The 72,089-nt window shown below is 41.8% G+C and overlaps 3 long non-coding RNA genes and 1 gene segment (V, D, J or C); 1 reads left to right on the top strand and 3 right to left on the bottom strand.

Annotated features, from left to right (window-relative positions):
- Positions 1 to 264: 264 nt before the first annotated feature.
- LOC309490925 lies at positions 265 to 1,701 on the bottom strand. The gene is made up of 2 exons (XR_014202881.1): positions 1,503 to 1,701; positions 265 to 1,387 (listed from the first exon to the last, which is right to left on the bottom strand). It is a non-coding gene; the product is annotated as an uncharacterized lncRNA (long non-coding RNA).
- Positions 1,702 to 44,814: 43,113 nt separating this feature from the next.
- On the top strand, positions 44,815 to 46,477 carry LOC309490002 (immunoglobulin lambda constant 7-like). The segment is given in 2 exons: positions 44,815 to 44,908; positions 46,161 to 46,477.
- Positions 46,478 to 49,649: 3,172 nt separating this feature from the next.
- LOC309490170 lies at positions 49,650 to 56,339 on the bottom strand. Of its 2 annotated transcripts, XR_014202619.1 has the most exons (5): positions 53,714 to 56,339; positions 53,587 to 53,641; positions 53,410 to 53,505; positions 50,042 to 50,205; positions 49,650 to 49,921 (listed from the first exon to the last, which is right to left on the bottom strand). It is a non-coding gene; the product is annotated as an uncharacterized lncRNA (long non-coding RNA). The 2 variants fall into 2 exon arrangements; XR_014202618.1 differs by having other exon boundaries at positions 53,587 to 56,339.
- An 11,115-nt stretch (positions 56,340 to 67,454) lies between these two features.
- On the bottom strand, positions 67,455 to 69,936 carry LOC309490608. The gene is made up of 3 exons (XR_014202759.1): positions 68,407 to 69,936; positions 68,142 to 68,254; positions 67,455 to 67,848 (listed from the first exon to the last, which is right to left on the bottom strand). It is a non-coding gene; the product is annotated as an uncharacterized lncRNA (long non-coding RNA).
- Between the last annotated feature and the right edge of the window lie 2,153 nt (positions 69,937 to 72,089).

The following is a 72,089-nucleotide window of genomic DNA, read 5'->3' as shown; positions in this document are numbered from 1 at the left end:
AAGTTCATCATTTGTGTAATGCTCCTGTTGTTAGTGTTTTTAGTTCAGTGTGTTATTAATGACGTATGTTTTCTGAATGTGAATTGTTGCCAGTGTTATGGAGGAATGAGCTTATTTTGAGATATATATGAAGTGTTTTGTTGGTCTGAGTGAGATGAACTCTTTGGCCAAGATTCATGTTGGTAATGCAGACTGTATGAAGAGTTTTGAAAATGTGGCTTCAGTATTAAACAATGCTTGTTAGCAATTAAAAAAAAAACTGTAATCAAATAAACACTACCATGTTTTTATTAGGGTTACATGTCCTTGCTGAAGTTGTCTTTAAATGTTTGAAGGTGCTGTTTTATTTTTATGTTCTTCATCTTTCTTAGTTTCCATAAGATCATCTCTCAATGCAAATCAAACCAGCTATTAGGCTAGCTGAAATAAAGTCATGCCAATCTCTAGGTATGGTGAAGGCTATGTGATGATGTGGGGCTATTTTAATCCCAAAGGCCAAGGGAACTTTATCAGGATGAATAGTATCCTGGATCCATGAAATAACTGGCCTTTAAAAATAAAAATCTTCCTGCCTCTATGGGAATTTAACATAGGGGTGTCCAGACTTATGCACCCTGTATTTTAAGGAAGAACATTTATTTATTTACGATACATTATTCATTCACAAAGAAAATTGGTGTCCTTAAAGGTTGGAGTTTTCCTCATTTTTTTAATTAAGGCATTAATATCAATTTCCAAAAGATTATTTTTGAGTCCTCTTTTTAGTCACCTTTAGCTTGGGTGTGTTCACTTATGCTTAGCACTGTATATAAATGAACTACATTAATAACGTTTTTACAACAAAAGTTAACCACCACTGAACTTACTTCAGCTGGACTAGGACGATATTTTCTTCTAGATCTGCTGTACAGCAGAAACAAACTTTGTTGCATTACTTTCCTGTTATCACTGTAAAGCTGCTTTGAAACAATCTTTATTGTAAAAAGCGCTATATAAATAAAGGTGACTTGACTTTGTGATCCTCCATCAGCAGCTGCAGTTTCTCTCAGCTGTATCAGTGCAGTCACTGTGACGTCTGACTGACTGTTGATCCAGTGATAACTCTGACAGTAATAATCTCCTGTATCTTCAGTCTGGACTCCACTGATGGTCAGAGTAAAATCACTGCCAGATCCACTGCCACTGAATCTAGATGGAGTTCCAGTATAACGGGTTGTTGCGTAATATATGAGGAGTTTAGGAGCTTCTCCAGGTTTCTGTGAGTACCAGGCTAAGAAATTATTATTCCCCACATTACTGCTGGTTTTACAGTTTATTCTGACTTCTTCTCCTGGTTGAACTGCTGTTATTGATGGACTCTGAGTTACAGTGATCTGTCCTCTACACTCTGAAAGAAAACACAAACAAAAATTAAAATGATATATATGATGATATACAGTAAATATATACATTCCACATTTTAAGAGAACTAATAATTGTTGTAAAAACTGTATTACACAAACCTTGAATAAACAGTGCAATGGTCCAGATGAAGATGTTGATTGTGTTCATTGCTGTAGTTTAGTCTTGTGTGATGATGAAGATTGTGTTCTGTTCTGCTCTCAGTCATGAAGTGTTAAACTCACAGCACTATAAACACTCTCAGAGCACTGAAGCATGTGCTGACAATGCAAAGAAGTGGGCAGGATTTACAACAGCTTGTGCTGATAACAAACTCATAAACTCTACATAGAAGATTTTACTTTCAGAATAATGTTATTGAACCATTTAGTGATTAATTGTGAAATATTTATTAATAGTGAAATATTTGTGTTTATGTTTGTCAGGCTGATAAGACACTAGTTTTTGTCTGGAGAATCATGAATGTAGATCATTTTAAACATATGTCATACGCAGCAGTTTCTCTGAGTACAGTTCTGTGCTACACCTTTACAAGCATGTTAACAATGACAAATCAAGAACTAAATAAATCAGTTTTACTATATTTAGAGTCATAATAAAAAAAGTCCATTATGGTCTTTGGAATCAATGTTGACATGTTGCTCTCTGGGAAATATTTTCATGATGTCTATTTTTCCCACATTTTCCACATGCATGAAGTTCATCAGGACTCATAATCAGGTCATTATATATTAAACAATGTGCATCTGAAATGTTCAGAATTATTGATTCATTTATTTGAAGCTGCAGGTTTTTCTGTGAATCATGATGATTGATCTGCATATGAAGAACAGAAGCATCATTATGAGAAACTCCACAACATCATCCATGATCAAAGAGGTCAAAGGTCACCTCAGAGGTCACAGCTCATCAAATATATTTCTTTAAACAGTGTTATATCAGAAAGCATTTAGTCAAATCTGAATGAGTGAGTGTTGAGAAGAGCTGAGGATCTTCTAATATCAGTGTGTTGAAGTGTTGTTTCTCTCTCTCTGCTGGAGTGTGTGTTCACTCGAGTGGAATAGAGGTTTTTGTACGAGCGTTTCATTAGATTGTATCACTGTGGTACACATTCGGTGGAGGAACTAAACTGGTGATCGGTAAGTCTGTCTATTTAATCACCTAATAAAAAAAATACAATTTATGTTTTACAGTGGAAACAAGAACAACATTTATTAATAATAATGATTATTAGATATTGTGGTAAAACTTGAAGCCTTTGTATAATCCATTATAAAGCTATCAATAACATATGTTATAATGTCATATATGTTTTCATAAATAACTGTAAAGTTAAAATGTTTTATAATATTTTGCTAATGGTTGTTTGTCATGAGTTTTGGTGTATTATAATCTTTTGAAGGTGTAACAATGAATAGATAATATTATAATGTGTTATAACTGCAGTTATAATTAGTGTTCAGTAAGTCTGTCTATTTAATTCTTATAATATTCCTAAACATACAATTTAAAACCAGTTGAAACAAGAACAACATTTATTAATGATTATTATTAGATATTGTGTTGAAAGTTAGCCTTTAATGCATTATAAAGTGTTTCATAATGTGTTACAATGCCTTATATCTTATCATAAATAACTGTAACCAAATCTAAAATGCATTATAATATTTGCTATTTCATTGTTTCATCTCAATGGTTGTTCTTCATAAAAGTGGATGAATATGGTATCAATGAATAGATAATATTATAGTGTGTTATAACTGTTGTTACACTTATTGATTAGATCAAACATGCATTTTAATGTATATAGCAGTGCATAATTAATGTATTAAAAATACTTTTATAATGCAATATGTATGAAAGCTTTAAATAAAGTGTTACTGGTATTGTTTTATAATTATTTAATCTAAAACTAGAGCAGCATTATTCCTATGCTGTAAATGTGCAGTGCAGTGTGTTGTGTGTGTGTGTGTGTGTGAATGTGTTGTGTTTGTCTCCTGCAGCTGGTCCCACAGTGAAGCCCTCAGTGTCTCTGCTGCCGCCCTCTTCTCTGCAGATCTCTGGAGACTCAGCCGCACTGCTCTGCCTGCTCAGCTCTTACTCTCCACAGGGGGCGCTGGTGAGCTGGACACTGGACGGGTCAGAGGTCACCGAGGGGGTTCTGACCAAGCGGCAACATTCTAATCTGAAAAATGAAGCCTACCCGGAAGTGCGAAAAACTGCAATACATCGAAAATCCGCTAGAGGGAGGTCCCAAAAGGGAGCAAATGTCCATAGCCCCCATGTTAAAATGTCCGTTTTCACAGCATAAATTCATGTTTTTACAGGTTGGTCCCATGGACTTTTATTGTATTTTTCGATAGCTTCCGAGTGCCTGACAACTGTGAGGGGGGTGAATTTTTTTCTAACTCGTTAGTTTAGATCGTATTTAGATATAAAATGTATGACAAATAAGGGCGTGGTTAACTTTGATTGACAGCTTGATTGACAGCTTAGGCTGCGCCAAGGAGAATGACAACATAAGAAGCGCCATTTTTTAACACAGTTGAAATATAATACTACTGTTTCTGTATCATGAAATGTAGTTTTAAGAGTTTTTCAGGCAAGAATGTAGTTGTTTAAAGCTCAAATCTGTGGTTTATTTAAAGATTTATGAAAATTTTATCCAGGTTGTGAGATCCTGCCTGGAACAGCCTTTCCTCGGCTAGTCGTTCTGACGTTTGCCACTGACTCTGGCGTCTCTGTAGTGGTTAAACATGAGATATAATTCGTCTTGTGTATATCTAACCGGCGATCTTTGGTCTCGTGAATCTATAATTTGTTCCCTGGCCAATCATTTTGGCTGAGGGGAAGTTTCATAACTTTATAAGCTATTTAACTTTACCGATGTATGGTTAGACTAGAGCGCTGACTTTGTATGTTTGACTGAATTGTTTGCTTTATTTGTATAGCTTCTTGTACCTTTTACTTATACTTTTCTAATGGCTAATATTGATAAAAGTGAAATGTAACAAAAAGAGACTGGGTTGAGTTTTGTCATTTTAAATTTTAATACAACGAATATGATCTGTAAAGTTGTTTCCTGCAAAATCTGTTGTTTAGTACAAATGCACATATTGCCTGGACCATATTAAAATGTTTAATATTTTTATATTATATTTAAAACGAAAAGAGGCAGGTTTGTGTTTTATATTTCGTTTTGTTATAAATAGACAAACGTTATGTGCAGTGAATATAATCAATATGCGTTGCCTGAACCACATTTGTGTGGCTATAATGTTTAAGATTTCTTTAAATGAAAACGAAAAGAGTTAGTATGGTGTTTTATAACATATTTCGTTGCCTAAAATATACACAGAGATAACCGGAGTAGCAGAGGGAGCTGAGTGACGCGCTGCGTCAGAAGGTGGGCGGGGTTAGGATTTCCCAAGATTTTCCAAGATGGCGCCGCCCATACCCCCCATAAACGGCTTCAAACCCGTTCTTCAGAAAGTCTATGGGTGACGTCACAGACGCTTTGTCCATATTTTTTACAGTCTATGCTCTAAACGTACTGCCAACAACTTTGATAAGAGTTTAAAGTCAACATTAAGAAGACTGATCGGGCGGTAAGAAGTGCAATGCAAGGGATCTTTATTCTTCTTTAATATCAAAGAGATAGAAGCCTGATTAAGTGTTTGAGGGAATCAAATGATTCAAAATACATGTCAATCATCATGGGGGCCAATTTGTCTACATTTTTTTTTTATAAAACTCTACTGGATACCCATCCGGCCCTGGACATTTACCATTTTGCATAGAGGTAACAGCTCGAGTGAGTTCTTCTATAGTGATAGGTTCTTCCAAATGGGCAGCAGAATTGACAGTGGGTGTGTTCAGTTTGCTAAAAAAAGACATCAAAAGCAAGGGGGTTATCAGTTTGTTCAGATGTATATAGGGAAATAAAATATTCTTTAAAATGATCATTAATTAGCTGGGGGTTTGTTGTTACCCCTGATGAGGTTTGAATCTGAGGAATGAGATGCGAGGATGAATCCTGTCTTAATTGATGGGCCAGCAGCGTATGCCTTATCACCCTCTTCCTACTTGTATCTAGATCTAAGCATTAAATTCTCTGCATAGCATGATGAAAGAATGTCAAATTCTGCCTGTAGAGCAAGACGCTCCGTGTATGTATCTGGGGATGCAGAAACTGCATAGATATTATCTATATGGGCGATTTTCGGAAAACAATCTCTGATAGTTTACGTTTCCAAATTTTTTCCCTATATGCAGTGTATGAGATGATTTCCCCTCTTAAGTACGCCTTCATAGTTTCCCAAAGGAGGGATGCTGAAACATCTGAACACTTGTTTGTTAATATAAATAAATCTATCTGATTAGACACAAAGTCCACAAAATGCTCATCTGACATCAAACGGGTATTTAAACGCCACGGTGGCCGTGTGCCCTCAAGTTCCTTAACACAAATCTTCATACTAACCGGGGCATGGTCTGAAATAACAATAGCGTTGTATGAGCATAACTCCACTGAAGAAATTAAACTGTTATCTATCAAAAAAAAGTTAATCCGAGTAAAATTATGATGAACCTGAGAAAAGAAAGAGTATTCTTTCCCAGACGGGTTAAAAAAACGCCAAGGATCCGAGACCTTAAACTCCTCCATAAAAGACTGAATCACCTTTGCAGACTTTGATGGTGTATTATGTCTAACAGAGGAGCGGTCGAGTTTGGGATTAATCCAGCAATTAAAATCACCTCCCAAAATATGATGTTGAGAAAAGGTATCAGGCAGTACAGAAAATAAATGTCTAAAAAAATATCGTTATCCCAGTTAGGCGCATAGACATTGGCGAGAATAACTGGAAAATTACTGATTTTACCTGTGACAATGACAAATCTCCCATTGGGATCTGCTATGACATCAGAGCACACAAAAGGAACTGACCTGTGTATAAGAATTGCAGCGCCCCTGGCTTTACCCTGAAATTTGGAGTGAAATACCTGCCCAACCCATCTTCTCCTTAACAATAGGTGGTCGTGAATTTTAAGATGTGTTTCTTGAAGATAGACAATGTGGGCTCCTAAATGTTGAAGGTGATGTAATATCATGCTACGCTTAACGGGATTGTTCACTCCATTACAGTTCCAACTAACAAATGTGAAACTCCTCCCACTTAGATGTTGCGTTATTTTAGGTTGTGTCATACACGATATGGATCAAATTTTGAATGTGAAATAATTTTTTACTGTGAAACTGACAAAAATTGAGCGGAGACCAAGGAAAAAGGAAGAGAAGAGAGGAAAAGAAAAAAAGAAAGAAAAAAAAAACACACATGAGAACGTATCGGTTACCTAACGTAACCTCTGTTCTCTCTAGAAGAGGGAACGAGTATTGCGTAAGCAGCTTACGCTGCGGGAAAAGTCATCTTTCTCGAGATATGAAGCCCAAAAATTATCCTTAATTTTTATAACTTTGTCAACGCAGTGCAGCAGCACGCAGACCTAGAGCAGGCTAACTAGCGTGCTCATTGGCTGCCCTGCCGCAACTGCAGCAGCCTACCAGTGAGCCTGGCGTGACGTCACGCCCAATGGGAGCGCTCAGCGCCCCAGCGCGTCACGGCCCGTCAGAGGGGCGTGGCTTAGCTTATAAAAGGAGGCTCGGGGGCTGCTTTCTCTGGTTTTTGTCGCTTGAAGCGAATGAGCTCGTGGCGCAAGCATGGCAGGTTACGCAATACTCGTTCCCTCTTTTAGAGAGAACAGAGGTTACGTTAGGTAACCGATACGTTCTCTTACGAGAGGTTCTCTCGTATTGCGTAAGTAGCTTACGCTGCGGGAACTCCCTTGTCAACGCCGTGCGCGCCCGGCATCCACTAAATGAGTCTCAGGGAAGTCCGGGGAACACCAGAGTGTGAGCCAGGCGGCCAATATAATGGCTAGCGCGAGTACACAAGCACACAATAGGGCATACAGAGCGGCGCGGCCGGTCTGACTGACAAACCCTTGTATGGTACAGCTCAACCAGGAGAGCTAAATCAGCAGCAGTAGCCCGCGCACAGAAGTGGGCCGGCCTACGCGAGATTTAGACTGATAAAAGTTTCGCCTGCAGGGCGGGAACTTCCAGATTGTAAAATCTAACAAATGTAGAGGGGGAGGCCCAGCGTAAGTAGCTTAAGTACTGTGTACAAATGTTGTACAAATGTCATGAATGGAAATTCCGCTAGACCAAGCCCACGACGAGGCCATGCCTCTAGTAGAGTGGGCTCTGATGCCCAGTGGGCACTGCAGGTCCTTAGACGCATAAGCAGCTGCGCTAGCGTCCACTATCCATCTGGACAGACTGTGTTTCGAGGCGGCGAGACCCTTAGTGCGCCCACCAAACGAAACGAAAAGCTGCTCCGAGCGCCTGGTGGCGGCGGAGCGCGTAATGTAATATCTCAGTGCTCTGACAGGGCAAAGGAGGTTACTGTCAACCTCGCTGCCGGTTGCCGGCAAAGCTGAGAGAGAAATTACCTGTGCTCTGAAGGGTGTGTCCAAAACTTTGGGGACGTAACCATACCTTGGTCTGAGAATGACTTTAGAGTCATTAGGTCCGAACTCCAGGCATGAGGCGTTAACTGATAACGCATGAAGGTCACCCACACGTTTGACTGAAGACAGAGCTATCAGAAAAACGGTTTTGAGCGTGAGGTATTTCATATCCACCGTTTCCATGGGTTCAAAGGGATGCGCTTTCATGGCCTCTAAGACCAGGGAAAGATCCCAAATAGGAACCGAAGGGGGTCGCGGGGGGTTCATCCTCCTAGCTCCTCTCAGGAAGCGGATGATGTATTCGTTTCTCCCTAATGCGCGGCCCAGCGCTGAGTTGGCAAAAGCTGAGATGGCCGCAACATATACTTTGAGCGTGGATGGAGACCTGCCCAAGTCCAGCAGCTCTTGGAGGAAACAAAGCACACGCGACACCCCACATGCTTGTGAAACCAGCCCTTTGGCGGTGCACCATTTATTAAATTACTCCGTCATTTATGGTCATACAGAAAAAAGAAATATAAAAAAATAATCTGTGATATTTCTACTTTTGTATGTGTCCACTTACAATCAAATCAAAACATTGTGCTTTTGTAAAATAAAGAAAATAAACAGGGTGTGCGTTCTGCCTCTCCGTCGCGGTGAACTTTTTTTTCTTGAGCACCTCTATAAACTGAAACAAATCTCAGCGAATACTTCTCACACATTTATGAGCCATATACCTTTATACACATTTAAGTGTGTACTTTTAAATGATCGGATTCAAACTGAAAACAAATATTCTCTGTTTAAGTAATTTGTATAAAACCAACAGGATGTCCAGTATCTCAAACGCTTGCTAATTACTTTTTAATTCGACACGCCCACTCGCGCAAAAGTGATTCACATGCAAATCTCCACATGGGACGCGAACGCCCTCGTTACCTCAAACACAAAACACCAAAACACTTCACAAGTCTCTGCTTTTCGTCGAGTTTGGAAGACACGTCTGAGCTTACATTGGATTTAACTCAGAAGAAGAAGAACGCGATTTGAAGACAAGAAAGATGTAAGGTAAGAAATTCTTACTTATTAGTTTATGGTATTGTTGCATAAACTTCACATTGCAGTTGAACTGTTGCTAGATATATGGTGAATATTATACTATTTAGACCCGTGTTTACTGTTAAATACTGTTTGTGGATATCTGCTCAAACATAGATATGTATAACCATAATGTTTAATATTTTGGAGCGCGATGGCGTTTGAATGTATCATATTTTGGAGCGCGATCGCGTTTGAATGTATTATATTTTGGAGCGCGCTGTGCGTTTGAATGTATTATATTTTGGAGCGCGATTGCGTTTGAAAGGAAAAATGCACCAAACATTAGGCTTTATGTTTTTACTATCTCATTTCATATCATCATAACGAATGGAAACATTTGAAGTAACATATGATAATCAATATATTTTTCTCTAGCGTAGTTGTTCTTGAAATCTTTTGGAAGATTTAATTTATTGTTATTATTATTTTATGCAGCACTGCGTAGCCTATGCCTACAAGGCACAACAAACCTGGTGTTCATTATATATTGTTGGAAACGTGTGTGTGTGTGTATATTCTGTGAATTTTAAAAAGAAATTTTAACCAGAAAAATCTAAAATCTATTCCCAAAATCGTGCAGCCCTATAGTTTCTCTTGATATCAGTATGTTCACAGTTTTTTTCTTTTTTTTTCTTTTTCTTTCAGGGACCAGATGCAACTGAGTCCTGCTGACTTCAACATTCACATGAGTCTCTGTATATGAACATGGTAAAGTGAAAATCAAACACCAATTGGAAATGAAAGGTATGTACAATGTTTTTAGGAATGGCACAAAGGTCTCTGTCTTTGGATCATTGTTTTCAATGTGCTCTTTTGTCATTTATTGGGTATTTTTGGATTATGTTGTGTTGTAAATAAATCCAAACAATCTAAAAGCCATTCTTTTTTAAATCTCCTCATTCTTTGTGCAAGGTTGCTCTGAATGACAGGGCCTGATCGCTCCTAATAGGGCAGTTAGGGGAGTGTCTTTGTCTTTCTCAGGTGTGAAAAGCTTGCATATTAATGAGATGATCACGCCTTTTCACATAAGGCTTTTTCACACAAAACACGTCTTATCTGAATGAGCAGTCAGGGTGATTTTCACATAGTTTTGGAGCAAATATTCTAGGCTATGTCATACAATTTTCAAAAGTCTTGTGAAGAAATAATCAGTATGGGTTTCATGGCCTTATTTCAGTGAGAATTTTTTTTTGTATTTTCACAAACCACGCATAAATGTCATTATCTCAAAACTACAAACTTTTACATACATGCTGCTGATATATTATTGTAGCAGAGTTTGTGCTGAATACAGTGTAATAAGACTTTAGCCATGACAATGTCACAAGTAACAGAAATAAGCACAAATGTCAGAGCATGTCAGAACACCTCCAGGGCCAGAAAACAGCTCAGACCTCAGAGGGTTAAGTTTATGTTGCTGCTATGTGAAAAAAATCCAGCAAAACGCGTCGGCGCGTTTCTCGACCTCAGAGGGTTAAACACAGACCATTTAGACGCGTAGAGCCGCCTCGTAGAGGGAGCTCTAGACTGTGTGATCGTGTTCACAACCCCTGTTGGCAAGTCAACGGGTATCCGTTGAGGGTCCATGCATGCAGAGACCAGCGCTCTGGATGAGGATGCAAGATCGAGCCGCGGGCTTGAGAGAGAAGGTCTCTTCTCACCGGTATCGGCCAGGGAGCTGTGTCTGCCAGCCGTATTAACTCCGGGAACCATGTCTGATTCTCCCAATACGGGGCTATGAGGAGCACCGTGTGGCGCGCTTCCCTGATTCTCCTGATGACTTGTGGCAACAGAGAGACCGGGGGAAAAGCGTATAGCGGGCCGCTGGGCCAGGCTTGGGCCAGCGCGTCCTCGTTCTTTGAAAAGAACCTTGGGCAGTGCGCGTTGTCTATTGACGCAAAGAGGTTGACTTTCGCTCTGCCGAAACGGCGCCACAGTGACTGGACTGATTGGGGATGCAAAGACCACTCTCCCAGGGGAACGTTGTCCCTGGACAGTCTGTCTGGACCCTCGTTCAGGCGACCCGGCACGTGCGCGGCTCTCAGCGAGCGCAGTGAGTGCTGAGCCCACACGAGGAGGCGTTCCGCCAGGGTGCAGAGCCTTTTGGATCTGACACCGCCTTGACGGTTCACATAGGCCACCACTGACGTGTTGTCCGTACGGACTAGTACATGGTGACCCTGTAGGTATGGGAGGAAGTGCTTGAGCGCGTTCTCGACTGCCAGCATCTCTAGACAGTTTATATGAAGGCGACTCTCCTGGTCTGACCAATGGCCAAAGACCGGTCTGCCCTCGAAGAGCGCTCCCCAACCTCGGTTGGACGCGTCTGTCGAGACAACTTTCCGGTGCGAGACAACACCCATCGTCACTCCTGTGCGATACCATTCGGCTGCCAGCCAGGGCCGGAGGGCTGAAACACAGCCCTGATTCACCCTGACTCGTAGGCTGCCGGCAGTCCAAGCTCGGTGAGGCACTCGCGCTTTCAGCCAGCGTTGAAGCGGGCGCATGCGCAGTAAGCCCAGCTGGAGCACCGCTGCAGCTGAAGCCATATGCCCCAGGATTCGCTGGAATGTCCTCAGCGGCGCGTGACTGCCCGTCTGGAAAGACGCGGCGAGATGTCGAATGCGGCGCGCACGCTGCTCTGACAATCTGGCCGTCATAGCCACCGAGTCCAGTTCTATCCCGAGAAAGGAAATTGACTGACGGGGCAGTAATGAGCTCTTGGTCCAGTTGACTGAGAGACCCTCAGATCCAGATGGCTGAGAAGCGCTGTTCTGTGAGACAAAAGCTCTGTCTCTGACTGCGCCAGAATTAGCCAATCGTCCAGATAGTTCAGTATCCACATCCCCTGTCTTCTCAGGGGAGAGAGAGCCGCGTCCATGCACTTCGTAAATGTACGGGGTGCCAAAGATAGACCGAACGGCAGGACGGTGTACTGATAAGCCCGACTGTCGAAGGCGAATCTCAAGAATGGCCTGTGACGGGGTGTTATCTGGATCTGAAAATATGCGTCCTTCAGATCGAGAGAGATAAACCAGTCTCCCGGGCGAATTTGCGTGAGAATTTGTCTGGTTGTAATCATTTTGAACGGCTGTCTCATGAGAGCTTTGTTCAAATGTCTCAGATCTAAAATAGGTCTTAGCGCTCTGTCCTTCTTGGGTACGAGGAAATAACGGCTGTAAAAGCCCGACTCGCTCAGAGCCTGTATATAGCCCCCTTGTGCAGCAGCTTTGCTATTTCTGCCTGAAGCAGATGCGCCACTTCTCTGCTCACTCTCGTCTCGGTCCGTGCTAAAAAGCGCGGTGGACGGCGAGCGAATTGAAGCGAATAGCCGTGCATTATAGTATTCAGCACCCATTCTGACACGCCCTGGATAGCTTGCCATGCTTTCGCACGCATTGCTAGGGGTCGAATGGAGCACATTTTGTTGCTAGAAACCCGTGGCGCGAGAGCGGCATGGGGGTTAAACGTGTTTGTTGGTAAGCGCGCGCGCTTGTGAGTGGGCACAGAGCTTACATTCGCAACACGGCCAGTGCTTGGGAGCTCTAAAGGATCTGCGTCCCGGGATAACTGTGTGACAGAGCGGGCAGTGGGTAGGCGTGGGCACAGAATTGTGGGCACATTCTCTACACTTAGCACTCGAGCGGCGCGTGCCCGCTTTATGAGAGTGCGCTCTGTGAGCGTTACCGGGGAGATCGTGTATGTGTGTAGTGGTGAACACAGGGGTGTGGGCACATATTCTACACTTATGACACCTTCGGCGTGAGCCGGGAAACCCGAAACCATACTCTTATTGAGATTTCTCTGGGTCGCCGTGAAAACGGCGTTTGTGTGCAGGCGAGCGAGTTGTATTACTGGCTCGTTGGCTGCGATGTAAGCTGCTGCAGTAGCCTTTCCTAAGGGGACTGACAGAGCTGGGCGCTTTGATGGCGGTCCGGCCGCGGCGGGACTCAGCCATCTTTTCCTCCTTGCGGCTGCTAGGAGGACTTCGCGGGCTCAGGTTTCAGCGCTACCTTGGACCGGGTCCCCGGGGGGGAGGCGGTCTGTGACGGCTGGCTGAGCGCGATCTAGGGCGGCCGCCCTGGCGTCGCTGCGAAGACGGAGGCTGAGCAGAGCGCTGTGACGAGCTGCGTGCAGGAGGCTGCTGAGAGCGGCCTGCAGAGGAGCTCGAGCGGCGGGGCAGGAAGAGGTTCATAGCCTGCGACGCCTTCTGTACCTCCGAGAAACGCTCCACGATCCCGCTGACCGCTGGGCCAAAGAGACCGGAGGGAGAGAGCGGGGCGTTGAGAAAAACGGAGCGCTCGGATTCGCCTTCGGTGGGGACCAGTCGAGTCCCAGTTGGTCGACCGCTTTGGTGAGGAGGCGGAGAAGTTCCGTGTCGACACTGGAGCGGGACCGGCTAGACTCCTGTGCTGAGGAGCGGTGAGAACCCGACCACTCCTCGCTGTCCGAGGCAAGGATAGAGCAGCTGTCTGCGATAGCAGCGTGGACCGCTTCATCCTCTGAGGCGACGGCAGTGCGGGCAAAGGCCGGCCGCTGCGCGTCGGGAAGAAGGGGAGGAGAAGGAGATAGCGAGGCTCGCGGGAGGGGCTCCGGCGAGCGCTCAGCTACTGCTGCAGGTTCCGGTGGCCTCTGAGAGCGGCGTTTCTTCTTACGCGGCCCAGTGGAGGCAGACGGAGAGACAGCGGGGGCATCGAACAAGGCGAGTCGAGCCCGCAGGGTCGACATCGGTAGTTCTTCGCACAGTTCGCAGCCGCCCGAAGAGAGGGCGATGGCTGCGTGGTCCGGTCCCAGGCAGAGAGTGCAGATAACGTGGCGGTCTCTGTCGCTGAGCGGAGCTTTACAGGAAACGCAAGGCATTTTAACGTATAGCAATGAAAGGATATAATCGCCGGATAGCGAAGCAGGCAGGGATGCTGAAGGCGGCGAACACGGCCGGCTTCCTCAGGCGAATCCTCGGCTTGCAGGTCGCTAGATTCGACGGCGGCTTCCTCAGAGTCCAGCGATGCGGAGAGCTTCGCTGAAGAGACAAAAATCAGAGAAAGCAGCCCCCGAGCCTCCTTTTATAAGCTAAGCCATGCCCCTCTGACGGGCCGTGACGCGCTGGGACGCTGAGCGCTCCCATTGGGCGTGACGTCACGCCAGGCTCACTGGTAGGCTGCTGCAGTTGCGGCAGGGCAGCCAATGAGCACGCTAGTTAGCCTGCTCTAGGTCTGCGTGCTGCTGCACTGCGTTGACAAAGTTATAAAAATTAAGGATAATTTTTGGGCTTCATATCTCGAGAAAGATGACTTTTCCCGCAGCGTAAGCTACTTACGCAATACGAGAGAACCTCTCGTAAGAGAACAGCAACAAGACCCCTTTTCTCCCGCCCCCCACCCACCCCGGCAGAAGCATCTCCCCAAACGAGACACATGCACTTTACCTTTTTAACACTCGGACAGCTACAATTAACTCTATGCCGCCTGGGAGAAAGTGCAATGATAATTACAAAAATTAAACACAAAGAAATATAAACAGAGGATTAAACTTAGTCCATAACACCAATAACACATGTGTGGACTTATGTTAAACTAACATAATTATTTCGATAGAAACAACAATCGCAGGCAAGTTATCGAGCAGAATGACAATAGTCATATTCTGTCAGTGCACACTGACCAAATGTTTAAAGACAAACTGACTACATGATATTTACCTCGGGTATTTGCAGGTAAGACAGTTTTTTTTATAAAGTCCGATGCGGCGGCCGGGTCCTCAAACTTGTGTACAGCACCATTGGAGAGAGTGATCCGCAACACAGCAGGAAACAGAAGGCCAAACTTAACCCCAGGGCATGAGTGGAGGAGACGTTTTGAATCCTTGAAAGCAGCTCATTTCTTCACAACAGCCGTTGTGTAGTCCGCAAAGACAGATATCTTATTCCCATCATGCATCAGAGGAGATAGCTGCGCGGCGCGTCGTAGAATCTCATCACGGGCTTGAAAGTAGTGAACTCTAATGACAAGGGGACGGGGGGGCTCCCCCTTCCTTGGCCTCTCGCGCAGTGGGATGTGCCCTGTCTAGTAGAGGTTTCTCCTGGAGATGCAGCAAGCTCTGAAAAAGCTGAGAGACGAAGTCAGCTGGATGCGAACCCTCAACTCCCTCGGGTAATCCAACTAGGCGAATATTGTCTCTTGACTGTAATATTGACTGTATCTTCCCTCCAGATCTTCACATTTGGCATCCAGTTGTACCACCTGTTTTTGAAGCGTGGATATAACGGATTGCATATCAGTTATGTGATCACTGTGATCAGATGCTGAACGTTCCAGTTCTCTGACAGTGTCGGCGTTAGCGTCCACTTTCTGCTGCAAAGGGCCCAGCCAGTCTTTAAACATCTGTTATGTGAAAAAGCTTTTTCAGGGCAGTACTAAATAGAAATAATGTTTTTATGATCCTTCTTATTAATAAATAAATTAAAATAACATTTTAACATGCAGTACAATACTGCAAGGGTATTATAAACTTATTACTAAAGTGTGAATGTAACAAAAATCATAACATTATTAGACGGCAATATGTTGCTATGGTTATCACGTTCTCATGTTGCTATGGTTACTATGTCGCTCATCGCAATTTCATGACTCACAGGACTCAAATTTAGCGGATTAACTCCCACATTTAAATTCAATTATCACTCTTTATAATTTACAGTGTGAACGTAACCACTGGTCCTCTAGAAGTATGAAAAACAAAACTATGATTAAGATTGTCAATAGCGCTCCCTTTAAGCCATCACTTACTTACCGTGTTCTGCACTCTCACTAAAACTCTCGTCATAAACACTGAAGTTGTCCGCATCTGCACTGTGAATCTCTTATTTACATTGCGTCTAGACTTTGTTGTATATGAGGGGATTTGCGAAAGGATAAAGCTTGCACTGATTCTGAACATACATTTTGAACGAATACTCCGCATGGTGACTCTAAACGCCTCTGATTGGCCACTGCGTTCATGCGCTTAATTTACATGTCTGTGATTGGCTACAATGCTCAACGTTGAAACAACACAAGGAGTTTCGTTTCGGTTTTGAATAATATTGTGTCCTCCAGTGCCTGGACTCGACTGTACTCGGAACATTTTCCGAGTCTAAAGTGTCCGAGTCCGTGTCAAATCCGAGTACAAATTCACCCGAGTGTGTGATAAGTCCGAGTTCATTCAAAATTTCAAGTCCGAGTCCGAGTTCCCCAACTCTACAAATCCAAATTTTCAAACTAAACTCACAAAACCATTGACTCTTCTCAAAAAGTCAAACAATTGCTGTCTTCAAAATCACACTTGAGTCAATAAAATAAGCACTACAGATCATCCATCAGACACTACATCAAAACATGGAGAAAACAGCATCCAGAACGTTACAGAAAATAATAATATTGTATACAGTAAACAATTTTTGCAATTACATAAAAAGTCTAGTAATTGCAACTGAGTAATGTGAACATATTGTATTCTGTATGCACTACAAGTAGGCTATAGTATTTTACTGAATATTGAATAGTAGGCCTATTGAATCTCTGTATATTCAGCACTTGTCACAAATCTCTTAGCATTTGTTAATCTTACCTTAAAACTTTTTTTTTTTTTTTTTGGTAGCTTTTAATAGAATTTTTGCATACCTTTTTCATTGTGCATTATTTTATATGGTGTATTTTGTTGATTTAATTTTAATTTTATATTGTGGATTATTTTATATGGTGTATTTTTGTTGTTTTATTTGTTTCTGTAAAGCGCTTTGAGAAGTACAGTTAAAGGCACTATAGAAAATAAAGTTTATTATTTATAAAACGTGGTGGGGACATGTCCCACCCGTCCCACCCTTAAATTATGCCTATGGTGCAGTGTGTTGAAAAGCTTGGAGTAATGAAGCATTCTACGATACAGTTGAGGGAAAAGCCTCAGTGCTTCACAAAGCTTCATTTCTCCATCACTAGCACCTGCTCTTTGCTGATCGCAGAATTTGCTCCAGTGAGAAATTGTGATTTGGGGTTATTAAACACATGAAGTTGCAGCAAAGTGAAAATCACAATTGACAGCGCTACTCTTCAGCACAATGGTAACCACAGAGTTCAATAACAGAAACTCCTCTAAATGTCCAACCAGGAGCGGACTGAACATCTGGCAGACATGGCATTTCTCCACTGGGCTGATGTGCTTTTGGGCCGATACATCTCACACTGTTGTTTCATTTTGTTTTTGTCTAAACGGCCCATAAAACTCGTACATCGATGGCCCATGATTATTGTTGTGCTTAATTGTCGGCGCTGGGGTCTCTATGCTGGTGTAACGCATCTGTCCAAAAAAAGTTAGCGCAAAGCATGCTGGGAACTCCAGGTCCACGGCCCAGGGCTGCGTTTAGCATCATAAGCCTGAAGTAGATCGTAGAGCACACAGGGAAAGATGTTGGCAGTTTATGTTAATGTCTAATGTTCAGTTCTGTTGGACATTTCGAGTTGTTTCTGTTATTGAATGTTGTGGTTTGTGCTGAAGAGTAGCGCTTGTGCTCAGACTGTGGACTCTCAGTGTTTTATACTCACTGACATCTGACTTTATATAGTGATTCATTATATACAGTGTGCATAATGATGAACAACACTGTTAATCCAACTAAACTGAGTTATTCTGAATAAACTCGATTAAGTTGTATAGATAATATTGTAGTGGCAAGTTTTACAGGGACAAGCAACACTCATATTTTCTCCACATTTTAGTCCAGTTTAGTAAGAGATATTATATTATATTATTATATTACATGTTTACTTACATCATAATAAATGAATAAAGTGTGTGAAAGGTTTGATATTGTGTAGTTTGTGATCCTCCATCAGCAGCTGCAGTTTCTCTCAGCTGTATCAGTGCAGTCACTGTGATGTCTGACTGACAGAGGTTTTTGTACGACTCTTTATCACTGTGTGAACACATAACCACTGTGATAACTCTGACAGTAATAATCTCCTGTATCTTCAGTCTGGACTCCACTGATGGTCAGAGTAAAATCAGTTCTGGATCCACTGCCACTGAATCTAGATGGAGTTCCAGTATTACGGTATGTTGCAGACTGAATCAGGAGTTTAGGAGCTTCTCCAGGTTTCTGTGAGTACCAGGCCATACAAGTATATGAACCTGTACAGCCATTGCTCACTACTGTGCTTGTTTTGCAGTTTATAGAGACTGATTCACCAGTTTGAACCGTTTTTACAGAAGGAGTCTGAGTCACAGTCACCTGTCCACTGAAACCTGATAGAAATAGTGAGAGTTAGAAAAGCAGCATTCACTGTTGATGATATTATAATATTTAATTTAACATTTTCTTGAAACATTTACCTTGAATACACAGACAGAGAGTCCAGATGAAGATGTTGATTGTGTTCATTGCTGTAGTTTAGTCTTGTGTGATGATGAAGATTGTGTTCTGCTCTCAGTCATGAAGTGTTAAACTCACAGCACTATAAACACTCTCAGAGCACTGAAGCATGTGCTGACAATGCAAAGAAGTGGGCAGGATTTACAACAGCTTGTGCTGATAACAAACTAATATACACTAGAGTTACAGAATCATGACTTTATTTTGTATTTTTATTGTGACTCCTGAGACACTGAGGATGTGCAGATGAACGTCCATCTCTGTGTCCATATTCAGTCATGTGACCATCATCACTGCTACACTTCCACTAGATGAACCGCCATCACTAAAGTAAGATCATGAATCATGAGTCTGTTCAGAAAGTATCAGGACTGATTGTGAATCTCTAATCAGAGTTCATGGTGTCACTCCATCTATCATGAAGCCTCATGTGTGTCTGAAATCATCAAATGGAGAAGAAACAGGCTGTTAAAGATGGAGACATATTAGAGCTTGTTCACGTTTCATGATCTTGTGTGGAGATTCATAACCAGTCCAGATACTTTTAGAACAGACCTTGAATATGAAAACATGCTTGACTGTGTAGAACATGCAAAATACCTTTTATATTTTCATTGTTGACACTTTCTATTGACTTTGGCTCTAATATTCAATAAACTCATGATTTGAAGAGATTTTCACTGAAGATTGAAGTCTGAAGCTGCAGGTTTTTCTGTGAATCATGATGATTGATCTGCATATGAAGAACAGAAGCATCATTATGAGAAACTCCACAACATCATCCATGATCAAAGAGGTCAAAGGTCACCTCATAGGTCACAGCTCATCAAATATATTTCTTTAAACAGTGTTATATCAGAAAGCATTTAGTCAAATCTGAATGAGTGAGTGTTGAGAAGAGCTGAGGATCTTCTAATATCAGTGTGTTGAAGTGTTGTTTCTCTCTCTCTGCTGGAGTGTGTGTTCACTCGAGTGGAATAGAGGTTTTTGTACGAGCGTTTCATTAGATTGTATCACTGTGGTGGACTTTCGGTGGAGGAACTAAACTGGTGATCGGTAAGTCTGTCTATTTAATCACCTAATAAAAAAAATAAATGTAGGTTTCAGAAAGTGTTTTACAGTGGAAACAAGAACAATATTTATTATTAATAATGACTATAAGATATTGTGGTAAAACTTTACTTCAAGCCTTTATGTATAATGCATTATAAAGGTTTCAATAATGTAGATAATAATGCTTTATATATTTTTCATAAATTATTGTATCCAAAGTTAAAATGTTTTATAATATTTGCAAATTCCTTGTTACGTCTAGAATTGGTTGTTTGTCATGAGTTTTAGTGTATTATAATTTTTTGGAGGTGTAATGAATAGATAATATTATAATGTGTTAAAACCTTGGTTACAATTATTTATGAGATCACACATGCATTATATTCTGTAAAACAATATATAATTAATGCATTAAAAATACTTTTTATAATGCAATATGTATGAAGGCTTTAAATAAAGTGTTACTGATATTGTTGTATAATAATTTAATCTAAAACAATGATATTGTTATAAGAATTGCATTATTCCTTTCAACAAAAAAGGAATTCTAAACATATTTCCACACTGTGTCTCACTATGAGTTTAATCAGTTTATTACAGGTTTGTTTTTCCTTCATTTATTTCTACACTGAGTTCATATTTAGTTGATCTTTTATTGTAGAAATCATACATGGAAAAAAGAGATTTGACATCAGAATGTAAATGTTGCTACTTTCTGTAGTTCAGTCAATGATACTTTATTTATTTATTTTATTTATTTATATTTTTAAAACAGGAAAAGATTAAGGACAATCAGGCCTGGCTCAGTATAAAACTGATTTTCAGCAGGTTCCTGCTCTGCAGAACATAAAAACCACATACACAACAACGCTCACACACTAGACAGCTAGAGACAACAACAAACACACAAACCAAGATATTGGGCAACAGGAGGGGCTATAAAGCCGTCTCAATGGTCACAGACATACCTGTCCATTAAATGGCGAGCAAATGTCATTTTAAATAGTCTTCTTGATGTGATAGTTCTGATGTGCTGTGGGATCTCATTCCAGGTTTTAGTGAGCACATAAAAAAAAGATCTCTGTCCATAACAGTTTCTATAAGCCGGTAAAGGCAAAAGTCCATTTGTAAAAGATCTCGTAGTGCGCTCAGACCTTGAGCTAAGTTTCGGAACCAATTCGGTTAGAGCAGTTACAGTGTGTCCATTTGAGATTTGATAAAACAGGTTTATCCCATGGCTTATTTTATAGTTCTGGAATGTCAAGGCATTACACAAAGATAGTGCAGTACAGTGGTGAGTCCAGCCTGGAAGCCTGACATGGATCTTATGAGCTCTATTATAAAGTCTTATTACTGGTTCAATAATCTCATTTGTTGTTAGTGACCAAACAGGTAAACAATATGACAAAGTGGACAGAATGATGGCATGAAGAAAGGTTTTTGAAACAGAAAGCAACAAGTATGGTCTAATTTTGCTATAAACATATAACTTTTGATTTAACTTTCTGGTTAGGGTTTGAACATGTTCTTGATAAGTAAGATGTGAGTCAAGATAGACTCCCAAATACTTATATGCTGATACAGTTGAAAGCGTTTGATTAGAAAAAGTGATAGGATTGGATATGGATAGCTGTCTCCTAGATGAATAGAAATACATGCATTGTGTTTTCTTGACATTAAGTGTTAAATGATTATCTTGCAGCCAGTTATGTAAATATTGCAGATCTGTGTTAAGTTTGTAATTGATTGTGTCGATATTAGAACCAGAAAGAAAAATAACAGTGTCATCAGCATATAGCAAAGAACTAGAAAAATTCAAAACACAAGGAAGATCATTAATATACATAAGGAAAAGTAAAGGACCTAAAATACTGCCCTGTGGAACTCCCATAGAACACACTCGTGGCTGTGATGTTACTGTGCCGATTCTTACAGTCTGAGATCTGTCACTTAAATATGATGTAAACATATCTATTGCAGAAGATGACAAATGAAAAGAAAGAAGTTTGTTTAACAGAATTTGATAATTGACTGTATCGAAAGCTTTCTGAAAATCGATATATATAACTCCAGTAATCTGACCCTTGTTTAGAGACGCACGTATTTGCTCAGTGAGAAGCAGCAAAGCCGACATAGTTGACCGCAAGGGTCGAAAGCCATGCTGGCAATCACTGAGCAGGTTATTATTTTCAAGGTGGTTAATTAGTTGATTATATAATATTTTTTCAAGCAACTTGGAAATGGTTGGGAGAATTGCAATTGGACGGTAGTTGGAAATATTAGTTGGATCATCAGATTTAAACATCGGGGTGATCTGGGCCGTTTTCCACATGGCAGGAAATACTGATTGTCTAATACACAGATTAACTAAATGATGAAAAAGTGGTATAAGAGTACTGGCATGAGTTTTAAGAAAAATCATGTTTAAATTATTTATATCACAAGCATGGGAAGCATTCAGAGAACACAAGATATTAGTTATATCATTTTGTACGATTTCAGAAAAAGAGAATTGCTGAGAAAATGCTGGTACTGATGTGAGAAACAGAGGAATAGTAAATTTAGAGGATAATTCTTGTACAGATGCAATAAAATACTCATTAAAAGAATTAGCAATTTTATCATGATCAGTAAGAAGAGTACCATTTATGGATATTTGTAAACTATTATTATTTTTAATTTTATTTTCACCAGTTATTGATTTCAATGTTCGCCATAATGTTCTTGGGTTGGAAACTGTTCGACTAATTTGATTTTCATAATAAGACTGTTTTGCTTTGTATAATTCAAAATTACACTTATTTCTAAACTGTGTGAAAATAAGCTTAGCTTCAGGTGTTTTTAATAATCTGTAGGCTTTCAAGAAAGAGGCCTTCTTTTTTAGGAGCTGTAAAATATCAGGAGTTACCCAAGGTACTGTGTTTTGTCTAATATGTATTTTACAGGTAGTTGTATATTTTTGACGTATTGTCTCCACTCTCCTATGGAAATTTGACAGAACATGATCGGGATTTTGCAAAAACATCTCGTTACTCCAATCAGTATCAGCAAATTCAGCATTAAACTGAGACAATTTTGAATTTGGTACTTTTTTAATGTAATTATTTTTATGACATTTTGACTGTTTAAAACATTTCCTAATGACATATATGAGTGAATGATCTGAAACTGCTGTGTTTATCACTCCTGATATGCCATACTTGGAGGGTTGATTAGTGAAAATAAGGTCCAAAATAGAATTTCGTGTTTTACCAAATCTGGTGGGATCTTTAATTAATTGATGAAGACCATATTTTATGGCAGTTGTTTTCAGAAGTTTAGATGAGTTATCAATCCAATTTAAATTTATGTCACCAAGAATAACAAGCTCATTAGTTTTAACCGATTTTATTAAGTCCGAGAACTGCAATAAGTATGCAGTTGGACTGACATTTGGAGGCTTGTATGTGACAATAATAGTAACTGAAAATTGATTTGTAAAATGAATAACCAATTGAAGTGACTCTGATACTGTTGATAGTTTTACTATAGAATGTGCATATTTTTTATTTACATAAAGAGCAACACCACCACCAGTTCTATCGGTCCTGTCTTTGCGATATAATAAATAGTTTTCAATCGCAAGAAATGAATCTGGTATAACAGGAGTCAGCCATGATTCAGATATTGCCATAACATGAGCCTTTGTTTGAGTAAGCATGATTTTAAATTCATCCAGTTTGGGAACAAGGCTTCTCATATTTAGATGGCAAACTTTGAAACCTCTGATTCTACCAAGTTGGCATAAAGTAACTGGATTTTTCCTTAGACACAATGGTCTTTTTTTTGCTCTAACAGGTTTAGAATTAAAGCCTGGGATAACAGGAGGAGAATTAAATAGCTGAGGTGTAACAAGAGGAGAATTAAATAGCAACTGAGGTGTAATCGATGTGCCTACAGGTTGTTGAAAGCACTGCGGTTGAGATAAGTCCATGTGTGGGACACCTGAATGTAAGCCCATGCCCAGAGTGTTATTTAAAACATGAGTATAAAATCCCAGGAAATATAAAAAAGCGGACATAAAGGCATTTTTGCCCGGACCAGGGTTAAGTTCAATATTTCCGATAAATAAAAGAACAGAGAGTAAGAGTCTTAATGAGGACTTTTGGCGCTTATCTGCAGTAGCGTCTCTCGTGCCCATAGGTTTAAACTTAAAGTCATTTACCCACCGGTGGAAGATGATAACGCGGGTCGAAATGATTGTCCGTTCAAACTGGGCAACGATGTTAAGACGAGAGGCAAAACTTGTATGATCCTCCGGTCGCATATACAAGGTAGAGTACTGCAAACTTGGAACACGAAGCGGGTCAGACGAAAACCAGGCCTGCTCTCCACACACGGCTCCACCGTGCTGGACATTGGGCGCATACCACAACCCGCCTCTCCGGATGGGTGAGAAGGTCGCGTCCGCCTCCCCGCCGCGTCCACGTCTCGAAGCCGGACATCCCCACTCAGGCTCAGTCACTCTCTCGAGGCAAGTAAAATGGCTAGGGACTTGAACAACATTAAAGGCGCTTGTTATGCCAAACAGGCACGACACAGCAACGACACAGCAAAGGACCCAGTTCAGCTGGTGTAGTAAAGGCTCCACGCCGGGTTTGAGTTGTTGATCTTTAGTTGTTAAAGAGTGCCCGTACTGGCGTTTGTGAGTTGTCCAAACAAAGCGGTTGACCCGCACTTTACGGTACTGGAGCAAATGAAACAACGATAGTATTATAACTGCAGTAAATCTGGTAAGAAACAGACCTGCAGACATCTGTAATACCAGATATTTGGTGTTAATCTGCAGCAGCGTTTCACAGCTCGCTGTGACAGCCGCCAGATTTTTGCTGAATCTGAATACTGAATCTCTTTTGCTCATGTTGTGCTTATAATTCAGTGTTTTGTTCATTCTGTGTGATTCAATTGTGTTTTAACTCTGTTTGAAATTGAGTTACATTTTCAGTTCAGGTGAATATCTCAAAATGTAAGATATTTATGTTCAGAGTGAATAATTGCTGGAATTAAAGCAGTCAGATCGGCCTGATAATAGATAATATGTGTTATAACTGCTGTTACACTTATTGATGAGATCATACATGCATTTTAATGTATATAGCAGTGCATAATTAATGTATTAAAAAATCTTTTATAATGCAATATGTATGAAAGCTTTAAATAAAGTGTTACTGATATTGTTTTATAATGATTGAATCTAAAACTAGAGCAGCATTATTCCTATGCTGTGAATGTGCAGTGAAGTGTGTTGTGTGTGTGTGTGTGTGTGTGTGTGTGTGTGTGTGTGTGTGTGTGTGTGTGTGTGTGTGTGAATGTGTTGTGTTTGTCTCCTGCAGCTGGTCCCACAGTGAAGCCCTCAGTGTCTCTGCTGCCGCACTCTTCTCTGCAGATCTCTGGAGACTCAGCCGCACTGCTCTGCCTGCTCAGCTCTTACTCTCCACAGGGGGCGCTGGTGAGCTGGACACTGGACGGGTCAGAGGTCACCGAGGGGGTTCTGACCAGCGCAGAGAGCCAGCAGGACGGCCGCTACAGCCGCAGTAGCGTCCTGACCCTCAGCAAAGCATGCTGGGAAGAGGGAGAGCTGTACGTCTGCAGAGTAACACATGATGGAGCTCCTCATGAGGTCTCGTTCCACAAGAGCTCTGAGTGCTGATGTTTCTCTCCTGAAGATGAGCCGTATCTGAGTGTCCTGTGTCAGGCAGGATTCACATGAGTCTAGTGCTGCAGCTGTAGTGATTTACAACTCAATACTGAAAGAGTGTGTGTGTGTGTGTGTGTGTGTGTGTGTGTGTGTGTGTGTGTGTGTGTGTGTGTGTGTGTGTGTGTGTGTGTGTGTGTGTGTGTGTGTGTGATCTTTCAATCTGCTGTGTTTGCTGCAACATTCAATAAAGCTTCTCAACAAGTTCACTTTGTGTCTGACAACATCATTCAACTAACAGATGAAGATGCAGGTGCTTTTCAGAAGGTTGATGTAGCAGTAAATGTCAAATAAAGCTCTTGGGGTTTGAACATGGTCTCTGGAGACAGAGCTGCTCTATTCTGAGAGGATCACAATCACTCCACCCTGACAATGCAAATGGGGTTTTCAGTCTCACTCTTTGATTGGTTACATGATCTGGACTGGAACACTTTCACTTCTGCAAAAGAAGGTGATGGTATTTAAAATATACAAATATAATAAAAATCATTTAAAAACATGATCACAAATCATCCATTGTGACAGTAATTGTGTAAGAATGTAAAAGTTTCTGAGGCTCAAATGGAAAGCATCACGTCTAGACAGCAGAAGTGACTGAATGCAGTCTGTTCAGTTTGATTGACAGGGATCATATATTACACCTAAAACATGATGATCATATTGAAACACTGACTCATTCTCTTCATAAACACAAGAGTGATGTTGATTGTAATGATATAGTGTTATTAGGGTTTGAAAATACAATCATAAATCATTATTCAAACCTGAACTAAACACTCCCAGAGTCAAGAGGAAGATGATGCTGAAAGTCATGTTTGTTGGTTGATGAAGAAGAGCTCTTGATCATGTCATGTTCAGTTCATAGAGCTATAAACACATGCAGAGTGAAGCATGTGCTGATCATATAAAACACCCTCTGAATGCAAAAGCTGCTGTAGACTGTGAGCTCACGACGAGACCGAAGAGAGATCAGGACGAGATACAGACTCACCTCAGACTCATCAGAGTCAAAGAGCTTTACTGACAGGGTTAAAAGAACGGCTTTAAATGGCCGAAGCACAGTAACATTAAATATACTGACATACACATTTACACACAAATACACACAGTTAAAAATATATATATATATATTGAGTTCAGTCATGAAACTCTAGATCAGTGGTTCCTGGTCCTGGAGTATCGCCTACAGTCACTATGTTTACATGCACAACTTTTGTTTCAATTGGACTGAATTCATTGCCATCTGAATGTAATGTTTACATGAACACTAAACATGCAATCGGGTTAATGCGGTTCATATGTCACAAGCTTAGAATAGTTCCCTTTCAAGGGAACTCGAGCTGCGTTTGAGACGCGGTGGGAACGCCCTGCGTGATTGCGTCGTGAAGCACGTGTATAATCAGTCCAATGGAAAGACGAGACGTCATAGGCGACGTCATCGACCAGGAAACTATAAGGCAGCCCCGCTGACCCAGATCGCATTAGCTTCTGTGCCTTCAGCAAGCACTCTCTGTATATCTGTCCTTGTCTATTTACTGTTGTCTGTCAGAGTTCAAGCACAAACACATTATATATATAATGGCGAGCAAGCAAGATTTTAAGCGATGTGTTGTTCCCTGCCCTCGTTACATCACGGGTGGTGACACACATCAGCTTTGTGTTGCTTGTTTGGGAGTGGAGCATGCCCAGTCAGTTCTCGAGGGAGCTGACTGTGAGCATTGCGTTAAGCTGTCCTTGCGGACGCTCCGCTCTCGCCGGGCGTTCTTCGAGGAGGACGGTTCGGTTCGCGCTCCCCGAGGTGCGGGTCCCGCTGCTGCCGAGGCACAGCGGAGGCTTTCATCTTGGGGTTCGCATATGGATTTAGTAGCGGGGTTTGAGACGGGCCCCGCCCTTTCTCAGCCCTTACCTGCTGAATCCAGTGCCTCTGCCCAGGAAGGAGCCCGCTCTGCGGCTTCTCCTTCCCAGGTTGAGGCACCAATGCTGCGGCTATCCAGTTCTGAGGAATTGGATGCCGTCAGTGTTGATACAGAAAGGGAATATGAGTCCTCGCCAGCTTATTCCCATGTTGATGAGGAGCTTATGGAGGTTTTGACTCGTGCTGTTGCTAAATTAAATATTGACTGGCCAGCAGATGAAGTTGAGAGTGATTCAAATAAAAAGAGTTTGTTAGATGAAAGATATTTACCATCTAAATCACGACCTCCTCGTCGGGAGGACACCGAGGTGTCGAGATCGTGGAATAAACCAGTGTCATTCAGAGTACATAATCCACAGACAGCTAACTATAGTAAAATAAAAGATATTTCTAACTTTGGTTATTTGACTATGCCTCCGGCGGAAGAGACGCTCGCGAGCCATCTCTCCCCCGAGACAGCATCATCTCTGAAAGCCCCGACGTTACCCACCAAGCCATTAAAAGCTACATCTTCGCTGGTGGGTAAAGCATATTCGGCAGCAGGTCAAGCCGCGGCATGCTTACATACGATGTCTATTTTACAAGCATACCAGGCTGACCTGCTGAAAGACATGGACAATTGTGAGGAAGTCAGCGCTGACGCAATTCGAGAATCTCTCTCGAGGGCCACCAAGGAGACGGCCAAATCTGTGGGTCGATCTATGGCAGCCCTGGTGGCCACGGAACGTCATTTATGGTTAAATCTTTCAGATATAAAGGATAAAGATAGATCTGTTCTTCTGGATGCGCCGATTTCGCCTACAAGTCTGTTCGGCGACGCTATAAATTGTGTCGTCGATAGGTTTCAAGAAATGAAAAAACAATCTGCGGCGCTCCAGAGGTTTCTTCCTCGCCGGTCCAATGTCTCCGAGACTGCTGTTCGTATTGTTAAATCTGAGCAGTCTCGGCCATCTACGAGCTCCTCACAGCAGCACAGAGTGCAACAAAAGCAGAGTGTCGCCGCTCGGGCTCCTCCACAACCTGGGGAGTCTGGGTGGCGGTCGCAGTCCAAGCCTGTTAGGGGTAGACAGGATCTGAGGACCGTCGTCTCTAAGAGAGCTTGGACTAAGAAGAAGTCCTGACGCCGAGGCTGTCAGGCTTCTGAGGGTGGTCCCCTCCGGGGAGAGATGGTTTCGAGGAACCGTTCCTCCTCGGCGCCCTCTGGGGGGCAATTCTCCGAGGAGAGTTGCAGCGCTGCCACTTCGGTTGTTCCCTGCCGGTTCGCCGTTTCAGGGCACCGAAGTGTCAGCGTCCCCATACGATCCTCCGAGGAGGGTCGTAGAACGGTCAGTTCGGTTGTTCCCTGCCGGTTCGCCGTTTCAGGGCACCGAAATGACTGTTCAACCAAATCCAGAGGCCAGTCTCGAGAGACTGGTTCCCTTAGCGGAATTTCTGGTAGCGTGGAAACTTCTACCAAATATTTCGCAGTGGGTCCTGAATGTAATAGAAAAGGGTTACAGAATTCAGTTCGGTTCTCGTCCGCCCAGATTTCAAGGGGTACTTGCCACAGTGGTGAACTCCGAGCAGGCTCTGGTTATGGAACAAGAAGTACTGACGCTTCTAAAAAAAGGGGCTATAGAAAGGGTTTCTCCTCCCAGCAGAGAGTCAGGGTTTTACAGCCGTTATTTCATTGTTCCAAAAAAGGATGGGGGGTTGCGTCCTATTCTAGATCTGCGTCAATTAAACAGCAGAGTTCAGAAACTCAAGTTCAGAATGCTTACGCTCAAGCAGATTGTGTCACAGATTCAGTCCGAGGACTGGTTTGTCACAATAGACTTGAAGGACGCGTACTTCCATGTATCTATCCATCCTCATCACAGGAAGTTCCTGAGGTTTGCTTTCGGGGGCGAAGCATACCAGTATCGGGTTCTTCCCTTCGGCCTAGGTTTATCACCCCGCACCTTTACAAAATGCGTGGATGCAGCTCTGGCTCCTCTGAGACTCCAGGGCATTCGCATATTAAACTATCTAGACGATTGGTTGATTCTTGCTCAGTCAGAGCAGATGGCAGTTCGGCATCGAGATGTCGTTCTGTCTCACATAAAGAGGTTGGGGTTGCGGCTCAACGCCAAGAAGAGTGTGCTCCTCCCAGCTCAGAGGACCACTTTTTTAGGTGTAATTTGGGATTCGACAACAATGCAAGCACGTCTGTCTCCTGCACGTATTTCTGCGATTCTCACAGCCGTAAAGGGGATAAAACTAGGCCAGTCACTCACTGTGAAACAGTTTCAGAGACTGTTGGGGCTCATGGCAGCTGCGTCCAATGTGATCACTTTTGGCCTTCTGTACATGAGACCTCTGCAGTGGTGGCTCAGGACCAAGGGGTTTTCTCCGAGGGGAAATCCATTTCGCACGATCAAGGTCACGCGGCGATGCCTTCGTGCCTTGGTCATGTGGAAGAAACCTTGGTTCCTCGCCCAGGGCCCAGTGCTGGGGGCTTCTTGTCGACGCGTAACGCTTTCGACAGATGCTTCCCTCACGGGATGGGGGGCGGTCATGAGTGGCCGCTCGGCGAAAGGTCTTTGGCAGGACCATCAACGTTCTTGGCACATAAATCGGCTAGAAATTATGGCGGTATTCAGAGCTCTCAAATACTTCCTGCCAGACCTGAGAGGTCGCCATGTGCTTGTCCGCACGGACAACACATCGGTGGTCTCTTATATCAACCATCAAGGGGGTCTGAGGTCACGTCATTTATGCAGGCAGGCCCATCAGATCCTCCTATGGGCCCAGGGATATTGCTGTCACTGAGGGCAGTATATATTCCAGGGCATCAGAATCTGGGAGCGGATTTCCTGTCGAGGCAGGGGCTGAGGCCCGGGGAGTGGAGACTTCACCCCGAGGTGGTGGAGCTCCTTTGGGAGAAGTTTGGTCAAGCTCAAGTCGATCTGTTTGCATCATCAGAGACGTCACATTGTCCCATGTGGTTCTCCCTAACGCACCCAGCTCCTCTCGGACTGGATGCGATGGTGCAGGTGTGGCCGAGGCTACACCTGTATGCATTTCCCCCGATATCAATGCTTCCGGGTGTTCTGGAGAGGGTTCGCCGGGAAGGGGTCCGTCTGTTACTGGTAGCCCCTCACTGGCCGTCTCGAGTGTGGTTCTCGGACTTAGTGTCTCTTCTGGACGGCTCTCCCCTGGAGATTCCTGTCAAGAGGGACCTGCTGTCCCAAGCAGGGGGCACAATATTTCACCCCAATCCGGAGTTGTGGAGACTGTGGGCCTGGCCTCTGAGGGGGCCCGGCTTATAGAATCCGGTCTCTCGACTGAGGTCGTTGAGACCATTCTCCATTCCAGAGCACCTTCCACGAGAAAACTTTATGCACTGAAATGGAAATTATTCTCTACCTGGTGTGGTGTACGTCACCTAGATCCTGTTAACTGCCCTGTTGGTTCAGTTCTTGATTTTTTGCAAGACCGTTTCTCTGCTGGATTATCACCTTCTACCTTGAAAGTTTATGTGGTGGCTATATCGGCCTACCACACCCCTCTGGGGGGCACTTCTCTTGGGAGAGATCCTCTAATTATTCGTTTTCTCCGTGGTACATTGAGGTTGAGACCTGCATTGCACTCTAGAGCACCGGCTTGGGATTTGGCCATTGTACTTGAGGGTCTGGCCTTGGCTCCCTTCGAGCCCATTGAAGCGGTTTCAGAAAAGTTCCTCACTCTAAAAACTTTATTTCTTCTCGCTATTTCTTCTATTAAGAGAATTTGAGATTTGCAAGCCTTGTCGGTTGCTCCTTCATGTCTGGAGTTTGCACCCGGTATGGTGAAGGCATTTCTTCACCCTAGACCGGGTTACATCCCTAAGGTCCCTACTAATGTTGCGGGGCCAATAGTGCTGCAGGCCTTTTATCCTCCACCATTTAATACCCCAGATCAGGAAAATCTTAATCTGTTATGCCCTGTGCGGGCTTTGGATGCTTACGTCCACAGAGCTGCCCTGTGGCGTAAATCGGAACAATTGTTTGTCTGCTTTGGGTCAACTAGGAAAGGTTGCCCTGCATCTAAACAGGTGATGAGCAAGTGGGTAGTTGAGGCTATTTCACTGGCTTATGAAGCGGCCGGACAGCTTTCACCTTTGGCTGTTCGGGCTCATTCCACGAGGAGTATGGCTGCCTCTAAGGCTTTAATTTCAGGAGTTTCTCTTCAAGATGTTTGTAATGCGGCGGGCTGGTCCTCACCACATACGTTTGTCAGATTTTATGATCTAGACCTCTCCACTCCTGGGGCCAGGTTGCTTGCTTCTTAGTGTGCACAAGGACTTCACACAGAACGAGCATTTGGCATTATGGCGTAGTGGGTATGGGGTTCCCACCGCGTCTCAAACGCAGCTCGAGTTCCCTTGAAAGGGAACGTCTCAGGTTACGTATGTAACCCTGGTTCCCTGATAGGGAACGAGACGCTGCGTTCGCCTGCCATACTTCCTGCATGCCCTGACCGACTTGCTTCAGGCTTTTCAGAAGCTAACACGATCTGGGTCAGCGGGGCTGCCTTATAGTTTCCTGGTCGATGACGTCGCCTATGACGTCTCGTCTTTCCATTGGACTGATTATACACGTGCTTCACGACGCAATCACGCAGGGCGTTCCCACCGCGTCTCAAACGCAGCGTCTCGTTCCCTATCAGGGAACCAGGGTTACATACGTAACCTGAGACGATTTTTTTACATACGCACACGAATATACAGAGTTTCTCACTGTTTGCGCATAATAACTATTCTCCTACATTGGCTACATTTACATGCAACCAAATAATCCATTACGTGAAATAGCGTAATGACGTATAACGTGCTGAACAAGCTGTTCTTCCTGTTGAATAAAGTCTCCTATAAATGAGTGTCCCGTCGTTCTAAAACTCTCCTTTCACTGCATCTGTGCCACCAGTCTTTGTTTCAGACTCTCATCCACAGACGACTGGTTTTGGGCATTTTTACTGCGTGATAAATATAAGCAACACGGCCCAACGGTTCATATGCTCATTGTCTCCAAATAATGGAGTTGAGGGTCTACAGGACCAGGGTTGGATCTAGATCAGGATGATCAGTCCTTTACATGCATTCTGTAAGCAAACACATCATTACCAAATGACACAAGCTGATTGGCTTCTGATGATCCTGTAACCAATGAGATTCCTTGCTCAACGTTTAAATAGTCTAGTTCAGTGTTTGCTGTAGGATAGTTCCTCTGAAATTCAACATCTTAAGGCTGTCCACACACTTGTATTTGCAGATTTTTGGCAGATCAAGGCTTCGTGGAACTTCGTCAAACAGTTGAAGCAAATGTGCCGTATTGTGTCGAGGCTTCGAATCAATCCGACCCCCGTCTCCACGATGACCCCCAGTGGTCAGAACAGTGTAAATGCAACAAAAATCCAGGTCAAACATGCATAAAAACACCTTTTACAAATCAATTGCAAATGTTTTATTGAAAGTAAAATATTTCAAATGCAATTATCTAATCATCTAATAAGATTATCAAGTGTCTAAATGTTCTTTTATCGATGGTCAGGCATCAACACTGACATGATTTCTGACTAAAAAGACTGTACTGTTGATGTAGTATGATCTGAAACCACATGTAAAGACCGTAGCCTCTGGCTAACTTGTATTGCTTGTGTGTATATATTTTTTCTATGCTGTATCAATAAAGCTCTTATATTTCATCAACATCTCCCACACAAATGTCTATTTTCATTCCCTAATATGTTCATTCATGTCCTTAGTTAGGCTATACTGTAGCCTATGAAATAAGTTACATGAATAGCCTATACAATATTACTATATATGGAGCATATATTGTTATATCTTAATAATATGAACCATCATTTTATTATAGCCTATATAATAAGGGAGGGGTTTACTCAAATGGTATTGCCCAGGCTGACCAATAGCAGCAAATATATAAGCCAATCACAAATGCTTTTTCAATTTCAAAGTTGTGGTTTCATCCAATAGATACTGTGGCAAATCTGAAGGGGTTTCACTCATATGCTAATCAGAACCATTCACACTTCTGCTGATATCAAATCAAAGCTTTGGCCATATCAGTAAAACATGTCTTCAGAGAAGAAATTCAAGAGAGCAGAATCTTTCCGATACTTCTGGATGAAACGACAGATGTGTCTCACACTGAACAGGTTTCTTTTGTTGTGAGATATGTACACAACATGAAAATAAATGAGCGATTCATTCAGGTGTGCAATGTTCATTCAACAAGCGGAGATGCTCTTGAAAGTCTTGTGATGGCTCTACTAGAAGAAAATGACCTGAAAATAGAAAACATCCGGGATCAAGGTTATGATGGGGCTGTGAACATGAGTGGGAACTATACGGCAAAATCCAAAGGCTGTGTGTGTGTGATGTCAGGCACACTGCCTTAATCAGGTATTGGTAGTAAGTGTGAAGTTTCAATCTAGTTGAAAAAAACACACTTATATGGCCAACTCATCAAAACGGCACTCTGCATTTATTGAAATGCAGAAGAGGAAGCACCCGATCAGCGTCCACTGGAGCTGAAGAATCCTGAAGAAAAAGAGCTGTCAGATACTCGGTGGGCCTGTAGAGAGAGTGCACTTAAAACTCTGGTGAAGGTCCTCACAAGATCCCCCAGACTCCTCAGCTGGTGATGCAATGATCCTTCTAAAAAGCATCAATTTTGAGTTCTTCTTGTGTCTGGAGATGACCTGTCCAATCTTCCAGGTGACTGCAGTTGCATCTGATGCATTGCAGCAGAAAGACATGGACCTGGCTGCAGAATACAGCATTGTTGATGGAGTTTTAAAGAGGCTTGCCTACAGCAGAACAGAAGAAGAGTTTGAGAACATTTATAAACAGGCTACAGAGAAGTCTGCATCAGTGGGCCTGGATCCTCCATCTGAGGTCCCTGGTCAAGCTAGGAGGAGGAAAGTGCCAGAGAAGTTCAAGTTTGTGCCACATCAGCTACGACTGACCATGCTTTCCCAACTTTGCTGGAGTAGTACTGTGTTAAAGTGTATTACGTTTTTGTGGACACAATGATACAAGAGCCTCAGAGACGCTTTAAAGGAGGAGATAATTCCAAATGGGAAAACCTGCATGCCTTCCATTGCCTGGCAGTCCCAGAGAACTGGAAAACAGCTAGCATCCCAACAGCAGCACTCCAGGCGGTGAAGAAACTGCCAGTTCTATAACATTGAAGATGAAGACAAATTGCAGACAGAATTGAAGGTCTTCCATACATCATACTCATGCCCACCACCAGTCAATGTGTCATCTATTCTTTCAGTGGTCAAGGAAAACAATGCACATCTAGTTTTCCCCAACATGACTCAGCTGCTGAAGACAAATGGCACACTTCCGGTAAACACAGCAACTGTGGAACGTTCCTTCCCAAAACTGAAGCTGGTGAAAACCAAACTTCGCAGCCTTTGCAAAGAGGAGAGATTGTCCGACCTTCTTCTGTTGGCCATTGAGAAGGACATTCCAATAAATGACAATGATGTCATTAACATTTTTAGGGACACGGCCAACAGGAAATTTCAGTTATAAATGACTACAACCACTCATCCTCCACTTATTGGTAAGATTAATGCTACACTGTGATTTTTAGTAGGTGCCAACAGAATGAACACACACACACATTTTAGTTTCTTTATTTATATTTTTGATTAGACATAATCAAAATCCATCTACATCTCAGAGCCACAATGCAATTGTAAATCATGATCACATTATTGTGTACTGTAGACACACAAGCACACACATCTCTGTCTATATAGATTTTTTTGTCACACTCTTACCCCTGCCATGGCCACCATCATCCTATCCCCCATTAATGTTTTTTTAATGTTTTTTTTTTTTTTTTTTTTTTTTTTAATAATTTTCCTTTTTTGAATCTGGTATCTTATTTTCTCTATCTGCAGCTCTTGATGTGCAACAGCCTCTGTGAGCATCTCCCTCTTATTTTCTTGGAGCAGGTCAGTGAGCCAGTGAGCCCGTTCCAAACACTGTCAGCAATCTTTACATCTTGTCATGGTCACGTAACAATTGTTTAATCAGCTAATATATCTCCTATATGTTAGTTGTTTTAATGTCTACAGTCTCTCAGATCGACTCCAAAGGTTCACACTAAACCTGTGACTGTTCATCTCCAAACCAGCAGAGGGCAACAAACCACACTGTTTGTAAACCAGGGTCTTTGGTTTGTTTGTCACACAAAAATGGTGGATATCTGCATTATGAGATGTCAATCAAATTCCGGCGAAAGGTCTCACCACTGAGCTCTTAAATTATTTTTTTAACCTTTACAAAAGGATTGGAATGCATAGTTGCAGTCATACGTTTACCTACTGTACATCTTTCAGAATCTACAAGATAATGCTCAAGAGTGCAACCCGATGCATTAAGAGCCAGGGGTAAACTTTGAACAAGATGATGGGGATGTGTAAATTTTTCTTATTTTGTTTTACATGCTAATATGGAGGCTTATTTAGCCTCTGAAGGGCAGGACTAAATTAATTAATAATTTTTTTATCAAAATAAGAACAATTTACACAAATGATCCAGTTCAAAAGTTTACACCCCCTGGCTCTTAACGGATGCTTCCTTCTTGAGCATCACTGAATGTTTGCAGGGTTTGTAATAGTTGTGTATGAGTCCCAGTGTGAAAAGATGGATCTCAAAATCATACAATCACTGCTAGAAAGCAGTCAAATATGCAGAAGATGCTGGAAAAGCAAAGAATGTGCAGAAGCAGGAGGATTTTTCTGAAAACCATTGGGTTCAGGACAAACAAGGGACTCATGAACAACCATTAAAAAACAAACATTTGTGGATACTTCAGTTAAGGACACACACTATTAAAAATCAAGCCTATGTAATGTGTCTTGTATTTTGTCTTGTGGACTAGGCTATTAAACATCTGTTATGTGAAAAAGCTTTTTCAGGACAGTACTAAATAGAAACAATGTTTTTATGATCCTTCTTATTAATAAATAAATAAAAATAACATTTTGGAGGTTCTGCAAGGGTATTATAAACTTGTGACTAAAGTGTAAATGTAACAAAAATCATAACATTATTAGACGGCAATATGTTGCTATGGTTATCACGTTCTCATGTTGCTATGGTTACTATGTCGATCATCGCAATTTCATGACTCGTCTCACACGACTATAATTTAGCGGATTCACTCCCACATTTAAATTCAATTATCACTCTTTATAATTTACAGTGTGAACGTAACCACTGGTCCTCTAGAAGTATGAAAAACAAAACTATGATTAAGATTGTCAATAGCGCTCCCTTTAAGCCATCACTTACTTACCGTGTTCTGCACTCTCACTAAAACTCTCGTCATAAACACTGAAGTTGTCCGGATCTGCACAATGAATCTCTTATTTACATTGCGTCTAGACTTTGTTGTATATGAGGGGATTTGCGAAAGGATAAAGCTTGCACTGATTCTGAACATACATTTTGAGTGAATTCTCCGCATGGTGACTCTAAACGCCTCTGATTGGCCACTGCGTTCATGCGCTTAATATACATGTCTGTGATTGGCTACAATGCTCAACGTTGAAACAACACAAGGAGTTTCGTTTAGTTTTTGAATAATATTGTGTCCTCCAGTGCCTGGACTCGACTGTACTCGGAACATTTTCCGAGTCTAAAGTGTCCGAGTCCGTGTCAAATCCGAGTACAAATTCAACCGAGTGCGTGATAAGTCCGAGTTCATTCAAAATTGGACTCGAGTCCGAGTTCCCCAACTCTACAAATCCAAATTTGCAAACTAAACTCACAAAACCATTAACTCTTCTCAAAAAGTCAAACAATTGCTGTCTTCAAAATCACACTTGAGTCAATAAAATAAGCACTACAGATCATCCATCAGACACAACATCAAAACATGGAGAAAACAGCATCCAGAACGTTACAGAAAATAATAATATTGTATACAGTAAACAATTTTGCAATTACATAAAAAGTCTAGTAATTGCAACTGAGTAATGTGAACATATTGTATTCTGTATGCACTACAAGTAGGCTATAGTATTTTACTGAATACTGAATAGTAGGCCTATTGAATCTCTGTATATTCAGCACTTGTCACAAATCTCTTAGCATTTTTTAATCTTACCTTAAAACTTTTTTTTTTAGGGTAGCTTTTAATTGAATTTTTTCATTGTGCATTATTTTACAGTATATGATGTATTTTTGTTGTTTTATTTGTTTCTTTAAAGCGCTTTGAGATGTACAGTTAAAGGCACTAGAGAAAATAAAGTTTATTATTATTATTATTTGCATACTGTAAAAATACTGCAGTCCAACTGCAAAAGCCAAAAAGGTCAAATAAAACTCTTAATGAAAGGCATATTACAGTACACTCAAAAACTGTAAGTTGTGCAACTGCAACATCGAGGACAATGAGAGTTGATTCTGCTTCAGCATCATGTGTTCCTATTGGCTCTGGCCTGAGGACTTTGTCCACATCACAGACAATGTTGTCTCCTGCCGGACGAAGGGAAAAACCTTCTTAGTCTGACACATCTAGCCTTGACAACACTGTCCCCTTGCTCTTCCTCGTCCTCATCCTCTTCCTCCTCTTACACGTACTCTTCCTCCTCTTACACGTACTCTTCCTCCTCTCCCTCTCAGGTTGTTTCCATATATTGTTCATATCATCAGTGCACATGTGTCAGATGTACACTCTGAACTGGCTCATATTATACAGTTGGTTTGATCACATCATTACAAATCTGTGTCAACAATTCTGAATCATTTGAATTGCAAAAAGACAATTGCAAAAAGAGTGCAGGAGATTCGCAAACCGTGTCGAACTGCCTGAACTTGTTTACGGTTTTGCAGAAATAGTGATTTATTCGACAAATTGGCTATTAATAAATTGGTTCAGAGAATGGAGTTTAGTGTTTTAGATATTCAGAAAAAATGATAAAAGGCTTATTCAAGTAGGCTACAGTACAGCAGGATGCAGTTCATATTTTAGTGTTGGTTTAGGTGTACACTATCTATATGTATTGCCTTTAATGTCCATTTATAGCCTTTACACATCAGCTTGGATACTTGCATGGTTAAAAAACTGCTAATTTCCAGACGCTGACGTCACGTGGGTCACCCGTTCAGTAAGACGCTCAAAAGTACAAGACGTTCGGATAGACGTTCGGTCGTTCGGATGTTTGATTTCGGCACGGAGTGTGTGCCATAACCACGTTATCTGTGACGTCCGAAGCTTCGTTCTCACACACAACCACGTGACTGCTTCATATTCTCATTCAGAAATAGCGCGAACCCCTTGTGCAGCTCCAGTGTCATTCACTTCTTTGATAAGAATAAATCATAATATGAATATTTACATATGTAGTTTTGTGCATGTTCCCAATCTCAGTATTAATCTCCAGTTCACAAGCACTTCAACTGACCGTTCCTCAATAACCGTAATTTATTTTGATCATATTCCTACACGATCCTTGACTATGAACTCATAAGACTGCTTGTGTTGATCGAAGCGTATCCCTAAACACTGCGACAGTCCCTCACTGTACAACACAACAGTACAGAACACAATTAGCTTATTCATCTGTACATTTATTATTTTTTAATACTTTTATTCACAGACTCATACATTTATTTAGCCTGGGAAAACCCAGACTACTTCCGGCGAATTTTAATTCTCTCTCCAGGACAGTCTGGAGAAGAGCCCATTCAAACTAATTTCTGTGCCGCCGAAATCGCGGCACCAATCAGAAACGTTTGGGGAGGGATTTACATGATGACGACAGCGCAGCGACGCTGAAGGAGATTTCATTACAAAGATGGATGCCGCCGTGGAACATCACTCGTTCGAATCATAGACAGTATATAAACGAATCAGTTATCGCGTCTGTTTTGAGCGATTTAAACTTACCGTTTTCGTTAAAGGGATAGAGGGTGCGCGCGCATCCTGCTGTGTGACGTGTACGCAGACTGCGTGCGCCCTCAGATCACTTGGACATGGCTGTGAATAAAAGCTAAAAACGATATAAATACTGTTCGTTTTCTCACACAAACCGCTCGTTTCGTGTCTTAGGCCATCAATGTGTACTTACGATGGGGAATTGTTTAATTTGGACGACGGGGAATTGTTTTATTTGGACTCTGTGCATGCTCTTTGAGACCGTGACCATAGACCTGCATTATATGACTGACAGACAAAAACGGTTTTACCTAAAAATATCAAAATTGAAACTACTGCGGAAAAAAAGACACCTACATCTTGGATGCCCTTGAGGTAAGCTAAAACATACCAAAAATTTATTTCAAAGTGAACTATCCCTTTAAAACCGGAGCAAAGAACAACACTCGAAGCATGCGTCATCTCCTTCATCGATCTGATTGGTTTTATGACTATCCAATTGCGCCCAGAGGAATTTGAGCTACGTCGGTTGGTGACGCCCCTTTGGAAATGATTTGTCTACATAGCTTCCCCAGACCCTATACTCAGTTTCAACTGAGAAGGGTCTGGTTTTAACCAGGCTAACATTTATTCACATTCATTAATACATTATGTATGTAATGACGTGAAAGACTATTATTAGATAAAATATTTGTATTGCCTTATATGGTGTTTGTAACAAACTGAATTATTATTTGAAACAATCATAAATGTGTGTGTCGTCTGCAGATTTTCCACCTTTTGACCACGAGATGTTGTTAGTGTGCAGTGTGTTGAAAAGCTTGGAGTAATGAACCATTCTACGATACAGTTGAGGGAAAAGCCTCAGTGCTTCACAAAGCTTCATTTCTCCATCACTAGCACCTGCTCTTTGCTGATCGCAGAATTTGCTCCAGTGAGAAATTGTGATTTGGGGTTATTAAACACATGAAGTTGCAGCAAAGTGAAAATCACAGTTGACAGCGCTACTCTTCAGCACAACGGCAACCACAGAGTTCAATAACAGAAACTCCTCTAAATGTCCAACCAGGAGCGGACTGAACATCTGGCAGACATGGCATTTCTCCGCTGGGCTGATGTGCTTTTGGGCCGATACATCTCACACTTTTGTTTAATTTTTTTTTTTTTTGTCTAAACGGCCCATAAAACTCGTACATCGGCGGCCCATTATTATAGTTGTGCTTAATTGTCTGCGCTGGGTCTCTATGCTGGTGTAACGCATCTGTCAAAAAAAGTAAGCATAGGATTTTTATTATTATTTTTAAGACCGATGCAGAGAAATTGCGTGAAAAAAGAAACAGGCCCTTCAAGGCAAGGCAAGGCAAGGCAAGGCAAGTTTATTTATATAGCACATTTCATACACAATGGCAATTCAAAGTGCTTTACATAGAAGAAATTAAAATAATGAAAAGAAATAAGAATAATTAAAACAGTTTAGAAAAATAAAATAAAATACAGTACTTTTAAAAAATAAAAAAGAATATTTATTATAGATCTTTCTTTCAAAGGATTCCCTTAAGACTTAAATCTTTCAACCTTCTTTTAACCTTCAATCTTCTTACGACTTCCATCTATCAACTTTCCTTTAACTTTCTTTTCTCCCTCATTTACTCACTCGTTCTTTTCACTTTCTTTAGCACTTTAGCACTGCGTTCACATTCTTTCTCAGACGAAAACTTTAATATCGTCATTTAAATACTGTTCTACTTTCAAACCCACATTAATCACTTTCACATTATCACCTTCTGAGGGGGCATTTACAGTTTCGGGCTAAATGCCCTGCTGACATAGGAGAAATTAAAATAATTAAAAGAAATAAGAATAATTAAAACAGTTTAGAAAAATAGAGTAAAATACAGTACAGTACAAACAGTCGGACGAACAGCGGCACAGTGCTCATTCAGTAAATGCACAGCTAAACAGAAGTGTTTTGAGTCTGGATTTGAATGTGACCACTGTAGAAGCACATCTGATCTCTTCTGGAAGCTGGTTCCAGCTGTGGCTGGCATAATAGCTAAAAGCAGACTCACCATGTTTAGAATGAACCCTTGGTATTTCTAGCTGATATGATCCTAATGATCTGAGTGATCTGTTGGGTTTATATTCAGTGAGCATATCTGCAATGTATTGAGGTCCTAGGCCATTGAATGATTTATATACCAGTAATAATACTTTAAAATCAATCCTAAATCTAACTGGGAGCCAGTGTAAAGACCTGAGGACTGGTGTGATATGTTCATATTTTCTGGTTCTGCTCAGAATCCTGGTGGCAGCGTTCTGTATGAGCTGCAACTGTCTTATGGTCTTTTTGGGAAGGCCAGTGAGGAGTCCATTACAATAATCCACCCTGCTGGTGATGAAAGCATGCACAAGTTTCTCTAAGTCTTGTCTGGAAACAAAGCATCTAATTCTTGCAATATTTTTCAGATGATAGTATGCTGATTTAGTTATTGCTTTGACATGACTACTGAAACTAAGGTCTGACTCTAGTGTCACACCAAGATTCCTGACTTGATGTTTAGTTGTTTGACCCCTAGAGTGAAGGTATGCGTTCACTTTGAGAACTTCATCTTTGTTTCCAAACGCAATAACTTCAGTTTTGTCTTTGTTTAATTGAAGAAAGTTTTGACACATCCAACTGTTGACTTCGTCAATGCATTGGCACAGGGAGTCAATGGGGCTATAATCATTAGGCGATAGGGCTAAGTAGAGCTGTGTGTCGTCTGCATAGCTGTGGTAAGCAATTTGGTTATTTCTCATTATTTGGCTCATTGGGAGCATATACAGGTTGAACAGGAGTGGCGCAAGAATTGAGCCTTGAGGGACTCCGCATGTCATGGATGTCCACTCAGACTTATGGTCTCCTATACTCACATAATAACCTCTCCCATCTAAGTATGACCTGAACCATTTTAGGACTATCCCAGAAAGCCCCACCCAGTTTTCCAGCCTGTCAAGAAGTATGTTATGATCGACAGTGTCAAATGCAGCACTGAGGTCGAGTAGTACCAGCACTGATAATTTTCCTGAATCAGTATTTAAGCGAATATCGTTTATTATCTTTATGAGCGCTGTCTCTGTGCTGTGGTGCGGTCGGAAACCAGATTGAAAATTGTCAAAGTATCCATTCGAGCTTAAGAATTTGTTCAGCTGATTGAAGACAACTTTTTCAATGATCTTGCCTATGAAAGGAAGATTTGAGATCGGTCTATAGTTGCTTAATATGGTCTTATCCAGATTGCTGTTTTTCAGGAGGGGCTTGACAACTGCAGTTTTCAGGGAGTTTGGAAAACTCCCAGAGAGAAGTGAGGCATTTAACACTTCTAGAAGATCTGCTTCTAAACTGTTTAGCACAATTTTGAAGAAAGATGTGGGAAGTGTGTCAAGGGCGCATGTTGATGTTTTAAGGTGTTGTACGGTTTCTTCCAAAATTTTGCCATCAATTTCTTTGAAGTCAGACATAGTAACTACTTTCTCAGGTGGTTTGATCTGTCTGACCCCAGGGCAACTCAAGGATGTGCTGATCACCTTTCTGATATTATTGATTTTCTCAGAGAAGAAAGAAGCAAACTCACTGCACTTGCTGTTTGAGAGCATTTCACTAGGAATCTGGCTTGGGGGGTTTGTCAGTCTCTCTACAGTAGCAAAAAGAGTGCGTGTGTTGTTTAAATTGCTGTTTATAATATTTGAGAAGAAAGTCTGTCTAGCTTTGCCTAGTTCCATATTGAAAGCATGCAGGCTGTCTTTGTAGATGTTATAATGGACTACAAGTTTTGTCTTCCGCCACATGCGCTCTGCTTTTCTGCATTGTCTTTTCATATGTTGCACTGCTGTTGAGTTCAGTGATACAGTGTAAAACACATAAATTAACACTTAATACCTTAATTGACTCTCCTAATGCAGTCCCTTGCAAAGCATGCTGGGAACTCCAGGTCCACGGCCCAGGGCTGCGTTTAGCATCATAAGCCTGAAGTAGATCGTAGAGCACACGGGGAAAGATGTTGGCAGTTTATGTTAATGTCTAATGTTCAGTTCTGTTGGACATTTCGAGTTGTTTCTGTTATTGAATGTTGTGGTTTGTGATGAAGAGTAGCGCTTGTGCTCAGACTGTGGACTCTCAGTGTTTTATACTCACTGACATCTGACTTTATATAGTGATTCATTATATACAGTGTGCATAATGATGAACAACACTGTTAATCCAACTAAACTCAGTTATTTTCAATAAACTCCATTAAGTTGTATAGATAATATTGTAGTGGCAAGTTTTACAGGGACAAGCAACACTCATATTTTCTCCACATTTTAGTCCAGTTTAGTAAGAGATATTATATTATATTATTATATTACATGTTTACTTACATCATAATAAATGAATAAAGTCTGTGAAAGGTTTGATATTGTGTAGTTTGTGATCCTCCATCAGCAGCTGCAGTTTCTCTCAGCTGTATCAGTGCAGTCACTGTGACGTCTGACTGACAGAGGTTTTTGCATGACTCTTTATCACTGTGTGAACACATTACTACCACTGCTGTGAAAACTCTGACAGTAATAATCTCCTGTATCTTCAGTCTGGACTCCACTGATGGTCAGAGTAAAATCTCGTCCAGTATTTGCTGTTCCACTGCCACTGAATCTAGACGGAGTTCCAGTATAACGGGTGTTTATATAATAAATCAGGAGTTTAGGAGCTTCTCCAGGTTTCTGCTGATACCAGTATAAGTCATTGCTGTATATTCCTACATCTATATTACACTCTATTGTTGCTGTTTGACTCTGTTGGACAGTTTTAACTTCAGGTTGAGTCAGAGTCACTCCTCTGGATTCTGAAGAAAATAAAATAAAAGAAAATATGAAAAGAAAGTAAGTTAGTTTGTTAATCACCTTTTTAGAGAACAATATTTGTATATTAAAACGATCAAAACAACAATGGCATATTATATTTATATTAAAAAAGTAACAACCTTGAATAAACAGTGCAATGGTCCAGATGAAGATGTTGATTGTGTTCATTGCTGTAGTTTAGTCTTGTGTGATGATGAAGATTGTGTTCTGCTCTCAGTCATGAAGTGTTAAACTCACAGCACTATAAACACTCTCAGAGCACTGAAGCATGTGCTGACAATGCAAAGAAGTGGGCAGGATTTACAACAGCTTGTGCTGATAACAAACTAATATACACTAGAGTTACAGAATCATGACTTTATTTTGTATTTTTATTGTGACTCCTGAGACACTGAGGATGTGCAGATGAACGTCCATCTCTGTGTCCATATTCAGTCATGTGACCATCATCACTGCTACACTTCCACTAGATGAACCGCCATCACTAAAGTAAGATCATGAATCATGAGTCTGTTCAGAAAGTATCAGGACTGATTGTGAATCTCTAATCAGAGTTCATGGTGTCACTCCATCTATCATGAAGCCTCATGTGTGTCTGAAATCATCAAATGGAGAAGAAACAGGCTGTTAAAGATGGAGACATATTAGAGCTTGTTCACGTTTCATGATCTTGTGTGGAGATTCATAACCAGTCCAGATACTTTTAGAACAGACCTTGAATATGAAAACATGCTTGACTGTGTAGAACATGCAAAATACCTTTTATATTTTCATTGTTGACACTTTCTATTGACTTTGGCTCTAATATTCAATAAACTCATGATTTGAAGAGATTTTGACTGAAGATTGAAGTCTGAAGCTGCAGGTTTTTCTGTGAATCATGATGATTGATCTGCATATGAAGAACAGAAGCATCATTATGAGAAACTCCACAACATCATCCATGATCAAAGAGGTCAAAGGTCACCTCAGAGGTCACAGCTCATCAAATATATTTCTTTAAACAGTGTTATATCAGAAAGCATTTAGTCAAATCTGAATGAGTGAGTGTTGAGAAGAGCTGAGGATCTTCTAATATCAGTGTGTTGAAGTGTTGTTTCTCTCTCTCTGCTGGAGTGTGTGTTCACTCGAGTGGAATAGAGGTTTTTGTACGAGCGTTTCATTAGATTGTATCACTGTGGTGGACTTTCGGTGGAGGAACTAAACTGGTGATCAAATGTAAGTCTATTTAATTACATATTTAAAAAAAAAAATCTGAAAGTGTTTTATAGTTGAAAAAAGAACAACATTTATTAATAATATTGATTATTAGATATTGTGGTAAAACTTTACTTGAAGCCTTTATTTATAATGCATTATAAAGGTTTCAATAATGTAGGTAATAATGCTTTATATATTTTTCATAAATTATTGTAACCAAAGTTAAAAAACATTATAATATTTACAAATCCTTGTTACATCTGAAATTGGTTGTTTATCATGAGTTTTAATGTATTATAATTTCTAAAGGTGTAACAGTGAATAAATAATATTACAATGTATTCATTAGATCATACATGCATAGACTTTTATAATGCAATATGTATAAAGGCTTTTAATAAAGTGTTACTGATATTGTTGTATACTAATTTAATCTAAAACAATAATATTATTATAAGAATAACATTATTCCTTTCAACAAAAAATGAATTCTAAACATATTTCCACACTGTGTCTCACTATGAGTTTAATCAGTTTATTACAGGTTTGTTTTTCCTTCATTTATTTCTACACTGAGTTCATAATTAATTTCATCTTTTATTGTAGAAATCATACATGGAAAAAAGAGATTTGACATCAGAATGTAAATGTTGCTACTTTCTGTAGTTCAGTCAATGATACTGAATCTCTTTTGCTCATGTTGTGCTTATAATTCAGTGTTTTGTTCATTCTGTATGATTCAATTGTGTTTTAACTCTGTTTGAAATTGAGTTACATTTTCAGTTCAGGAGAATATCTCAAAATGTAAGATATTTATGTTCAGAGTGAATAATTGCTGGAATTAAAGCAGTCAGATCGGCCTGATAATAGATAATATGTGTTATAACTGCTGTTACACTTATTGATTAGATCATACATGCATTTTAATGTATATAGCAGTGCATAATTAATGCATTAAAAATGTAATTGTGTGTGTGTGTGTGTGTGTGTGTGTGTGTGTGAATGTGTTGTGTTTGTCTCCTGCAGCTGGTCCCACAGTGAAGCCCTCAGTGTCTCTGCTGCCGCCCTCTTCTCTGCAGATCTCTGGAGACTCAGCCGCACTGCTCTGCCTGCTCAGCTCTTACTCTCCACAGGGGGCGCTGGTGAGCTGGACACTGGACGGGTCAGAGGTCACCGAGGGGGTTCTGACCAGCGCAGAGAGCCAGCAGGACGGCCGCTACAGCCGCAGTAGCGTCCTGACCCTCAGCAAAGCACGCTGGGAAGAGGGAGAGCTGTACGTCTGCAGAGTAACACATGATGGAGCTCCTCATGAGGTCTCGTTCCACAAGAGCTCTGAGTGCTGATGTTTCTCTCCTGAAGATGAGCCGTATCTGAGTGTCCTGTGTCAGGCAGGATTCACATGAGTCTAGTGCTGCAGCTGTAGTGATTTACAACTCAATACTGAAACTGAGTGTGTGTGTGTGTGTGTGTGTGTGTGTGTGTGTGTGTGTGTGTGTGTGTGTGTGTGTGTGTGTGTGTGATCTTTCAATCTGCTGTGTTTGCTGCAACATTCAATAAAGCTTCTCAACAAGTTCACTTTGTGTCTGACAACATCATTCAACTAACAGATGAAGATGCAGGTGCTTTTCAGAAGGTTGATGTAGCAGTAAATGTCAAATAAAGCTCTTGGGGTTTGAACATGGTCTCTGGAGACAGAGCTGCTCTATTCTGAGAGGATCACAATCACTCCACCCTGACAATGCAAATGGGGTTTTCAGTCTCACTCTTTGATTGGTTACATGATCTGGACTGGAACACTTTCACTTCTGCTTTAGTTAAACTGATGATTATATTTATAGGAGATTAAAAAGTTTAGAATATAAAAATATCATAAAAAAGATCAAGATCAAGAATCAGCCGTTCTGACACTAATTGTTACATAATCATTACATTTATAGGCGATGGTGTAAATATACTGTATATGAAAATGTTATTAAAAATATAATACATGATCACAAATCAAGAATCATCCGTTGTGACAGTAATTGTGTAAGAATGTAAAAGTTTCTGTGTCTCAAATGGAAAGCATCACGTCCAGACAGCAGAAGTGACTGAATGCAGTCTGTTCAGTTTGATTGACAGGATCATATATTACACCTAAAACATGATGATCATATTGAAACACTGACTCATTCTCTTCATAAACACAAGAGTGATGTTGATTGTAATGATATAGTGTTATTAGTGTGTGTGCTGTGATCAGTGTGTGTGTGTGATTGTGTTGTAAGAGCAGCTGCAGTTTCTCTCAGCTGTATCAGTGCAGTCACTGTTGTAGAATTGAAAATAATCAAAGATATTTGCTTTACTGTTTTCTACCACAAGGACCAATTGGAGTTCGCTGATTGTGATCAAGGCCTGTAGGCCAAGATGTGTGTACTTCGGGGGTCGATGAATTGTCACACCTTTAGTACAGTGGGGGATTGATATATAGATAAATCAAAATAAATATAGAGTGTACTGGAATGGTGATATATAAAGTTCTCAGTCCAAAAGCACAAATATGTCATGAGAACATGCAAATAGCGCACAAAAACAGCATATATCATGTCCAAAGCTACGCCTGTAATTTCTCAGAGGTGGAAATGACATTTTAGCAGTATTTCTGGAATATTAGCATACCCTCATGTCAGGCTTAGCTACTTCTGGACTTATTATGTGTTTTACTCGTAATAAACATGAATACATTATTTTCATATTTGTTGTACATAAATAAACCGAACTACAGCCAAGGTGGAAATGACGCTGAATAAAAATACTCTGTATAAAAGCTTGAGTTACCTTGATTTATTTTCTAGTGCTGAAGAGCACATGTGCCTAAAGTTACATCTTCAACTAATACGTCCTTTTCACTATTATTTTCATGATTACCAAGTAAATAAAATATTTAAGGTGGATCTATTAATTTTGGATTTTGTTGAGGGAGGTGGAAATGACGGAAAACCTGGTGACAGATTTATTTTATTCCAAAAATAGTTTAAAATTGTGATATACATATGGAATTTCGATGGTATGATATTATTTTATTTGTCCTTAAGACAAACATGTTAATATAATCATTTAATATGATCCTTTAATATAATTTTTTAACATTCAAAGAGGGCCCGTCTGGATTGGGGACAAGCATAAAACTGCAAAATCTGCTAATAAACAGCCTTGCAAATTATTTTAAAAAAGAAAACAGGGGCAAGATTTGGTGGTTACTAGGATGTTGGAGCATGAACTTCATAATGACAATTTATTTGTGCATTTGTTTGTTTATTTATTTACAAAAAAAGGCCAAGGACACAAAAGTGCCTGTAGTTGGAGGATCACCCAATTGCGTCATGAAGCTCATGTGAAATAAGTCCAATTGTGTGACAGGACGTCAGAAGCGGGCGACGTCACGACCAGGAAACTATAAAGCATGTCCACACAATGCAACGGTAGCTTCTGTGTCTTCAGTGAGCTCTCTCTGTGAACTCGTTTGTCTTATTTGGTGTTGTCTGTCCAAGTTACAAGCATATATATCATTATATCATTATAATCTTGAGAGTCGAGAGAATTACTCTAAGAGGAGGGCGTTCAGGCTCGTGTTCCTCATGGTTATGGTCGCACTGATGTCGAGGCCAGTGGAGATTCAGGTCATAGAGATCGCAAATGGATTTAGCAGAGGTGTTAGAGACAGGCCTGGCCTCTTCTGTGCCCTCACCTCCTAGATCCAGTGCCTCATCTCAGGGTTTGGAAGCACGTGCTGCGGTTTCTTCTGCCCAGAGTGAGGCACCGGTGTTGCAATTATGTAATGAACCAGGAAACTATAAAGCCAAAACACTGCAACACTAGCTTCTGATAGGCTGAGGTAAGTTGCTGACAGGCACGTATTTGAAAAATATAACGGAATGAATTGATCCACCATTTTACTTGCAATACTGTATGTGGGTAAAATGGTCATAAATGAATATTCCCATTCAATACAATGTATCTGCTGTATGTAATTTGCATATTAATGTGTTCTTGGGGCAACACAAAAGAAGTGTAAAAATGGGAGTAATAATTTGCAACATTTTGATAATAATATCTAATATTTCATAGGAATATTGATGTATAATTTATTTCCTTATTCTCCCAAATTGCTGATAAACATGATTTAAGTCCTGGTGTCACGCGAGAGAACACAAGATCCAATTGCGAATGTAAATACAGTTAATTAAGTAAACCGAGAATGTGAGCAAGGCTGGATGGTCTGAGGCAGTGGTGCAGGACTGAGTTCAGTGGCCAGTTGCATAAACTGTTAAGACTAGTCTTACAAGTTAGTCATACAATTTTATTCTTTAAAACTGTTAATAACTTTGTAAAGTCAGTAACATAAAAACGTAGATTGGTCTAATTTGACACCGAACAGTAAGACTGATTACCCCTAACTAACTTCTAGTTGATCAAACTAGTTCTTAAGACACAGTCTTAACATTATGGCTATGTTTATGCAACTGGCCCCAGGTCTTGGCAGCGGGGAGACTGCAATGGGCTGAGGTCCGATGATCCACCTAGAAAATCCCAGGATGATCAAAGCAAAGAGAGTCCAAACTCGAGCAGGAAGATGCACAGGAACTGGAGACGGAGAAAAACACTGAATAACAAAGTGACGAGACGTGAACACCAGAACGATCTGACAATGAACAGGACAAACACAAGACTACTTACAGGACACAGTAACGCGCCGCACCTGTGGCTGATCTGATTAGCTCGGCAGTGCGGTTGGTAACTAGGCAACGCTGATAGGCAATCAGACCAGGACAGTACACACAAACAGTCAGAAAGAACAGGCAAACCTGTGAACCGTGACATTACCCCAGCCCCTAAGAGCCTCTTCTGGCGCTCACAGAGGGACCTACTTGGCGATTGTAATCATCGATAAGGGAGTGATCCAATATGTCTCTTGCAGGAACCCGACTTCTCTGCTCCGTACTGTAACCCTCCCAGTCCAGAAAGTACTGGAATCCGCGTCCCCTCCGCCTTGAGTCCAGAATACGCAGGGGCGATTCTAGGATTGTTTCAACTGGGGGACGCAAGAGGGGCCACAATTAATACAGAGGGGCCAATCTTATGTTGTGCTTATATGTAAAACTGTAGATATCCAAATCATTTAAAGTTCAGCAAGCTTTAAAATCAGCAATAAACCGTGATACCTTAATTTCATTTAATGGCATTTATTCACTGCTGTAAATAAGAAGAGTTAAATTAAAATAATCCAATCTGTGAATAGAGTACAACTCACAAAAATAATAAAACTCAACATTAGGTTATATAAACTTTACACAAATCCTCACAACCTTATACATGGGCAAAAATAAATAAATAGAACAGCATTATTTTTACTCGTGCAAAAGTATATTATTCATATAATAAATACACAATTAATTAATATACCTTTATTAATTAAATACAATAATAACTTGTATCCACATCCTATTAAATTTGCATAGCAGCAGTTGCAGTAAATTTGCATAGCAGCAGTTGCAGTAAATTTGCATAGCAGCAGTTGCAGTAAATTTGCATGGATGAATAGACAACATCTAAATATGCCAATCAAGGCTAATTAGCCAATATCATATATCCACTTTCTGTTAGATAGCTAATTTTCAAAAGGGTGCCTTTAGTTTAACTATAAAGTATATGAATCTTATAAAAAACTGTTTGTAACGAGGTTCAATAGTTATGGGAAGAAGGAGGCGGGAACCGGCGAACATTCAATATATTTTAATGACAAAAATAAACCAAATACAAAATGAAAGTAAAAGCCAGCAGCCCCTCACGGACGACTGCTGGCCACACAAAACAGAAACAAAACACAACATAAAATCAGGCCTGTCCTCTCTCGCTCTTCACTGTCGTCGCTCCTCCTTTATGCTTCCGCTCCTCCGTGAGAGATTCGAGACCGGTGCGTCTCGCAGGTGTCGCTCATCAGAGTAATCACGCCACCGGCCTCATGCCGCTCTCTCACGGCCCTCGGCCTCGTCCTGCTCGCCACATACCCCCATCGCCCCTCGCAGGCCGGGGGGTACCCACGAGACTGCGCTCTACTCCCCCCCCCCCCCTCCCCCTCCTCCGGGGAGACCGAACACGGCGGCTGCGGTACCTGGGGGTATGGACAGACGAGGCGAGAGAAAAGGAGACGGAAGCATGAGGAGCGACAGAGACGAGAGAGGGGAGAGAAAAAAAAATAAAAAAAAATTATTAGTCCGGTTCCCACAACGCGCTGCCATCTGGCCCTGCACCAGCTGGGCGATCTTCTCCGCGGTGCCTGGCGGTGGCGCTGGATAGCCCTCGGTGGACGGCACGAGACTCCTCCGCCGCCTGTTGGACGGCGACGGCTCCTTCGGATACGGGCAGACGGCAGGAATCCCCCGTTCCCTGCTCCTCCCCATCATGGCGGACGACAGCAGGCTCCGGCCCACGGCGAACGGCGGCGACTCCTCCTCTCCCTCACGGACGGCAGCCGTCCCTCCAGCACCCAGGCGGCCAGCAGCGAGCTCGACCGTCCCCCCGGCAACTCACTCCAGCGCACCGCCTCGAGCGTCCATGGCGACGGACTCTGCTCACCATGCTCGATGGCACCGCGGATTCCCCACAGCGGCGAGGGCTCTTTGACAGCGCGTTCCTCCTTCTTCCCGGGTTTCGGCACCAATGTAACGAGGTTCAATAGTTATGGGAAGAAGGAGGCGGGAACCGGCGAACATTCAATATATTTTAATGACAAAAATAAACCAAATACAAAATGAAAGTAAAAGCCAGCAGCCCCTCACGGACGACTGCTGGCCACACAAAACAGAAACAAAACACAACATAAAATCAGGCCTGTCCTCTCTCGCTCTTCACTGTCGTCGCTCCTCCTTTATGCTTCCGCTCCTCCGTGAGAGATTCGAGACCGGTGCGTCTCGCAGGTGTCGCTCATCAGAGTAATCACGCCACCGGCCTCATGCCGCTCTCTCACGGCCCTCGGCCTCGTCCTGCTCGCCACACTGTTTAAAATAGCTTAATTAGTCCAGTGTTATTTTAGTATTATTTATTTATATATAGGCTGTTAAACATTTTAGTAATATTTTATTTGCGTTGCTATTTATATTTGTTTTTTTTATTTGAGAATGTTTCTGAATGTCATGACTTTTTGTCACTAACTTCTGTGAATTATATCTTTATAGAAACCATATACATTACACACTAAATTTAATTTGAGACTCATATTGTTCACTTTGCTTGACACAAAGTTCATGAAATTAGCCAGATTGTGCCACACAGCATTGCAAAACTACAAGATATTTGAAGAAAAATACCATCTATTTTATGTTTCAGACAGCAAGAAAACTCAACATCAAATATCTTCATAATCTCTAGATGAGAAATTATCCAAAGAAGGAAGAAGGGTGTCAAAAGAGGAGGAAGGAGGAGGAAGAAGATGGAGGAGGAAGAAGGGTGTCAAAAGAGGAGGAAGAAGATGGAGGAAGAAGGGTGTCAAAAGAGGAGGAAGGAGGAGGAAGAAGATGGAGGAGGAAGAAAGGTGTCAAAAGAGGAGGAAGGAGGAGGAAGAAGATGGAGGAGGAAGAAGGATGTCAAAAGAGGAGGAAGGAGGAGGAAGAAGGAGGAAGAAGATGGAGGAGGAGGAAGGGTGTAGAAAGAGGAGGAAGGAGGAGGGAGACTGGAGGAAGAATATGGAGGAGGACGAAGGGTGTAGAAAGAGGAGGAAGAAGGAGGGAGGCTGGAGGAAGAAGATGGAGGAGGACGAAGGGTGTAGAAAGAGGGGGAAGGAGGAGGAAGAAGATGGAGGAGGAGGAAGGAGGAGGAAGAAGATGGAGGAGGAGGAAGAAGGAGGGAGGCTGGAGGAAGAAGATGGAGGAGGAGGAAGGGTGTCAAAAGAGGAGGAAAGAGGATGAAGAAGATGGAGGAGGAGGAAGAAGGAGGGAGGCTGGAGGAAGAAGATGGAGGAGGAGGAAGGACGAAGATGGAGGATGAAGGAGGAGGACGAAGATGGAGGAGGATGAAGATGGAGGAGGAGGAGGAGGAAGGAGGAGGGAGGCTGGAGGAAGAAGATGGAGGAGGAGGAAGGACGAAGGTGGAGGGAGGCTGGAGGACAAAGATGGAGGAGGAAAGAGGAGGACGAAGATGGAGGAAGAGGAGGAAGGAGGAGGGAGGCTGGACCTTAGATCTATCCACATAGGAAACAACTAAACGTGAGCTATTTATTCAAACAGCAACTAAAACTGACCAGTAACTTCTGAGGGCAGATCTTCATCTCTTCGAGTCTGCTTCGACTTCGACTTGAAAAGCTTGGCTCTGATTGGTCAATCTGAATGTAGCTGAACTGAAAAAGACGTGCTGTTACACTTTGTGTCAAAAATACGACTGGCATAGACAAGTAGCGCTAATTTAAAACAAATCTTACCTAGAATCACAAAATAATGAGGTTCCAAAAGTCACATGCCATAAACTTGACGAAGCTGGGTAAAAAACAAAACACACATTTAATTTTGTATTAATTAGCTCCCCCAAAAAATTCTGTCATCACTTACCCTTCAGTAGTTCCAAAACATGTAAGACTTTTGTTCATCTTCGAAAGAAAAACTGAGATATAAAATCTCACACTTGCTCTGTATCACTCCTTCTGAAGACACATGTAAGGTCCAACATGGAAAATCATCCGGTTTCCGCGGACTTCTCTCGAAAATTCTCAGAGAAAAAAATGTATTCACCAAATCATCTTGAGAGGTTCATTTTCAGGTTCAATCTGATGAATAAAAACTGAAACAGCTAGGCAAATTTTTTGTGTAATTTAATTAATCTGTGCTCATAATTGTAAATAACAGTAATGTTTTTAATGTACACACTAAAATAAATTCAAAGTTTAGGATTTAATGAAGTCTACCAGACAGCAAGATATTGAGCGTAAGCGTCAGTTCTGGCAGGCCAGGTACGCTGCAAACGCTATTGGCCAACAACACGGTCTCATCAGCTGTTCTGCTCCCCTCGCTGCTAATGGCTATGATATAAACAGGGCGCCCTCTTTAAACAGATTCAGTTCGCTCCTAACTGCTGATGCTAGCTCTTTGCAGCCCGCCACCTCCCCAGCTCTTCCTTGTCCTGTATAACGTGGCATTTACCACCATAGGGGGGGTGGTGGTGGCGCAATGGATAAGACACATGCCTTTGGTGTGAGAGACCTGGGTTCGAATCCACTGTGAGACACCAATGTGTCCCTGAGCAAGACACTTAACCCCTAGTTGCTCCAGAGGCGTGCGACCTCTGACATATATAGCAATTGTAAGTCGCTTTGGATAAAAGCGTCAGATAAATGTAAATTTGCTTTTGTCATCGTTGCTGCTCTGTTCATATGGGGAATAGTTCAGCTCTCCCAGTCCTAAACTGTGTGAGCGTTCCCTAATGCTGCTGCTGTCCTCTGACTCTCTGCTATTTCATGGTGCTCATGAAAGGTCAGAGGACTCCCTGAACAGAGCCATACCGCCAAAAAATTTATTCCGAATTTATCAACTTGAATTGCAATTTATTCAATAAAATTTTTCCTAAATCATTTTTATTGTCATGTGTGTTCTTGACTTAATGGACCTGACAGAAATATAGATAAATTAAGTTTAGTTTACAAAGTAAATTTACTGCTATTAAAGCATTAGAGTAGCCTGGCTAACGTTGAACCACATGTTCATTTTCGCGTATTTGAGGCGTGGTTTACGAATGCCCAGAGCCGTTTATTGGGCGATACGAATGTCTATCAAATGCGCCTGTACGTAGATCATAGCCAATCGTTTCAATTATACCAGATGACGCATGTAGAGCGACAGATATTCGACGAGGAAGAAGACGATGGGTCAGAGATTTATGTGTACACGATGGCGTTCAGCGACTATTGCCGTTTGTGCAAGACAAACATGAGGGTAGAGGGTATGTATAGATATAAACAAACTGCTTCGGTGTGTCGCATAGACGTCGTCATCGTCTTGCTGCTCCCTCCCCGTTCTGTGATTGGTTCCCTAGCTGAGGCGAAAATCTGGTCCATGGAATCCATGCTGACTAGCAGCGTGAATAAAATCGCGCTGCGCTCAAGGCAGCATGGGGAAACCCAGGCTAGCATTAGAGTATAATTGAAAAAAATAAATAAAATAGTGCAGTTGTTTCAACTTACATTTGTAAGTTAAAATAACAATTTAAGTTGTTCATTCAACTTTCAGTCTAGTTGAGGACAAGAAAACTTAAAATGTATTGTTGTCTGGACAATCTAGTTATCTCTACACTCAAAAATAAACTGAAATAACTCAATTACAAAACTATTATCACACTAATAATATATCTACAAAATATATCACACAAATTTAAGTCTGCTCTTCAAACTACGCTTTGTACCATGCCTTCATCTGGGTGCCTTTATACATAAACATATTCTACCCTGGACTACCCTGGACTGGACTGATTGGCACTGTTTGACTCCCTTATTGGCTACATTAGCCACTTGCCCAATCTGCTAGCTTGCCTGTATGGTTTATACACCATGCTGTCTTTTCGCAGGTTGTTTATTGACTTGTTAATAGCAATTTAGTGTGGAATATGTGACAATCGGGTCCAGTTCAGTCTGTCCGGGTAGTACATTTATGGCCTTTCTCGGATCTGCAAGCAACACTCACATCTTCTCCACATTTTTGTCCAGTTTAGTAATGGAAATAAGATTACATGTTACATGTTTACTTACATCATAATAAATAGATAAAGTCTGTGAAAGGTTTGATATTGTGTAGTTTGTGATCCTCCATCAGCAGCTGCAGTTTCTCTCAGCTGTATCAGTGCAGTCACTGTGACGTCTGACTGACAGAGGTTTTTGTACGACTCTTTATCACTGTGTGAACACATACTGACTGTTGATGGTGTGTCTACTCTGACAGTAATAATCTCCTGTATCTTCAGTCTGGACTCCACTGATGGTCAGAGTAAAATCTCGTCCAGTACTTGCTGTTCCACTGCCACTGAATCTAGATGGAGTTCCAGTATAAAGGCTGTTTATGTAATAAATCAGGAGTTTAGGAGCTTCTCCAGGTTTCTGCTGATACCAGTATAAGTAGTCGCTGTATATTCCTACATCTATATTACACTCTATTGTTGCTGTTTGACTCTGTTGGACAGTTTTAACTTCAGGCTGAGTCAGAGTCACTCCTCTGGATTCTGAAGAAGAGAAAAGTAAAACTATTAGTGTTTAAAACTATTATCATCATATACTTTTACAAAAACACCAAAACCAGAGTCAGTTTTTACATCTTACCTTGAATAAACAGTGCAATGGTCCAGATGAAGATGTTGATTGTGTTCATTGCTGTAGTTTAGTCTTGTGTGATGATGAAGATTGTGTTCTGCTCTCAGTCATGAAGTGTTAAACTCACAGCACTATAAACACTCTCAGAGCACTGAAGCATGTGCTGACAATGCAAAGTGACTCTCTCTATTTAAATCATTATCCTGAAGACTGTAGATCAGTCACAAACACATTATCAAACAACTTCCTCATGTTGAGAAATGCTAAGCTATTATACACACATTTCTAAAGAGTCTATTGACAGAATCATACATATTATTGATTCAGTCATTATTAATATTTACTGTACATTGCACTTATTTAACAACTGACGAGGAAACTATTGATTTGAAGACATTCATATATATTAACTCTCTACTGCAAAACATTTTGATGGCACATGATAAAACTTTTTCCACATCATTTCTTGGCTCATTTAGAAACATTTTATTGATTTATTGATTATCTTATTATCTTTTAACCCTTCTAATTGGTTGCAATCATTTAAAGAAACATCTACTGAACATGATATACTGAGGGCTTAAGAAAACTTTATATAAAATATATATTTTATGAAACATGTTGAACTCTAAAACTGGTAGAAATTCAAAGCCATAAATCTAAACAAGTTGTTTTCCAAATGTGAGGCTGATATCAGGCGCAGTCCTGGATTTGTGATTTGTAGTAGAGTTTTACATCTGCCGTGTATGTCTTTTGTACTGCCTTATCCTATATTGTGGTTGGTTGTTCAATGCTTTAAATACATTTGATGAGGGCTGCCATTTCTTCATGTAGTTAAGCCCTAGTTATAATAAGTCCATCCATATGCAGCATTAGTTCATTATTATGTTGTTATGGATAACTGTAGGAATATTCATGAGGCCAGCCAATGAAGGTCAATCATTTTCATACTTGTAACTATTATGGTTAAGCTATTAATACAAGTAAGAAAGACATGAAGTGTTACCTCTTTCTTTCACATAACATCTACTACGAAATTCATGAGTAGACAATGAGACATTTGAAGACCTTAAAGGTGCACTATGAGTTCCTGCATGGTTTCAGCACAATTTCATTTTTGTCTCAAATCGTAGGCATCTCTCCTTGATCCGCTAGCCTCCTGCCCCCTGAATACTCTGTGAAAAAGCCCGGTCTCGGGAGACGACACAGGAATCATAATGTCAAAAAAACACTAGGTGCACAGGTTCTGCACCAAAATACAACAAACCACATTCCAGCCAATCACAGACAAGATGGCTGGCATTTTCTATCGCAGGAAGGACAAATTCTACAAGAAGTGTTTCTTTTGCACGGCCAATTTGACCAATTTGCTGCCCTAGGCAAGATTTTACCTGGTGCCCCATGCATCACAGCCTATTTCACCCCGTCATTATGTTCATGATTATTTAGCAACCCCAAAACTGCACAACTGTAGAGTAAAACATTAATTAAAAAAAGTGATAAAAAATGCATCTAAACACTGACATGATTGTTACAAAATCACACTGTCTGGGGCCTCTGGAGAACTCAGAACAACTGCTAGCATAAAGTTTAAAGGTGCATTAAGCAACTTTTTCATGTTAAAAATACCCGTTTTCTAACCCATACATGCTTAAACAATTGCCTGATGGGCTGAATGAGCCCTTCTCTGATCACTGAGATTGTCTCTATAATCCTGTACAGTAAAATAAATAAGAGGGATTCGGGCTGGAATTTTAGACTGGGCGTGACGTCATGCGCGTTCACGGCACGCTCACCTGGCTGTCTGGCAGGTTTGTGTATTCGCCGCCATTCTCCGTAGAAGATGGATTCTAAGAGACCGGCTTGTAGTTCATTTCAAACACCAACGCAAACTCCACGTAAGATAAAAAAAAGAAAACTTTTGTCCGTGAGCGTGCACACTTCTGGCTGCAGTTTCGCTTGCCGCCAGAGGGGGCATAGTTCTGCAAAAACTCAGAGACTTGCGCAATGCACCTTTAAGGTAAAAATAACTGCCATTAAATTATAGTATCTTACTCCTATGCAATTAGAAAAACTGTTCATTCATTACATCACTTTACTTCTGTCTTTATCCCCTCTTATCCACTTCTCTTCTTTTTGGCACTGTATCTATCGTAGACTATAATGCTAAATTATAATGTGTCATGTAAATTCGGCCATCCGTCACAATCAGGAAACTTTCACCGTGTCTAGACGTGGCGCGAGCTGCCAGCCCCATTTCTACAGGGGAGCCTGTGTGTTAAGCACCCTCAAACAAAAGCAAAGCTACACTGGATGTGGTGAGGGGCGACGCTACACAACAAATTACCAACAACTGATCGCGTGCGCTGTGTTTCTGACGCACTTCAAGCACTCGCTGGGCGGGGGAAGACTGATGTGCCGGACTGGAGTCGGGGGACTTAGTTAAGTTTATGTGGAGGTTTTTTTTTTTTTGCTTTATTTGGTAGTATTTTGAATTAATGGTTTTAAAATAGTATTATTGAAAAAAAAAAACAACAACACTCGTTCACTCATTTTGGCGCCCCTATGGATGAGTGGCGCCCCTAGCATTTGCCTATTCCGCCTATGCCGCGGGCCAGCCCTGTTCTTTTGCATAAGCTCATAAGGATTTTCAATATATCAGCTGTAACTAATAACCTAATATCGAAAAAATATTGTAAAAAAACATGCTCTGTTTTGTTTGGTATTTACTTGGAATTTCAACAGAAGTGTCACCATGCAGGAACTCATAGTGGACCTTTCATGAGCTACGACCCCTTTTGAGTTAGCTTTTATATATCTCTGAGCCACTCAGTTTTGCTAGATTTTATCAACCTGTAAATGTGAAAAAGGTTTACTGAACATTGAGCATGACTATATTGTACACCGCTGCTTCTAATGTAGAAAGACATTTCAAACATTTAACAGCAACCAAGTTGCAAATATGCACCCAATTTTATTCATTACTGAGTCTTTATAAGTAATTTATAAGTCATTTAAACCTGAAAACTGAATGTGTATCTATGGGCTTCACAAATCACTTAAACATGAAATGACAGTGTTTGTTGCTATGACCTCATAAGTCACAAAAACCCAAACATGTCCTCACAAGTAGCATAAAAATCAAGTCTGCCCAAAATATAACCTTAGACAAAATCTCAACAGATGGGTCTATTCCTTGAAGCATTGGTAGGAAATTATTTGATAACCAGGTCTGCTGGACCTTGGGAAAGGTATGTCACAAAATAATGATGTTCCAAAAGTCACACGCCATGCAAACTTGATGAAGCTGGGTAAAAAAAACACACATTTAATGTTCTATTAATTAGCTTTCTATGATTGCTATGACAGATTTTTCCATACTTTGAACAATTTTCCAAAACTCTTAACACAGTTAGCACTACATCCGTCTGTGTAAGCTGTACTATTAACACATTTGTTGCTTTAACACAAAATGCATCCAATTAACACAAATTTTAAATGCTTTAACTTCTTTTACACACAAGCTCAAAAAAGACCAAAACGTCTCAGGTTACGACTGTAACCATAGTTCCCTGAGAAAGGGAACGAGACGATGCGTCGATAACGCTTTGGGAACGCCCCCGGCGTGAATGCGTCTGAAGCATCTATGTCAACTAGTCCAATGGAATGAATGAAATGCGCGTCACGGGCGGGTGACGTCATGACCAGGAAGCTATAAAAGCGCATCCGGTGAAACCGGCTTTAGCTTCGAAATTTGCCGAAGCAAGTCGATCACAGGAATGCAGGAAGTATGGCAGGGCGACGCATCGTCTCGTTCCCTTTCTCAGGGAACTATGGTTACAGTCGTAACCTGAGACGTTCCCTTTCGAGGGAACTCGCGATGCGTCGATAACGCTTTGGGAACGAGAATACCCAAACCGCCAGAATTCCAAATGCCTGAGTGTAAGCCTGTTGTATTTTTAAAAAAAAAAAAAAAAAAAAAAAACCCACACTAAGCACTGAGCACCTGAGACCCTGGGGCAGCATCCAGGTCCAGGCTATAAAATCTGACAAATGTGAGCGGAGAGGACCAACCCGCCGCATCACAAACGTCTTGGAGGGACACTCCAGATATTAAGGCCTTAGAGGCCGCCATACTTCTAGTGGAATGAGCTCTGACCGCCAAAGGACAGGGCTGGCCAGAGGACTCATAGGCAAGAGAAATAGCCTCGACTATCCACTTACTAACTGTCTGCTTAGAAGCCGGACAACCTCTCTTGGATGATCCAAAACAGACAAACAATTGATCGGACTTCCTCCATGGAGAAGACCGATGAACATAAGTATCCAATGCTCGCACTGGACACAACAAGTTCAGCTTTTCCTGGCCCGGAGTAGTAAAAGGTGGAGGACAGAAAGCCTGAAGCACAATAGGCCTCGGAATAATGGTTGGCACCTTAGGGACATAACCCTGTTTAGGATACAAGAATGCCTTGACCATTCCCGGTGCGAATTCAAGGCAGGTGGGAGAAACCGAAAGGGCCTGAAGATCTCCGACTCTTTTGAGGGACGAAATGGCTAGAAGAAAAATAGTCTTGAAAGTCAGAAATTTCTCTGAGACCGATTCTAAGGGCTCAAACGGAGCCCCAGATAGGCCCTCCAGTACCAACGCCAAGTCCCAAGCCGGCATCCTAGTGCGTGTTACAGGCCTTAGCCTCAGGGTGCCACGAAGGAAACGAGTAATCAGGGGGTCTCGACCCAACGATACACCACCCACCGGGACGTGGAAGGCCGCAATGGCTGCCACGTATACTTTTAAGGTGGATGGACATAAACCTGACGCAAAGCGATCCTGCAGAAACTCCAGTACTGTGTTTACTGAACAGTTAACCGGGTCCCACTGACGCTGGTGACACCAAGTAGTGAAGACTCTCCATTTCAAAGAGTACAATTTCCTCGTAGCGGGAGCTCTGGAGCTTAGAATGGTCTCAACAACCTCGGTTGAAAGACCACTCTCTATAAGTTGGGCCCCCTCAGAGGCCAAACCCAAAGTTTCCAAATCTCTGGTCGGGGGTGGAATATTGTGCCCCCGGCCTGAGACAGAAGGTCTCTCCTGATCGGTAACTCCAAGGGAGGACCGTCTAGTAGATGAATCAGGTCCGCAAACCAGATTCGACTTGGCCAACGTGGTGCTACTAGCAATAGGCTTATTCCGTGCTGACGAACTCTCTCCAGAACTCCTGGGAGCAGAGCAACAGGGGGAAAGGCGTACAGACGTAGCCTCGGCCACGTCTGTACCATAGCATCCAGCCCCAGGGGGGCTGGGTGGGTAAGGGAGAACCAGAGTGGACAGTGTGTCGTATGCTGAGACGCGAACAGATCCACTTCGGCCTTGCCGTAAAACTCCCATATCTTCTCCACCACCTCGGGGTGAAGTCTCCAGTCCCCCGGCCTCAGCTCCTGCCTCGACAGGACGTCTGCTCCGATATTCTGGCCCCCTGGAATATACACTGCCCTCAGAGAGAGTATTTTCCCCAGGGACCATAGGAGGATCTGGTGTGCCAACTTGCATAGTGGGCGCGAACGCAGACCCCCCTGACGATTTATATAAGAGACCACCGATGTGTTGTCTGTCCGGACAAGCACATGGTGATCCCTCAGGTCTGGGAGGAAATGTCTCAACGCGTTGAAAACGGCCATCATCTCCAGGCAATTTATGTGCCAGGAGAGATGATGACTCCTCCACAGACCCTGAGCTGAGCGGCCTTCCATTACCGCTCCCCAGCCGGTGAGGGAAGCATCTGTCGAGATAGCAACTCGATGGCAAAGAGCTCCCAACACCGGACCCTGGGACAGGAACCAATGTTTCTTCCATATAACCAAGGCGCGAAGACACCGCCGCGTGATCTTGATCATACGAAGTGGGTTTCCCCTCGGGGAGAACCCTCTGGTCCTGAGCCACCACTGCAAAGGTCTCATGTACAGCAGGCCAAAAGGTATCACGTTGGACGCCGCTGCCATGAGCCCTAACAGTCTCTCGAACTGCTTCACAGTGCGTGACTGACCTAGCTTTAGCTCTTTTATGGCTGTTAGGATAGCAGCTACACGAACGGGCGATAGATTGGCTCGCATCGTGACTGAATCCCATACCACACCCAGAAAAGTGGTCCTCTGTAATGGAGATAGCACACTCTTCTTGGCGTTGAGCCTCAACCCCAATTTCCGCATATGTGCGAGGACGACATCTCGATGCCGAACCGCTAACTGTTCTGATTCCGCTAGAACCAGCCAGTCGTCTATGTAATTCAGAATACGTATGCCCTGCAGCCTGAGCGAGGCCAGAGCTGCATCTACGCACTTCGTGAATGTGCGGGGTGATAAAGCTAGACCGAATGGAAGAACCCGATACTGGTATTCTTTGCCCCCAAAAGAAAACCTCAGGAACTTCCTGTGCTGAGGGAGGATGGAGACATGGAAGTAAGCGTCTTTCATATCTATTGTGACAAACCAGTCCTCGGATCTGATTTGAGTCACGATCTGTTTGAGTGTCAGCATCTTGAACTTGAGTTTTTGAACTGTACGATTCAACAGACGAAGATCTAAAATGGGACGCAACCCCCCATCCTTTTTTGGAACGATGAAATAACGGCTGTAAAAACCCGATTCTCTGTCGGGTAGAAACACCTGCTCTATCGCTTCTTTTGCCAAAAGAGCTTTCACCTCTTGCTCCATCACCAGAGCCTGCTCGGGATGCACCAACGTGGGCAACACCCCGTTGTAGCGTGGAGGACGAGAACCAAACTGGATTCTGTATCCTTTCTCTACTAAATGCAGTACCCATTGAGAAATATTCGGCAGTTTCTTCCACTCTGTCAGAAAATCTACTAAGGGAACCAGCCTCTCGAGGCTGGTCTCTGGTGTAATTGAGACACTCGGCCCGGGGGCCTGAAACATATCGGCAGGAACCACCCGAACTGAATGTTTTTGAACCCCCCTCAGAAGGTTCATATCTGACGCAATGTCGAGTTGACATTGCACCAGACGATCGCTGGGAACCACTGCGCCCCGAGACCAAGGGTGCGGGGTTGGCAGAATGGCTCCCTGAGGACACCGAGGTGGAGCGGACACCGTATGCTGAGGTGTGATCCGCTCCACCCCGGGTGGGGCTGCCCTCATGGGTCTGACTGCATAGGAGTCAGGACCTTTTCTTTTGAGCCGAAGCCTTCTTAGCCTGAAGGACGGTCCTCAGATCCGGCTTCTGCTTTGAAGGCTTCGGCTGAGAGTGCTGCGTCTGCTTCCAGTGTTTTTGTGGCGGAGCACGAGACGCAACACTCTCTTTCTGTTGTGCTCTGTATGAGGAGCTTGACGGCTGGGACTGCTCACGCCCAGCAGCCCCAGGGGGTTGGACACGGCGAGGGAGAAATTTTTTAAATGCCTCTGACTGTTTCTTAGCCTCCTGGAATCTTTCCACAACCGAATTAACAGCCTCACCAAAGAGACCAGAGGGATCAATAGGTGCATCTAACAGAAAAGCACGATCTTTTTCTTTTATTTCTGCCAGATTTAACCAAAGATGCCTCTCAGTGGCTACAAGGGCTGCCATAGACCGCCCAATTGCTCTGGCGGTCTCCTTAGTAGCCCTGAGAGACAAATCAGTGGCCCGACGAAGTTCTCGAACCTCATCGGGCCCCACCCCCTCGCTTCTGTCCAAATCCCCCAGCAGATCAGCCTGATAAGCCTGGAGCACTGCCATAGTGTGTAGACATGCTCCAGCCTGACCTGCTGCCGTATATGCTTTGCCCACGAGAGATGATGTAGTTTTCAGAGGCTTTGTGGGCAAAGCTGAGGCCTTCAGGGACGATGCTGAACCAGGCGACAGATAGCTCGCGAGCGTCTGTTCAGCCCGGGGCATCGACCCATAACCATATTCTCTCAGCCCCCTAATATCTGAATAAACGTGAACATGGGGACTAAATAGACGAGAGGAATATGGTTTATTCCAAGATCTGGACAGCTCACTGTGCAGATCTGGAAAGAATGGAAGGCCTCGTGGTGGAAATGTTTTTACAGATGGAAGAAAACGCTCATCAAGTTTACTTTTAGGACGAGCGTCCACTCTCTCGGCTGGCCATTCAATATTTAATTTTTCAACAGCACGAGTGATAACATCCACCAACTCCTCATACGCTGGAGAAGAGGAAAGTGAATCCTCTTCCCTTATAGTAGTGCTTTTGTTTTCACTATCAACGCTCATCACATCTAACTCCTCGGAGCTAGAGCAATGAAGCATTGGGCTCTCTCCCCGGGCGGAAGAAGCCGCCGCGCGGGCTTCCGACACCGGCGAGAGAGCGCTGGATCCCCCAGGACGGGAAGGAGATAAGGTCCTCGGACCCGTCTCCAACCCTTCTGAGAGATCCTTTTGCGATCCCCAGGAGTGCATTCTCCGTGCTGCCTCAGCAGCAGCGGGTCCTGTACCCTGAGGATCGCGAGGCTGGCCACTTTCCTCAAAAAGTGACAGCCGAGAGCGGAGCGTGCGGAGAGGGAGCAGCTCGCAATGCTGGCAATCAGCCCCCTCGAAAGCTGACACCGCATGCTCCACTCCCAAACAAATGACACAAAGCTCGTGTGTATCCCCACCCGTTAAATAACGCGGGCAAGGAGGAACACAGAGTTTGAACATTTGCTTTTCCATTCTCTCAAATACAGACAACAGTAAATAAGACAGACAGAGTTACACAGATCGCTTGCTGAGGCAACAGAAGCTAAAGCCGGTTTCACCGGATGCGCTTTTATAGCTTCCTGGTCATGACGTCACCCGCCCGTGACGCGCATTTCATTCATTCCATTGGACTAGTTGACATAGATGCTTCAGACGCATTCACGCCGGGGGCGTTCCCAAAGCGTTATCGACGCATCGCGAGTTCCCTCGAAAGGGAACAATGGGTTTTTACTGCCAAATTTACCAATGCTTTAACACTGTGTGTCAGAACAGATAACACCATGTTCTAAACCTAACCTTACAGGCTGAAGTCAAGGTAAACAGCTGCTTATATTGTGAATTGAAACACAAATATATCCCCTGTATTTTATTCTATTCTTACTGAGAAACAGCTGATTGAAGTTATGCAAATATGGGACAATGTGGCATTCCACCATTCCTGTCTAGTCACAGCCTGGTTTGACGCCCATCAGAGGATGATGTCCATTTTCCTTGCCCCTTACTTCCCCTTTCCTCAACCCCATTGAGGAGTTTTCTCAGCCTGGAGATGAAAGGTCCACAGGAAACTATTGATTTGAAGACATTCATATTAAATATTGATATATTAATTATATTAAGTTGCTGTAAAACGTTGAATTTTCATATAGCTACCAGTCGTGCTTCATTAAGCACACATACTTCTCAAGATTTGTTAAACATCGTTCTCTTGACAGCATTGCTTTAACTGTGTACAAACATCTGATAAACGTTTGTTTAAAAAAAGTGACACATGTAGGCAAATGACAAATGCAACATAGACGTTTCCTAAATGTGTGTTTACTGTAATATTTGACAGGGGACATTTGACAGATGTACAGTATGGCAGATGAAACTCTTAAAAATACATCTTCCAGATGAAAACACATCAGATAGCCGTGTGTGTGTTGAATGTGTGCTATAATGTCATCCATTTGGCCTAAGCTTTTGTCAACACTTTACATTACACACATAAATGCTTATTTTACTAATTTACATAAAGATTTACATAACTGAAGACAATTTTTTTTTTTTGTCTATGATTTAGTAGCATTTTGATCACATAAATGACAGATCTAACATTCAATCTTGTTTGGATGTAACAGGGACCGATGAACACAAGCAGCCTTAAAACGACGAGTTGGGGATGAGTCTGAGGGAAGAACAGGAGACAATGGTAAGGAGAATGCAGAAGACAAAAGGTAGGTAAAATAAAAAGTGAATCCCCAGAAACAGTCCCACGGACCCCCAGCCCCAAACCCCATCTCTGCAATAATAATTAATAAAGGTTGGTTTCTAAAGTACTTCTTCCTGACTCTATGTATTAATGCTCATGGGTAGCCCCTAAATGGGTTCCATTCAGACCTTAACATTAAGTATTTTACTGTTATTTGTCAACAATATTCAAAAAGACATTTTCACCTGGCTATACCCAATGTTTAGATCTGTTGTGGTATTTATGCAAATTAGCACATACGCAATTAAATTATGCACCGTTTGTCCATGTTAACAAACAATAAAAAAAAAACTTGTAATACATTTTTTGTTTGTCTTGATGTACAGTAAGTAATCAACTCAGTAATTTTCATGGTGATATCTAAAGGTTAAAATCTTTACCCTAATCACGTAAGATGAAGAATGAATAGGCGTATGAATAGGCGATATTTGGGTCTTCTTCGAAACTTTCCCCTAATGGGATTCTTCTGAGCTTTTTATTTCCTTACTCAGGACATAGTGAGGATACAAAATCAGTTGAGTTTGCTTCTGTTGCAATTTGTTCAAGGTTGACCCCCATTTTGGCTTAAAATGACTGGACTATAAACAGAAATATAAAGTATAATGATTTTGTCACTACTAATGCAACAGTTAATGACTATGTAAATCGAGTGATTAAAATGAGTGATGTATTGTGAGCACTGAGGAGGAGCCACAGCAGAGTCCTGGAAGTGGACGAGACCCTCCATCACTCCACCGGCCCTTATTGCCTCATCCGGCCCGATGTTACTGTGGGCTCTTCATCCTCAGTGAGACCAGAGCCAGCGAGAGAAAGAAGACACAAGTTTGAGGACCTGATCCGGGAGAGAGCGAGAAGCAACAGAGAGGGAGGAGAGACGATGGCAGGAAATGGAGGAGGAGGAACGTAGAGAAAGAGAAAGACAAGAGCGAGAGGACAGACAGGAATGAGAAGCCCGAAAGATAGAAGAAAGAAGACATCAAGAAGCAACTGAGAGAGAATAAAGGAGAGAGAGGGAGACCAAGGAAAGGGATGAATGATTTCTTTGCCTTCTTCAGTTTATTGTCAAAACATAAAATATTTATTTTATAAAATGTATTTTGATGGAAAGCATCCTCAATAACCATGCATAAACATTATTCTCTCAAAAATACAAACGTGTACATGCATGTTGCTCACATATTATGGTAGCCCTGTTTGTGCTAAATAGAGTGTAATTATACCTTTGCCATTAATATGTTTATAAGCAACTGAAAAAAGCACAAATGTCAGGGCATGTCAGAACATCTCAAGGACCCCAAAAACACCTCAGACCCCAGAGGGTTAAGTCAAATCAAAACATTTCACCAAAGGTCAATGAATCCGTACCAGAAGTGATAGTGCAATGTAGAAGCTAAAGAAAAACCCTCCACCAAACTGCCAGTAATCAGCTGGATCCTTGGAGAATCTGAAGGGGGAACGAAGAAATGATTCACTGAAAAGTCCTTAAAGCAGGATTTTTTTTTTTTAACCATTCATTTAAACAATCTTAAAATTGATTTAAATTTTACAAACGTTTGCCATTATAACATATTCACACAACATGATCAGAGTAATATCATCTTTGAGACTGTTAGTTATATGATTAACAATGTGAACATACACTTAAAGCATGGCAATCCCATCAGAAATGTGTATCATAGCAAGGGAAGCACAAAAAAAGCCAACTGGTACCAAAATCAAGCCATCATATAATTGTACCTGCAGCCGCATTTATCCTGTTATGACACGTCTGAGGGTCTTTCCCTTCATGTTTTCCAGTGAATTAAAGAAAGGACTGATGAAGGTGACATGAATCCCCTTTCAGTGCAAAACTTCAGAAGAAAGACAAAAGGACAAAAGGTTACTCAGACTTTCTATCAGTAAATGTCTTCATTAGATGATGAGAATCATACTCAATACTATATATTAATCCCAGTGTAGGTTTTCGAAACAGTGGGTAAAATTGACTAATAAAAAAACTTACTGTAGTTGGTGGATTTGACTCTCTGTTGGGTGTTCTCCACCGATACAAATCTTATTCCAATGCTTGATCTAAAAAAAATTTAAACAAACATCTTTTCATTGGCAGTTATCAGTGTTTGAAGAGGTTATGTAAACATACTTCTAATGAATAAATAACGGTTTCATCACTTTACTCATTCCCACGCTACAATCATGATGATGCAGTCGCAACAATCTTCAGCAACGCTTGTCTTTCGAAGATGAGACCATCAAGGACCTCAGCATCCTTGATCAGAGTAAATGGCCATCAAACCCCAGAATCCGCCATGGTGAAGAACAAGTTAAGCGACTGTGCAAGCGATTTAACTTGTGCACAGACCAAGCACTGAATGGGATGCAGGACCTACTGGAAGAGCCCAACAGTGAGCCCAATGACCTGAAACCACTCATTAACTGTATGAAAACATTCCCTGTCAGCACAGCAGAGTGTGAGAGGAACTTTAGCCTTATGAACAATATAAGCACAGACAAAAGGGCTGTCCTACTGGTCTCAAACATATCAAACTTAATGATGATTAACATCAACGGACCCCCTACTTCAAAGTTTGATCCTAGAAAGTATACAAGGACCTGGTTGAATGCCTTATATCTTATCATTAATAAATGTAACCAAATTAAAAAGGTATAATGCAGTATGAAAGCTTTAAATAAAGTGTTACTGATATTGTTTTTTGATGTTTTTATTATTGTTTTAATCTAAAACTTTAGAGTGTGTGTGTGTGTGTGTGTGTGTATGTGAATGTGTTGTGTTTGTCTCCTGCAGCTGGTCCCACAGTGAAGCCCTCAGTGTCTCTGCTGCCGCCCTCTTCTCTGCAGATCTCTGGAGACTCAGCCGCACTGCTCTGCCTGCTCAGCTCTTACTCTCCACAGGGGGCGCTGGTGAGCTGGACACTGGACGGGTCAGAGGTCACCGAGGGGGTTCTGACCAGCGCAGAGAGCCAGCAGGACGGCCGCTACAGCCGCAGTAGCGTCCTGACCCTCAGCAAAGCACGCTGGGAAGAGGGAGAGCTGTACGTCTGCAGAGTAACACATGATGGAGCTCCTCATGAGGTCTCGTTCCACAAGAGCTCTGAGTGCTGATGTTTCTCTCCTGAAGATGAGCCGTATCTGAGTGTCCTGTGTCAGGCAGGATTCACATGAGTCTAGTGCTGCAGCTGTAGTGATTTACAACTCAATACTGAAAGAGTGTGTGTGTGTGTGTGTGTGTGTGTGTGTGTGTGTGTGTGTGTGTGTGTGTGTGTGTGTGTGTGTGTGTGTGTGTGTGTGTGTGTGTGTGTGTGTGTGATCTTTCAATCTGCTGTGTTTGCTGCAACATTCAATAAAGCTTCTCAACAAGTTCACTTTGTGTCTGACAACATCATTCAACTAACAGATGAAGATGCAGGTGCTTTTCAGAAGGTTGATGTAGCAGTAAATGTCAAATAAAGCTCTTGGGGTTTGAACATGGTCTCTGGAGACAGAGCTGCTCTATTCTGAGAGGATCACAATCACTCCACCCTGACAATGCAAATGGAGTTTTCAGTCTCACTCTTTGATTGGTTACAGGATCTGGACTGGAACACTTTCACTTCTGCTTTAGTGAAGCAGCGCAGACAAACTGATCATTTATAGGAGATTATAAAGTTTAGAATATAAAAATATCATAAAAAAAGATCAAGATCAAGAATCAGCCGTTCTGACACTAATTGTTACATAATCATTACATTTATAGACAATGGTGTAAATATATATGAAAATGTTATGAAAATCATAACTAATACATGACCACAAATGAAGAATTAGTGTGTTGTTAATAAATGTTTATATCATAGTGTATTTGTTCATTGTTCATACATGTTTATATTAAAGTGTATTTGTTAATTTTATAATAAAAACCCTTGGTTGAATGTGTGTTTCACTGCCAGTTTCTGCCCAGCCGACTCTCAGCCAGATCTGTCTCACAGTGCCTGGGCCAGACCTGGGCCATATCAGTCAATAAGAGTCGCTTTACAGGGTGTGGGCCACATCTGGGCCAGAGGAAGCTCTGTGTGTCCATGTTCAGTGTGTTGGGCCAGTTTTGGGCCGGGGACCCAGCCAGAAGTGGAGGTGGGCCAGGCAAAGTTTGCTATCTGGCCTGCTGTTATCAACTCAAAAGTGAACCAGAAACATGTTGCTCTAGTGATGGAGAAACAAAGCTTTTAGAAACCATTGAACCGATTGATTTGCATAATGATTCACTGTATTGAAGCTCTGGAAACGCCACACGCTGGTCAGAACAGCGGAAACTCAGCATAAAAACACCTTTTACACACCAAATGCAAATGTTTTATTTAAAGTCTAATCTATTCAATGCAATTAGCAAATCATCTAATACCAGTAAATATGAAATGTCTTTATAATATGTGTTAGTTTATTAAATTGAAGGGCTTGTTTTGTTTGTTTTATGGAGAGCTTGGTAATCAGACCAATTAGACACTTTTAACTATAACTCCTTTTTTATTATAAAAATGTGTCAATAAACATTAATATTTAAAAAACTGATCTGAGATCAGGTAAAATGAATTAGACAGTGGTTCATGGGTTCACAGAGATCATCGCCCCCTAGTGACGAACCAGTGACATTTGGAAACAGTAATGACATGAAGCCAGTGCTGCCAGATTTGGGCAGTTTTGAATGTGATTGTGCTGGTAAACATTGGTTTGGCGGTTTTCAAACACCTACATTTTATAGACTAATTGGTTAATAAACAAAACTCAAGTGTGCATGTAGTCCATAAAATCAGTCATCATGATGTGTAAATACACCGGCCCACTGCAGATCTGATTCAGCCAATCAGAGATCAGCAATCAGACGTGATCATTCATGACTGACGGGTTTTTAGTGAGATCATTTGTAGCTGTATATTCGAGTGATCACTATGTCAAAGTGGCATAAATATACAGTTGTATCTACAGTAAAGAGTGGGAGAGTGACCCAACTCTCTAAACGTGGATTACACCTGGTGGGACTCGAAGGCTCTTTATGAATATAACTGTAACTCTGAGAGCACAGTTGAATGACTTCATTGAAATGGAGTATGGGACTATGACTCCTGTCCATCATCATGTGCACACTGGCCTGATCAGGACATCTGCAACTTCTAAACCGTCCAGACTGTGCTCTACTCGTCCCGACCGCTGCTGGAAGAGGTGTCAATCATTCATCAGTTTCGGCTGTGCTAATTTCTGTTATGATCTACAATGTGCACTACAAGAAAGAAGTACTCGTTCTGTTTAAAGTTAAAGCGCAACACAAAGCTAAGCTCATTATTATTATTGTACTATTATTTACTATTTTCGGCTTTTAATGTGTGTGTGGCTTTTAAAGTCTGTTAATTTCTAGAAATGAAGTTCACCCGCAGGAGAACCGCCTAACTCATCTCCGGAAGAAACTAGTGGTGAAGGATGGAAGTGCAATTAAAGTGATTACCTTTCCTACAGTTCGATTACATCGTTGTGGCAAGTTTTACAGGAACAAGCACCACTCACATTTTCTCCACATTTGTGTCCAGTTTAGTAAGAGATATAAGATTGTGTTTCATGTTTACTTACATCATAATAAATGAATAAAGTCTGTGAAAGGTTTGATATTGTGTAGTTTGTGATCCTCCATCAGCAGCTGCAGTT

Source organism: Leuciscus leuciscus, assembly GCF_965113295.1.
Source record: "Leuciscus leuciscus genome assembly, chromosome: 25".
Classification (NCBI taxonomy): Eukaryota; Metazoa; Chordata; class Actinopteri; order Cypriniformes; family Leuciscidae; genus Leuciscus; species Leuciscus leuciscus.
The sequence above is the reverse complement of the archived record's forward strand: the minus strand, read 5'-3'. Positions and strand labels throughout refer to the sequence as shown.